At 46.3% G+C, this 69,262-nt stretch overlaps 3 protein-coding genes across 3 annotated transcripts in view; 2 read left to right on the top strand and 1 right to left on the bottom strand.

Annotated features, from left to right (window-relative positions):
* Positions 1-11,014, top strand: part of MSN (moesin) — a 40,570-nt gene extending 29,556 nt beyond the window's left edge. The window contains exons 3-13 of the mRNA XM_064712620.1: positions 592-687; positions 1,200-1,474; positions 1,942-2,025; positions 2,371-2,517; positions 2,993-3,089; positions 4,138-4,301; positions 4,673-4,803; positions 5,444-5,604; positions 6,032-6,124; positions 6,540-6,773; positions 7,818-11,014. Coding sequence (XP_064568690.1) covers positions 592-687; positions 1,200-1,474; positions 1,942-2,025; positions 2,371-2,517; positions 2,993-3,089; positions 4,138-4,301; positions 4,673-4,803; positions 5,444-5,604; positions 6,032-6,124; positions 6,540-6,773; positions 7,818-7,982 — 1,647 coding nt within the window. The 3' untranslated portion in view covers positions 7,983-11,014. The remainder of the gene's footprint in view (positions 1-591; positions 688-1,199; positions 1,475-1,941; positions 2,026-2,370; positions 2,518-2,992; positions 3,090-4,137; positions 4,302-4,672; positions 4,804-5,443; positions 5,605-6,031; positions 6,125-6,539; positions 6,774-7,817) is intronic.
* A 6,248-nt stretch (positions 11,015-17,262) lies between these two features.
* On the top strand, positions 17,263-21,513 carry LOC135447748 (adrenodoxin-like). Its single transcript, XM_064712829.1, has 4 exons — positions 17,263-17,482; positions 19,701-19,825; positions 20,249-20,378; positions 20,633-21,513. The coding sequence occupies exons 1-4, from the start codon at positions 17,313-17,315 to the stop codon at positions 20,751-20,753; spliced, it is 546 nt and encodes a 181-aa protein (XP_064568899.1). The 5' UTR covers positions 17,263-17,312; the 3' UTR covers positions 20,754-21,513.
* Positions 21,514-24,274: 2,761 nt separating this feature from the next.
* On the bottom strand, positions 24,275-54,597 carry LOC135447617 (rho GTPase-activating protein 20-like). Its single transcript, XM_064712621.1, has 15 exons — positions 54,456-54,597; positions 40,416-40,498; positions 37,613-37,783; positions 36,976-37,125; positions 36,412-36,453; positions 35,604-35,688; positions 34,702-34,779; positions 34,463-34,529; positions 33,031-33,219; positions 32,146-32,321; positions 31,467-31,628; positions 30,323-30,432; positions 29,232-29,421; positions 28,544-28,661; positions 24,275-27,993 (listed from the first exon to the last, which is right to left on the bottom strand). The coding sequence occupies exons 2-15, from the start codon at positions 40,493-40,495 to the stop codon at positions 26,264-26,266; spliced, it is 3,348 nt and encodes a 1,115-aa protein (XP_064568691.1). The 5' UTR covers positions 40,496-40,498; positions 54,456-54,597; the 3' UTR covers positions 24,275-26,263.
* Positions 54,598-69,262: the final 14,665 nt, after the last annotated feature.

Consider the following 69,262-nt stretch of genomic DNA (forward strand, 5'->3'; position numbering starts at 1 on the left):
CCTGGTGTGCCTGGGAAGTAACTACAGAGAGAGCTCACACAGTGGTGTAGTTCATGTCTGTGGTGGCTTTGTGCTGGCACAGGGGATAGCATATGGATTTAGCCTCTGCACTTCCTCTGAATGGTGCTGCTCAGTAAAGAGCTGTATGAAAGGCCTGTCTATAGCTATGAGTGGAGTAGGAACAAATCTTAAAGTAGCACATGACTTGCCCAGGAATAGTACATTTGCATGATAAGTGTGGGATATACCTGAAAATGGAGCTGTGTTCCTCATTCCTGGAAGTTACTAGACCTGTCAGAGCTGCTGCATTGTGTTTTGGCTGTACATGTTGGCTTATAAGTAGCTGAAAAAAAATAATGTCCCAGCTGTTGTTTATAAATAGCAACAAGCCTTAAAGAGCTGAAGGAGAAAAAAGAATATCAGACACGTCCACTTAAGACCTCTTAGATGCTCAGTCATCTTTCTGTGCACTGCAGGCAGGAGAGGCAGGTGGTCAGGGCACTGTCTGAACTTACCTGTAACATATTCTCAGCCACTAATGGACAAGTTCAGTCCATCTGGGGATCTTGCTAATAATCACCTTTCTTTCAGGTTGTCAAGACAATTGGTTTGCGAGAGGTCTGGTTTTTTGGACTTCAGTATCAAGACACCAAGGGTTTCTCAACATGGCTAAAATTGAACAAAAAGGTATGTTTGCTCCAAGATTTTGCTTGTACTTGTTCCCTTCTGAGAGTGCAGGGGCAAATTCAGTCTCCATACTTCTGTCAGGGATCTGTTCTTCCCTATCCATGCACCTCAGTTACTGCAAGAGTTGGTGCTGTGGTGTCCACACACTCCCTCCCCAGGGTATGAAGAGTTGTGGTGTCTGACCTTGTCCTGCATCTAGCTCTGTTAAACAGGCCAGATTTGTTACCCTTCCTGGTAAAATGCTGATGTTGTGCTCAAGTGAGCATCTTGGCTGGGGAGAAACCTGGAAAGTAACTTAGCTACCACTGGCCATTAATACTGGCTGGTGTGAGTCCAGTGGGGAGAAGTGATGAGGCATTTAGCAGTAAGTAATGGAAAATCCTTGTTTTTCTGCACACTCTTTTCTGCATTGGAAATGAGAAATATTTTTCTAGTGCATGCTTGTTTTCCTGTTTGTAAACCTCTCCCTTTCACTTTTATATAGGCTATAAAATCTGCTAACTTTGTTCCAGGTAACAGCACAGGATGTACGTAAAGAAACCCCCCTGCTTTTCAAATTCCGTGCCAAGTTCTACCCAGAAGATGTGGCAGAAGAGCTGATCCAGGACATCACACAGCGCCTGTTCTTCCTGCAAGTGAAGGAGGCGATTCTGAACGATGACATTTACTGTCCCCCAGAAACAGCTGTGCTGCTGGCTTCCTACGCCGTCCAGTCCAAATACGGAGACTTCAACAAAGATGTGCACAAGTCTGGCTACCTTGCTAGTGATAAACTGCTCCCACAAAGGCAAGTGAACCTGCATGGTCTTAGACAATCTCTTTCTTAAAGGGTTTGTGATTTTTTTAATTCTTTTTTTTTTAAATGTAGGGGATGTTTTGATTGCAATACTCAGAATAAAATATAGCCTTGTGCCACTTTGAGTATTTAGATTAGTATTCAATTAATTAAGTGCTTTAACCTTAAATTTCCTATTGCTACTCTGAAACTCTAATCAAAAGTAGTGAGAAGAGCTCCAAAACAAAATACACGACAAGAAAAAGAAACTGAATAAAATTACTCATTTATTAGAAATCTGGATACTGACCATTGTCTTTATCTAGCCTGTTAATGAAGCTGTATTTCTTGGAATATTTTTGTGGGTGAACTCTGATGCCAATGGAGTATTTAATGAAGCATTATTACAGAGTGATGTGATTGTGTGTGTGCATATATGCAGTGCTTGGTTTGAAACATCCCATGTATGCTCTTTCTAGGGTTTTGGAGCAGCACAAACTTAACAAGGACCAGTGGGAGGAGAGGATCCAGGTGTGGCATGAGGAACATCGAGGAATGATTAGGTAACCAATGCAGTGTGAGACTGCTGTATTTAAAGTAGTGTCAATGTGTAATGTACAAATACATTAAAAAAAAAATAATCTGTGACTTGCTTCAGGATAAGTTAGCATTCTTCAGGTTATTTTGCTCAGAGTAACTAGGTTTACATGCCTCTGCTGGTCCATGTCAGCTGGCTGTTCTTAGTAAAACATGACTGATTTAGCAGAGTTTGTAATTATCTACTAGAGTGATGCTTAGAACCTTTGCCAGCTTATTGCTGCTCTGTCCACATGGGAAGTTAGAACCTTCTTGCTCTAATTGCTTAAAGACTCAAAAGAGAATATCTGCTTTCTTTTAACATGCTGCAGAGAAGATGCTGTCTTGGAGTACCTGAAAATTGCACAGGATCTGGAAATGTACGGTGTGAACTACTTCAGTATTAAGAACAAGAAAGGCTCTGAGCTCTGGCTAGGTGTAGATGCTCTTGGACTCAACATTTATGAGCAGAATGATAGGTAATAAACCTCTCTCTCTTAATTATTGCCTTCAGCTCCTTTCCAATATAAAGTCATTTAAAATCAATCTCTCCTGGAATTCAAATATTTAACTAAACTCCACCATTTCTGTATCATTCTTGGCCGTGTTTTTGACATTGCCAGAATAATCCATGAAATGTGATTCTTTGGACCAACAAGTACAAGAAATGGGCAAATCTTTTCAAGATAGTTTCACTTTATCCCTAGTCTTCCTGCTATAGATGCATTCTCCAGTTCTGATTTTCATTTAAAAGACAAAAAAAAGTGGGATTGAAAAACTGCTTCTTATATTTATATTTCATCTGTGTGACTAATTTTGTCTGCTGATTTCAACTGCCATAAGGGCACTTAAATATGAGGGTGGATTTGGTATAATTTTGAGCTTTATATTCTAAGTCAAGAATTTGAAATGACTTTGGGCTCTCTTATTTCTTTTTGCTTCCCATTTTTACAGGCTAACACCGAAAATTGGATTCCCCTGGAGTGAGATCAGAAATATCTCATTCAATGACAAGAAATTTGTTATTAAGCCTATTGACAAGAAAGCACCAGTAAGCAAGATTCATATTAAGCTATTGAACCTTCAGCTTCTTAGCTGAACTATTTCTGTGGGTTTGGTTTTGGGGGCTTTTTGGGGTTTTCTGCACAGAATCTTTTCATCAATAGCATGAACGTTGACGTAAGCAGGGAAACCTGTTCAGGGCAGTCAAGTGATAGTTATGATTCTTTTTTCTGGCTAAGAAGGTAGAAATTTAGTATAAGCTTAAACTTTTAGCATCAGTGGCAGGGAGTAGCTCTTTGCTTAGGGTTTCTGATTCTCCTAAGACTGTTCAGATTCTCTGATAATACAGTTAGGGATCTGAGGGACCTCTGTTAGCTGTGGATGCTTCCTTTGCAACCTGTTGCCTTTAATAGTTTGTGAGATGATCTTTTGCAGGTTTTCACCTTACTTAAAGCAGAAGCTTTAAGTCATTTTGTAGGGTAGGCTGGAAGTTTTTTCCTTGCAAATTTATATTGAATGTAATTGCTTTAATCTTTAAGGCCTAATAATTTCCAGTGCTAGCCGTACCTTCTGTTCTTCTGGTCATTCTTGTTTCATTGCTGCTTGAAAGCATTTCCCTGTTGCTCCTTTTGAACAGAACAAAGTTATTTATCCATTGATTGTAACGTTTAACACCCCTTCTGGCACAAGCCGAGACATTACATCCTAAGTGGCTGGCCAGGCTATTATACAGATTATTGAAGTGGGAAGAAAGGTGGGAGAAGCCAGGGACTCGGTGTGCCTGGTAAGGCAGCCCTGCTGGTGTTTGTAATGAAATGGTGATGCAAGATGCTGTGTGCTTGGTGCTAGGGGTGTGCTGCAGTGAAACCCAGAGCACTGGAATGACACACTGGGTGCTGCTGCCCTGGGTGTGCTTGTCAGGTTGAAATGCATTTCAGAAATAAGTGTCTAACTGCCACCACCAGTGAATTAGATGTTATTAAGAAAAGCTGGCTGGCAACTCTAAAATGCTCGGGGTCTTAGGAGCATAGTGCATAGCACAAGGGGCTTCTTATGCTGAAAGAACAAATGTAATGCTGCCTTTTTCTTGTCCCAAGGACTTTGTATTCTATGCCCCTCGGTTACGGATTAACAAGCGGATCCTGGCGCTTTGCATGGGGAACCACGAGCTCTACATGCGCAGACGTAAACCAGACACCATCGAGGTGCAGCAGATGAAGGCACAGGCTCGGGAAGAGAAACACCAGAAACAGATGGAGAGGTTGGTAGGGCTCTGAGTAGCCTGGGTGTGACTAATTAGTGCTGGAGTAGCATCATATGCTAGATAAATGGCTGGCAGCACCTTAATCTGCTTGAGCCAAAAGTAAAGCAGGTTGCTTTCTGCTTCAGTAGGTCTGATGGGATGATAGTAATGGTACTCACCACAAATGTGACTTCCCATTACTTTCTTGGACTTGTGAACTTGTCATTGAGATGAATGCCAGCAGAGCTTTATATTTTTGCACTTCTATAAAAGGAGTAAAGCTCATTATCTGAGTGCTGTAGGGCACATCTTGTGTGTGCTCTTTTTGTGTGTTTACTAGGAAGTGCTCCAAGTTGGTTTGAAATTACATTGTGACTTCCTTCCATCAGAGCCCTGCTGGAGAATGAGAAGAAGAAGAGGGAGTTGGCAGAAAAGGAGAAGGAGAAGATTGAGCGTGAGAAGGAGGAGCTGATGGAGAGACTCAAGCAAATTGAGGAGCAAACCAAGAAAGCTCAGCAAGGTAGTAGGAAATCTTTCAGTGTTTCCTTTGAGGATGAACAGTCTGAGTGAGAAGGGTTCAAATAGTAAAGCTATGAGCATCTCTGAGTAATTTGTCTCTCCAGTGTTGTGTGCTAACTGGTGTTAGGGCACTGGTTTAGCCTCCTGAAGCTGAATGTAAACCCTCCATATGCAGTTGCTGAAAAAATATATGCATTAAAGAAATGGGTAACAGCCAAGATGTCTCTCTTAGCAGTGGAAGTACCTTGCCATTGTTCCTGTGCTGGCTGGAAGCTTTATCCCAGCATATCTGTAGAGGAAGGAGTCAGAGTGTAGCAGGGGTCACACCAGCCATTGCTGTGGTGATTTGTTATCTAATTGCTTGGCTAGAGTTAGTGTGGTGCTGCCCAAGCAAAATACTGAATGGTTCTCTGCCCTTAGGTATGTAATTTTGGGCTGGGTGCTTCCCCACAAATCCATTGGGGGTGGGCCTGACTTTGTCTTACAGCTCCAAGTAAAATGTAAAGGAAAGGACAGGGAACAGTTGCTTGCATCCCTCCTTTACCTGTCCCTCTGAAGGAAAACCCATATCCAGACAGACTTTCCTCTTCTACTGCCATTGTTTACTTGATCTGACTTGAAATGTGCTCCCCTATTTTCAGAATTGGAAGAACAGACCCGCAGAGCTCTGGAGCTGGAACAGGAGAGAAAACGAGCTCAGGAGGAAGCAGAGAAACTGGCTAAGGAACGCAGGGAAGCAGAAGAGGCCAAGGAGGCCCTATTGAGAGCATCCCATGATCAACAAAAGACCCAGGAACAGTTGGTAAGTTGGTGAACTGAAAATCAAGTAGGGAAAATAGTGCAAGGGGAAGCTTTTGAAGCAAACCAGGCTATGAATATAGTGAGGAAGCACTATATACACAGGTTCTTTAATTTTTATCCTCAAGTATATGAAAATATGCATAAATACAAATGTATGCCTTTTTTTTGTATGTGATAATGATAAAGTGTTGCTTTGGGGAGAAGGAAAAAGAACCAACTCAACAACCAAACAAAACCCCAACCCACAATGAAATGCAAAATTTTTTTGGCTTCCTTTCCTCTTTCATCATGGAGGTATTGGTGGAATAAAGTTAACAGGAAGGCTTTCTTCTCACTGAAAAGATGTGTTTTCACTCAGGACTTGAACTAAATGTTTGATTTAGGATGTACCTTGGGGTTTGTTTCCACTAAAAACCTTTCTTCTGCAGGCTGCTGAGATGGCAGAACTCACAGCTAGGATCACACAGCTGGAGCTGGCCAGGCAGAAGAAGGAGAGCGAGGCACAGGAGTGGCAGTATAAGGTAAAGCAGAATCTGAGCAAATGGAATCCCTTCTGTGGAATTGCTCTTTGTTCTGGGTTGTAACCTAAACTACTGCCCTAGATTCCATGCTAGACTCAATTCTTGCTAGCTTGAGGCTATAGTAAATATGCAGCTTTGGTTTTCTCCATGGAACTGGTGACTTATTCTAACTCCATGTAGCAATTTTTGACTAATTAGACCTGTGGCCCATTTTCCATTAACAGTAACAATTCTTCAAATCTCTGAAGTGTTATCCAGCAGAAAATTTTGCAAATGATGGTAGCTGAGTAGCTTTGGAATACACCCCTTCAGAGGTGCAAGGTTTCCTGTAGTGAGCACCAAGTGGTGCTTCTGTGAGAAGTCTCAGACACTCAGGATTCTTCTGGCTGACTCACTGTGGCATATCCTACTGCAGGCACAGAGGGTGCAGGAGGACCTAGAGAAGACCAAAGAGGAGTTGAAGACTGCCATGAGCACCCCTCATGTCACTGAACCCATGCACTCTGAGAACGAGCACGATGATGAGCAGGATGAGAATGCAGCAGAGGCCAGCGCTGAGCTGAGGTCGGAGGCCACCATCAAGGACCGCAGCGAGGAGGAGCGCACCACTGAGGCAGAGAAGAATGAGAGGGTCCAGAAACACTTGAAGGTAAGAAGCTGGCAGCAGAATGTGTGTGGGGCTGCTGCTTCTGCCTTTCTCAACGTTTCTTGCAGCTGGAAGGTATTGCTGTTATTTAAAAAATGAGGGGAGACACAGGGAAGGGAGATGATCATGATCTTGCCGGATAGCTGCTTAACCATTGAGTAAGAGAGGCAGCTCTGGTCTCCTGGCACTTGAATTCCATTTTACTGGAAGCAGTGAAGTATTTTGAAGCAGTGCCAACAAGTAGTGTCTGTCAGATGTAGTATGCTGTCTGTGAGAATTGCCAACCACCTGACAGCTGTTCATAGCCCTGGCTGCAAGGAATTGAAGAACTTTGTGTGATTCCTATCCAGCAGCTGTCTCTAACTGTCAAGTCTGGGTTGTGTTGCAAAACTCTGCATTGCAAAACCCTGGAGTAGCCCACAGGGGCTCAGCACAGAGACAGCACTACTGAACCCTCTTCTTGTGAGGAACTCCAGTGTTCTGGTGTTCAATTCCAAGCATTTAGTTGTGCTGCCTGACTTGCACCAGGCTTTGCCCATTCTGCATTGTGCTGTGGTGGTTACATACAGAAGGGTAGAGGTGCATTTTATCTTCTGCAGTAAGTTTTTTTCTTGTGGAAAGCTAGTAATTCCTCAGATTCTGCAAGATGTTCTTGCTGTTTTCAGGGATCCCTCCACATGGCTGATCTTTTAAAGTACAGGCATTGGAGACAACCTTTCTTAACTGTGCTAGATGAAGATAAATAGGTGCCAGATTGCCTGATGTTTTATACCTTCAAATATTAGGGAGAAACATGAACAACTTCCACAAAATCATAGATCTGTTTAGGTTGGAGGGGCCTCCATGAGATCATTTAACCCCACTTCCTTGCTCAAGCAAGGTCAGGTAGAGCAGGTTGCCCAGAAGAATACACCGGGGCTTGTCTGTTTCCTGTCTCTATATAGACACCGGATCTTTAGGAGGATCAGCAGGAAATCTTGTCCAGCTTTGAGTCCCTGTCCAGCTTTGAGTACTAACCTGCTGCTGTCTGTTTCTCCTCCTCCAAAGGCTCTTTCCTCAGAGCTGGCAAATGCTCGGGATGAGACCAAGAAGACAGCCAACGACATGATCCACGCTGAGAACATGCGCCTGGGCCGAGACAAGTACAAGACCCTGCGCCAGATCCGGCAGGGGAACACCAAGCAGCGCATCGACGAGTTCGAGTCCATGTAAACTCCCCCTGCTCCTGCTGCCCTGCACTCTCTTCTCCCCTCTTTCCCATCCTCTCCCATCATCACTCATAATTGTGCTATGCTGGAACCACTACAGAAGAGTGACCATGGTCTTATTTATCAAGTTTTGGGCAAATGCTGGAGTTAAGTGACAGAAGAAGGAATAGTAAATAATGTCTGCCTGAGGTGGCTTGGGGAAGCAAATGTGTATTAAGGCAAATCTGAAGTTGTTTGGCTTGGGGTAAAGTCTTAGTGTGTTGGGTTTGCCCACTGAGGTGGCTGTGTTGCTGTCTTCTCCCGTTGTGTGGGGAGACCAGCAGATACTTGTACTGCATTCAATAGCCAAGAGCTGTCAGTCTGACACTCTGCCTTCCTACTAACCTGTGCAAGCTTCAGGATTAAGCTTAGTAGCCAGGGTCTGAATTTCTGACTTAACCCAGAGTCTGAATCATGTAGTTTAAAAGGGGAGCTTAGGAAGAAGGATTGAAGGTAAAATATGGACTTTCTCTCTAAAAGACCAAAGCTTTTGTCCTACAAAAATAAGCAGACCAAACAGATTCTGTGGTGTTCCTGCTGGTGTTACATTTTGTTGTTTAATGATGGAGCTTTGAATTTTCTAATCATGAGGAGGCCTTTGGAATATTTCCACTGATACAGTGTGGTTTGAAGCCTCGAATTCCCTGCTTTCCAGAGGTTTTGTCTCTGGTCAATGGCTTTGTTCACTATCATTTGTCTGACTTCAATGTAACCAGTGAGGCAGAGATAGCTAGAGTACACTGCCTTCCTTTTTGGTTTTGCCATTGAAAACCTAAAGTGGGAGGGAGAATTGTAAAAGACTAAAAATTATTGTAGCTGTATTTTCCCTTGCTGAACAGATACTTTTCTAGTTACATGATCAAGATTTCAGGTTTTTCCTTAAGAGGCCTTTTTAGCACATAGTTGTTGGTGCCTTATGACTGTGTATAGATCTACTGTAGCTCAGATACATTTAGTTTAAACTAGATGCAATCAAAAAAAGTGATCAGCAGCTGGGGACCAAAAACTGCTCTCATATCTGGGTCATGTACAAGACTGCATCTGTCTTCCTGGCTTCAAGCAGCATTTGAGGGGAGAGGATCCTGAGACACTTGTCCAATTGCTTTCTTAATCCTCACTAGCACTCTGCCACATCCCTGGCTCAAGTGCTTTTCCTTCCCCAGAAGGATGCTTGGCCTTTTGTGGCTTTCTCTTAGAAATGGGATACAAATGGTTGTGAGACTAGTCCTGAGAGCTGCTTGTGCCAGGTATTGTAATAACCATCACCTCCTGTCATCCAAGCTGCCCATGCTGTAGCTACCCAGAGTCCTCCCTGCCAATTCTGTGGAGGAAATAGCCATGTATGCTCAGGGTTGAATTGGATGTTGCCTTGATCCTTCATAAAAGGAACTATTAACCTTCAGGAGAGTCATCTTAAAAATGGGTTCCACTAAAGTGAAGTCCTCCTTTGTTTTGCCCTCCTTGGATTAGTTTGTCCCTGTAGGAAGTCATTAGGTTAGCCTGGGATTTATTTTCTTGCCTAGCATAATTCCAAATTTTGTAACCTGCTCAGTTTTGTTGATTCTCCTTTTGTGTGATGTTACTGGTAATGATGATAGAAGGAAAACATCTGAGAACTGGAGCATTTTCAGCTCCCTGCTGTATGAAAAAGGGCAAAGGGAGACTGTGCCAAAAAAGAAACGTTCATGATAGTGTTAACAAACTGCAGTATTTCCCCAAGAATTCCTTGGGTGGCTGGAAACAACCTCACCAGTTCTGTGTTACTTTATTTTTCGAAAGCAATGCAATCTGTGTGGAGATTCATACAAATACCAGCCAACCTCTGTTAGAAGCAACATGCCAACCCTATGCTCTTAAACCTCCAGGTGTGTCATGTGGGAGCCCCCTTCTCTCCCCTGGACACAGAGTGCTTTTGGGGGGCACATGACATGGCAAGCTTTTTGTTGGCCAAGAAAAATATGCCTCAGTACCATGAAAGTCACAAATGAAAGATTGGAGTTAAATTTGTCAGAATGTATTTGCATATTTCTGTACTGAAGGTGACTGGCATTGGCTCTGCACGAGTCTCGTTACTGGGGAACAGACAACCTTTAAACTTCTGTTTTGGTGCTTTAAAGCTGGTTCTCAGCACTTCTGCTCTGTCCATGGCAACTATCGATGCATTTGAGGGGAGAAAAAAACCTATCTAATATTTTAATAATTTCCTAACAAGCTGATGTATGGTGCCTGGAATATGTGTTCAAATAATAAACCAGTAATTTTTTGCTTTGATGGGTCACACAACACTGCTGAGCTCTCATGTATTCTGATGTTGGCATGACTTCTGTTTATATGGTTTTTTAAACGTTCTAATTCCACATGGTCCAATAAAGGAATAGAACGGCTTGTGCCAGTGAGTCCACCTAACTCTTTGTAGTTGTTTCAGCCCTGCCTTCTTTTTAACCAGTATTATATTCCAGTGGTATCTAATGATATTTGATTTCAATATTTCTAGCTATGCACAATTAGAAAATATTAGTCAAGGGATGGAGGGTATGTTTATGGTCCTCCCCTTGGAAATGTATACTGTATTATAAAGATGATATTTTGCAAGAAAACTAATGTAAGAAGCTTTCAGTATTATGGTGAGATTTGTAGACACATTTTTTATTTGTTAGAATACAGTGAATTGTTCTTCCTCTTCATGTTCCAGTTTAATTGGATAACTACTCCTCTTGGGGGTGGGGGGAGGAAAGTACTTTATCACATGTTGCCTGGCTTATTTTTTCTTGTTTTATTTTTTTTGTTTCTGTAAATTATGATGTTGAAGGTTTTTGACCAGTTGTTTTACTGGATTATAATAAAACATCAATTCCTTAAGGTTGTGGAGTAATTAATGGGTCCATGTGCTTATCTGCAGAGAGAACCTTGACTAAGACATGTTTTTCCTATTCAGAGGAGTTGTTAAAATCCATACCTTGTTCTTCCTGAAGTGCCAATAAAGTTCAGAGAAATTCAGCAGCTTGTGTCTGGCTGGTTACTTAAGGTTTGCTTTAAGTGCAGAGCTGTCTCCTGTAGCAGGGCAGATCAGCCTTGTGGTGCCCAGGGATCAGCCTGGGAGCTCCCTCACAAACAGGGAGATCTTTCTTGCACTCTGAAAGGGAACAGCTTCAGTAACAGCTCTCTCCTTCTCCCCAGCTGGAGCCATACTGGAATGGACACTTCTTTGTGGAGGCTCTGAGTACAAATGTTCAACTTGCAGATGGACTGGCCAGAGGGAGGGATGGAGCTGCTGTGGGTGAGCTCCTGCTGTGCCCAGCCCTGGCCTGGGTGCACCCAGGAGAGCCTGGCTGGGCCTTGGGGCTGCTGCTTGCATGGACACCCTGCCCAGTCTGTGCTGCCATCAGCTGTTCTGGGGACTTGGGCACAATTTGCTTCTCAGCTGCCTCGCTGTGGCTGTCTCTGCCTGTTTCCCAGGGTCTCAGGATGGCTTCCAGCAGTGGAAGAGTGGCTGCTGCCACCTTCCTGCTAATGAACTGTGTGATCTTTATTTGCAGCTGCTCTCTTGGTGGTTGTGAAAAGGGGCCTCACAGAACCTCTGCCTAATCGTTGCTGCACTGCAGACTAAGGTGGAGATTTCACTGGAATATGTTTGTGCTCACAGATCTGGTGCTGGGGAAGAGACTTGGGCTTTTCTATGAACAAAACATGAAGCGTGGAGAAACAGAGGCTTCTGCAATCCCCACCAGGCATGGCTTGGATTCAGTTTCTACAGGTAAGTCTTTTTTTTTTAGTTCCTTCCTGTCAGGATTCTAAAAACCTGACCACTGGAGGAATTGCATGTCTCCTTTAATGCTACAGTAGCCTTCAATTGAAGGTTGCACAGGTCTGGAAAGGTTGATCCTGTTCTTGCTGTTTCCAGTGCCCTTGCTTCTCAATGGACATTACCTTAGAGGCTTGAGGCTTAGTAATTCTCCATGTAGGTTTATCTATATTCAGTTTGTCTTTGAAGAAATGGAAGTGTAAAGCATTAAAGGCTGAAGACTGCTTCTGTGCAGAACCATGTTAAAAAAAATCCACACCACCCTATTCTTCTAGTTTGTTGTAAGGCATTCTGTAGTTTAGGATCAGAAATTTGCATTTAACCTCTAATTTTTGTAGACAGCTTCTGTTGGATTTGCTAGTCTGTCTGGGATGTTTCAGATCCAGTTTAGGCTATATCTACGTATGTTTGGGGCCTAGATGCTTTTGTCTGTGGGACAGGGGCAGACTAGAGCATAAAAGGCTCTCAGAAGGCTGGGGGACTAGAAACAGTCTTTTGGCAGGTTCTGCAATGTTGCTTTAGTAAGCAGTGCAATTTATTAAGAACTCTAAAGAAAAGGCAAAGTAACTCTGCAGAGTAAAATATTCATTGAGTTCAATCTGTTTGGTAGACTAATGCATTTGGTCTGAGATGCACTGACTCCCAAGTAGGACAAAGCAACTGCAGAAAATAAGACTGATTGCTTTCTCCTTCTTTGCTCTTTCTAAAGCAGGGATTTGCAAGAGCATGGCCTCCAAATTCTGATTTGCTTTGATGCAGACAAGCCCTGTAGGGATTTCTCTAGGTAGATGCTTATTAGTTTCTTGCTCAGGATAAAATGTTTGGAGGGAAGCATAAGCTTTTCCCAGCATCCTAAACTTGGTAATGCAATGTACAGGGTAAGGTATGATAATTGTAGGCACCCATATGGCAGCTGCTTGAGCACCTACAAAGACAGACTGCAATGAGAAAGCAGAGAGCACCCAAGGCATGGCTTGTTTGCCCTGTACCATCAGCATGGCTGCTCTGCTCCCTGCCAGCTTTGCAGCTGTGCATATCTCAATCTTGGCTGTAAAATTTAAATGTCTTATAGCAGGGCATATAATCTCAGAGCATGTGACAGCTGGCAGAGAGCAGAATTCCTCTGTCACTGATGCCAACCCGTAACTGTGGCATACCCATATGCAAACTGGGCCACATGTGATGTTAATGTCTCCCTTGCAGAAAAATTCCTTCTGTAAGAAAAATGCCCCATCCCTGGAAATGTTCAAGGCCAGGATGGATGAGGTCCTGAGCAGTCTGGTCTGGTGGGTGGCAGCCTTGCCCATGGTCAGGGGATTGAACCAGATGATCTTCATCCCTTCCAACCCAAAGCATTCTGTAAAGAAAAGGTCTGAGCCTCAATATACAAAATGCTAAGTTGAGGCTGACTTTTGTCTTCAGATTTGCAGTTCTAAGTGCAGTTTGTAGGCAAGGGAGCAGGTCCCTGTGTCTGAACAATGCCTAAATGAGTATCTAGCTCCAGGTGATGGGACTCTAAACATTACTAGCAATTCCAAGATGGAGCTTTTTAGGCCAGGTGTCAGGATGAGGGGTATAGTGAAAAGTGGAAGAAAGAATGAGGGGGTATTAGAGAAAAAGTAGTGCTGAAACTGCAAAAAGTAATAGTGGATGCTTGTGGAAGGCACTGTTACCTTCAGCTTATGGTCAGAATGCACTTGCTCAGAGCAGGTGTTAATACACATATTTCTGGTGAGCAGAGCTAATTTAAAAATTACAAGCCCCCATGACTGCTGTAGCTTGTGGCTGTGCATCATCCTTTAACAAAATACAGGCCAGGATTGGTCTGAAGTTTGAAGGGGGTGTGAAATAAACTGCTCTTGAGCTGGGAGGTTATGGTGAAGGCTGTCCACACCCCACTTGCATCAGTATTGCACTGCCATCCATCTCTGAAGCATCCTTGACTGGATGCTTGAAGGAGAAGCATGTGCAAGTGAAGGTCTTGGCTGGGGCACTGTAACTTTTTAGTGGCCTTCACCCAGCCAGGAGCAGCTGCACTGTCAGACATGGCTGCTGTCCAAAGCCCTGCTGTGAATTCATTGTGCTTTCTTGTTGCAGTGCCAGCCCATCTCTGATTGCATGTCTGTCCTCCTGCTTCCAGTGGTGAGAATATGGCTCTTGCTCCTTTGTTTGTGTCATTCTCAGAAGGTTGCTGAACACGTAGGGAAGGTTAGAATGGGGCAAACAGCCTTGTTTGAGAGATGTAGAAATTGAGGCATATTTATATTCTCCCTGAGCCCCAGCCTCTGAGGCAGTATCTGCGACCTGAGCTCCCTTGGTTGTGCACTTTGTCCCAGATCTGTGCTCAGTGCATCTCTTGTGAGGCAGCACAAGCACTCTGTCTGGGCTTGTGGGCTTGCTAAAAGTCAAACCAGTACAAATTGTTCTGTTTGCTTTTATTAGCAACTTGCTCTGGAACAGGAAAGGTGGTTAATGGGTTTTTAAAGTGACAGTGGGAAAGGTGAATTTTAGTTGTGTTCAGTGCTTTAGTTCTGTGTCAGCAAGCAGTCCATATCTGCTTCCCTACAGGAGTATTTGTGAGGCAGTGGGCTTGTTTAGGAAGGCAGGGGTAAGCTGTTCTTGCTTTTCCAATTAATGAAGGCTGCCTTCTGGAAATGTTCATTGTTCCTGGGTCTGTGTGCCTGCTGCTCTGACTACAGCCCCTGAGACTTCTCCCATGGGACCAGCACGAGCTTGTCTCCCTCTACACATGAACAGCATGGGCAGAGACTGAGCCAGGGCAGCTCTGCCTGCTGGAAAGGAACTCTAACACTGCTCAGAGGAGCTGGGTTTGCTGTCTCAAAAATCCAAGTATGCTTCTTGCTGTGGAGGGCTGCAAAGGTGTTGTGTAGCTTCTGGTTGGGTTAGTCCAGTGCTGATTTCCCTGTTCACTTCCTTGTGCAGAAGTTGGGGCTGAGGTGGAGCTGAGGCAGTCACAGATGTTTTGGATATTTGCATGAGAGTGCATTAGACTGGGGGGAGGGAGGACCACATTGTTTGGTGTGTGCTACAGAAGATACTGGACAATGCATTTCAAGCCAGAAAACCACTTCCTTACCAGCATGTGCCAGCACATGGCTGGATGTGTGGGCACAGCCACTGCACTGACAGAGTGTGGCCTGCTGGCAAGAAACCAGGGAGGTGGGGACAACGTTCCTGTGTGCACTGATGGGAGGCTGGTTTCTGCCAAACCATTCTTGAAACAGAGCTAAGGGTTCTCTTCAGCTGTGCCTGGCCTTATTGTAAAATATGTGCTGACCTGTGAAGCAAAATTTTGAGGTTGTTTTAGGTTGTTTTTTTTTTTCCTTTCCAAAAGCAATGATATTTCTTCTTCTTTGGTTTAGTTGGTTGTTTGGTTTGGGTTTTTTATTGGCGCTTTTTTTTTTTTTTTTGTGGGAGGGGTGGTTATTTCCAAAGCTTTCTATTTTTGTGCCCTTAGCTAAATGAACAATGATTTACTCTGGAAAGGAGATCCTGCTTCTGCCCTTTCTCAGTATTTCAAAGACCTTAAAACAGACTGTTCAAAATCTGCAAAGGCCTGATTCTCTCCTGCCCCAGCAGAATTGTTTTGCTTTCACCAGGGAGCACTTGCCCCCTTTGCTGCACCTCAAAGTCTCCCTGACTTCCCTCTCTGCACTGGCCTCTCTTCCATCAGGTGACATTGACCTGTCACTTGCTGTGCTCTGAGTTCCTGGCAGGGAGAGGAGTCAGTGCCAGACAAACACACAAATGTCCTTGCTGTGGAAACTGCTGTGCATATATCTAATGTATCTCTCTCAGCTCAAGGTTTGCTAGAGAGATAAGATGCTTTGTGGTTTGTATGTGCTGTGGCCCCTCTCCTTGTGGCTCTCTTTGCCAGCCTTGCTTTCTTTCCATGGAAATGGCTGAGACAGAATGGGCTCTCTGCTGCATCTCTGTAGTGCCTGAAAAGCAAAGGCAGAGCTGCCCAGAGTCTCTCAGCTGCAGAAGCTGCACAGAGTAGTTTTCAGTTTTGGGGTGAGATGGAGCTCAAGAATTTGGCTTTGAAGCCTGAAGCATTTGGGGCAGCTTATAGGAGAGAGAAAACCACCTGGAAAAGTTGGCCTGAGAATTATTATTATTTTTTTAATCCTTTATGCATTGCCCATGAATTTGTCTCCACTGGAGCTGTCTGACAGGTATGTTTGAATGCTTGAACACTTGCCTTTGAACTGAACAATACATTTCCCTCCTGGCTTATGGAAAATACTTGCATTCCTTAATGTCTTCGATGGTTTTTTCAGAAAGCCTAAGCGCCTCTTTCCAATCCTTCCAACCTGAAAGCTTTGGGAGGAAAACTTTCATTTTGGGACAAAAAGCCAAAACTTTCTGGTCATCTTCAGAACTATGAATCCAATGCTGTGTGTGTGTGTGTCTGTGTTGAGGCAGACATTTTCTATCTTATGCTGTGGTTTTTCCCCTGTACAAATTGCTTAGAGAGTCCAGTATCAACATTTTTTTTTTGCTTATACTGGCTACCAATATGTTATTGCATTAAAAAAACTTGATTAAAGCAGACATCCTACCAAATGGTGAGCTGTACATTTGGTGGAAGGAACCATTCATGCTCTTGAGGTGAGAGCTGTTCCCTAACTCCATAGAAACCAGGAACTGAAACTGTCTTTGCTGTTGTATTTTTGGCCCTCAAATTAATTTTGATTTACCCTGTAGAGGAGGGTAGACTAATCCAGTGTTTCTGGGAATAAGTTAAGAGTTTTCTTCTGCAAGGCTTCAAAGCTTAGTAGTGTGGATTGCCAGTTAGCATGAAATGAATTACAGTTATCTGCACCTTTATGGTACTTTTCAGCAGAGAGTTTAGCAAACAAGCAGCTAAGTGTGGCTGTTTCTCACCACCATCATGGGAAGTAAGTGAATATTCACATTTTAGAGATGGGAGCCTGATGTATTGGGTAAGGCAATGATGGGCTGGATGCCATCTTGTAAAGAGCAGAATTCATGTCTTGTTTTCACTCCATTGCTGTAGGAACTGTGTGCCCCTCTCCTCAAGGCAGCAGACATTGGCTCTCCTGCCTCCCTGCTCTTCCAGCCCTCAACTTGCAACTCCTTGTATGATTAGACATCACAATTAATATTTCTCCTGAGATTTGATTTAGTTCTGGCTCCTAAAATGAAGTCTGTAAAGAGAACAAAGTGAGCATTGCTTGGAAATGGGCATGAGGATGTGATGTTTCACCTGTTCCTGTGCTTCCACCAATTCCCATGCCCTGCTGGGATGGACTGCAGCAAGATCCAAGCACAATCCCTTTGTCCATCCTTCCTTCCTGCTTCCCCTCCCTCCTCCCTCCCTCCACCCCCAGAGAGGCTGTCCTACTATGGTTTTTTCCTTTCCTTCCCCCCATCCTCCCCGGCTGTATGTATAAATGCCTAATCAAGCTGTCCTTGCATCAGAGGACAGCGCAGGGGACAGGGAGCAGGATGGCTCACGGCATCCTGGGGCTCTTGCGGCCCTTGCAGAGCAGACTGTGCGCCAGCAGAACTCGCCTGGTTCTTCTGTGTGCTGAGACTGAGCAGCACCAGGGCCCAGCAAGGGGCTGGGCAGAGAGAGCCTTCAGCTCCACGCACCAGGATGCCCCTGGGGAATCCAGGTGGGTCAAATGCTCCCACAGGCATGGAGGCACCTGCCCCTGGCAGGAACAGGAGAGAGGCCAGCCAAGCCATGGCCTCTGGGAGGTGGGGGATGAAACCACCAGCTTGGGTGAGCAGGTGCTGATGGGGAGGAAGGTGGTGCCAGCACCCACCCTGAGAGGAGCTGCTTCCCACCCCTGGAGCTGTGGGGACCTGTCAGAGGTGCTGGTCCTGCCTCCAGAGCTGTGGGGGCCACAGATAGTGAAGGTGACAAAGAGGCACAAGAGTCCTTTGGCTCATTTCCACAGCAGGAACTACTGCAGGCTCCTGCCAGCCTTTCTTCTATCTTCAGCCTTTCTTCTCTCTGCTTTAGGGATAGCTCAGGAAGAGAAGCTAAAATAAATGTAATTTGTGGATCTCCTAGACTAATAGAATCTGAGTGAAACTGTAATCTGCTAGGCATTGAGAGAGAGATCCAACCATTGCAGAAAATACAATAAACTATTTTGCTATCTGACCTTAGAGAAAGGTCATAGATAACCCCACTTGGTGGGATTTATGAAGACTCATTATCAATGGGATTTCTTTCTAATTGGTTTGTTGCTTATGAAATTATCTGGGTCAGTACTTGTAGGCATCTGGCTGGTTTATATAGCCTTGGAAAGTATCTTTTAAGGAAAACATTGACGGGGGAAGAACTGCTTTCATGAAACCTCCTTCACCACTTTCCTGTGTCACAAAAGGTTTGAGATTTTATTTTTTAAAAGGAAAGAATCAGTTGGCATACACTGAATTTACAGTGTTGAGTTTATCACATCCTGGTAAGATCTTTCCAAACCTCTGACAATTATCCAGCTAAAAAAATCAATTCGGTTGCACCACTAAGTGGCATTCTATCACTTTACCATTTCTATTTTGTAACAAATTATTTCACCCATAAAGATAAACCAAACATTGCCTAGAAACATGCCTATTTGCCATACAAATGGAATCAATTACTCTGATCCATCAAAAATGAGGAGGATTGTTTTGCTTTGTTTTGACATTTGAGGACTAGTCTTTAAATTGCATATTTAGAAATATCTGTAGGTGTCTTTATGAAGGAAATTAGTGAAAGAGAAGCTTCTGCCACTGGAGAATGCCTTGGGCTTTGGATGATGGGCACTTGGGTAGTGGCACACTGAGAGTTCCTGGACAAAAGGCCCAACCACTTCCAGGGTGCTGCCTTCTTTCTGCACAGGAGCTGGGACCTATGGGTGACTGGGACCTTCTATATATAAGTGATATATATACCTATATCTAAGTGAGCATTTGGTATGTACACTAAGGAAAAAACCAGTTTGCTCATATTTGCTTCCTCCAGCAAATATAACAGTCTCAGGATATGCTTGTCTTGGTGAGAAATCCTGAGCATTGCTGTCAGGGTAGGATTCTTCTCCAGATTGGTGAGAGCCTGGTCAGGAGGAGATGAACTGGATGCTGTTTCCCTCTCATTTGCAGATTCCCTTTCTGCAGTTATCATTAAGAGAAGCTGATGGCTGGGTTCCTAACTCTTGGCCAGATTAAATCTTGCAGGCTGTCAAAATAATTAGCATTTTTCCTTGAGCATGGATCATATCAGCTCAGAGGAAGTTACTCAGCCCAGTAGCTCTGTAAAAGCTGAGGCTGAACATGTCTCACCACAAGAAGGCTCCCTGTGATGGAGTTAAGGAAAGGCGTGGGCACTTCATGGAAGAAAAAGCAGCAGAAAAGGAACAATCACCAAGTAATCCCCTTGGGAAAGGGAAGGGGAAGCAAAACACGAATGACAACAGCCCTTCTTGCTGTATTAGTATCTGATCCTGAGGACTTTGCTTGTAATTGCATTGCTCTGCCCAGGATTAACAGCCCAGGCCTGGGACCTGCAAATGCTCTGCCTGCCTAGCCACGCTGCCTCTGCCAGCCAGCCCAAGCAGGGGCAGCGCATGAAGGGCACCTGCACTTGTTTGTGCACAGATAGACATTTATTCTGTGGGCTCTTTGATAAAGTGGGAAATATTTTGGGTCAATTCAGATTTGCCTGCCACTGAGAACTGATAATTTGAATTTTTTCTAATGCACATGGCACAATCCTTTGAGAAAGTGTTTGTGTGCACATTTCCCTCCAAGTGCCATGTCTCTAGCACTCAGCCAAAAGACCTCATTTGAGGATGTGCAGAAAAGGGTGGAGTCCTGATTTTTTGCAAATTTGTCTTACAGCTCTGAGGATCGGGTGACAGTGCATTTTATAAATCGAGATGGAGAGCGACTAACCACCACAGCCAAAGAAGGGGAGAGCTTGCTGGAGGTGGTAGTCAATCACAACTTGGCCATTGATGGATTTGGTAGGTGCTGCAGCAGGATATGTGCATGGGCTGTTAGGGCCAGTGGGTACTTAGGAATAGTGCAACGATTTGCCACTGTGCTCTGCCAAGACCATAAACAAGTTTCCCTTTCCCACCAGCTGCTTGCTGGGTGGCTCATCATGCTGAGATGGCAATGTAACCTCACACTGTCACACTGGCATTGCAGCAGCCTCTCTCACTGCTTTTGGCTGCATGGAGCGGATGTAAAAATTTGAAAACTGATGGTGATTCTCCCAGAGAAGAGGCAGGCTGGAAACTGCATCCATCTGTTTTGTTTCCTGGCATCTCTTTTGACATGCTCCAGATCTGTTAAAGGGCCTTTTCTCACACTGATCCTAAAGATGGTCTCTCTCACCCCCTTATTTTTCCTGATTTGTTCTTCTTCCCTTGCTTCTCCACCAGGTGCCTGTGAAGGGACATTAGCCTGCTCTACCTGTCACCTCATCTTTGACAAGGACACTTTCCAAAAGCTTGATGCCATCTCAGATGAAGAGCTAGACATGCTGGACTTGGCATATGGACTCACTGACACGTAAGCCTCCCTGCTGATCACAGCAGATCCTCAAGCCTCCGAGGCAGATTCACCATGTGGCACCTCTTTCTAGGGGGATGGGGCTTGTTCTGTACTACAGCTGTGCCTTGAGAGCTGCTTTCTCTTGAGGTACAGCTGATCTTTAACAGGAGCTTTAGTGAAAACCCATCCTGAACCATATATCCCAATGTGGGTGGGGGGTTTCTGCCTTTTCCTGGGGAACAGAGGAGCCTCACTTCATGTTTTCTTCTCAGATCACGCCTTGGCTGCCAGGTGTGCGTTAAGAAGTGGATGGATGGTGTGACATTGAGGGTCCCCATGGATGTGTCGGACATGAGGAGGCAGCTGGAGGTTGGAAAGCAAAGCAAACAGTGACTGGAAACGACTGCTGCACAGCTTACACCCTCATTTAGGTGTGGCAGGGTACTTAGCTCTTGGTTGACGCTATTGCTTTTTGTGGCTGGCTCGCAGTAGGCCATAAAGGTCTGATTCAGTAAAAAAGATGTGTTTGGCAAATCTCCTATTTGAACAAGGCAGCATGCTTAATAGGGTTTTTGGTATGTGTTTTAAGTGCTTAAATGCTCTGCTGAATGCAACTGGATTAAAGTGTATGGCTTTATATTTCCCTGGGTGGGTAAATATCTCTGCTGTATGTGACTCACTTTCTCCTTTGAAATTTAAGAATTCTGCTATTCTGAGTAACTGTTGAGAATTTTGCAAGGCTTGACTCTTTAAAAATGGAGCAGACTTTTCCAATTTGGAGAGCTTAAGAAGGCATTGCTGTTTGCAAGCCAGTGCACTGGTGGGCTTGGTGATGTAGGTGACTTGAGTTTGGTCAGCAAGAGCATACTGAGGACGTTTGTGTGCTGACACTTTCTGTAAGCAGGAACCACTTCTATGAACTTGAGATGTTTTGGGTCCCTGAATTATTCTGTGCTGTGAGCAGCCACTTTCTCCAAATGTTAAATTTTCTAATTGCTGTTACTATCCCACCTGTCAAATAAAATTCTACCAATGAGCCTTTTAGACCTACAAGATGCACTGTTCTGGTACCATGAGCCTGGCTGGGATAGAAGGAGATAGATGGAATTTGGTTGTCTGTATTAAATGCAGCACTGCCAGCTGATCAAAGGAAGTGATTGTCCTGCTGTACTCAGCACTGCTGGGGCCTCACCTGGAATACTGCAGGTAGTATTGGGCACCAAATGTAAAAAAGACATTATTCTGTTAGAGAGGGCCCAGAGTAGGACCATGAGGGTGATGAAAGGTCTCATGAAAGCCTTATGAGGAGTGGCTGAGGTCACTTGGTTTGTTCAACCTGGACAAGAGAAGACGGAGGTGAGATTTCATTGTGTTCTTCAACATCTTCACAACGAGAAGCAGAGGGGCAGGTACCAATCTCTTCAGTCTCATGACCAGTGGCAGAACTCGAGAAAATGGCACAAAACTCAGTCAGGGGAGGTTTACTTTGCATCTCAGGAGAAGGTTCTTCACCCAGAGGGTGGCTGGGCCCTGGAACAGACTCCCCAGGGCAGCAGCACCCAGCCTGAGCTAAGAATCGTGTGGTCAATACTCGTCGGCACATTATGGCATTCTTGGCACGTCCTGCACAGGGCCTGGAGTCGGACTCGATGATCTTGAAGGGTCCCTTGAACTCAGGATATTCTGCGGTTCTGCGATTTACGGAATGGCAGCGCGACCGTCAGGCCCAGGCCGCGGGGCTGCTGTGGCGGCGCTCTGCCGCCAGGGGGCGCGCGCGGGGCGGCGGCGGCGACTGCGATGATGATGAGAATGAGGAGGAGGCCGGGGTGGCAGCGGGGCCGCTGCGCTGTGCTCACCCTTCCTCTTTCTTCTCCCCCTGACCGGGGCCTGGGGCTGTCTCAGGGAGACTCAGCTGCCATTGGTGTCTAATGGCCTCTGTGCACCTCCATGCTTCCCCACTGCGGACACCAGCCCAGCCGCACCCGGCGTGGCCTGCAGTCCCTGTGGGCACAGGTGATGAGTGATCTGTGAATCCTCCCAATAGGCTTTGTCTTCCTCTCTGATTCTTCATGCAAAAATCGGTACAAATGTTTATTTATGCCAGAATTTTCTCCTTAGCAGAAGGGTACCTGCAGGAAAGATTTCTGGCATGGGCCAGAGCCATGTGCTGTAAGAGGTGATGGCAGCAGGGTAGGTTTTTGCAGGGTCCTAGCCCTGTTTGGGCACCATGGATGCGGTGATGTACTAAGGCTTCAGGACTGTGACTGGCATGTGACAGGATAGCCCTTTGCTTTGTCATACATCAGAAAAACCTTCCAGGCTGTGCCTGTTTCTCCCAAACCTCTTCTCCTCCAACTTGTCCTAGATTTACTGTAAAAAAAAGCAAAGATAATAAATATGGATTAAATGAAAGCAGCTAAGCCATCACATTCAGTAGCACTTCAAGTCTCTTGCAAAGCCAGGGTGATCTGGAGCTTTGCAGTCCCACTCCTCAGTCCCCACCTTGTTGTGGGCTGGCAGCTGGAGCCCAGGCTGCTGCTGGAAAAGGTCAGCTCTCCACACATCCTGGCAGGATGGCGAGGGAGGGAGCAGCTTCTGGCTTGGAAGGGTTGAATGACTACTGTGTTCCTCTTCAGAGTGTGGGTGACCTCTGAAGAAAGAGTTTCTAGCACAAGCTGTTAGCATGGAAATGCAGGGAGTCAGAGTAGCCCGTGCTGCTCTGGTGGGGCTGACTCTCCCTTGAAGGTGCCCTGGCATAATGGAGAGGCCCCTGCATAAAGGAGCTGCTACAAAGGATGAGGGAGAAGAAGACTGGCTTTCCTCACAGTTGAAACATCAGAAATAGAATTGGAAAGCTTAAAGTAAACTACAGCTGCCTCAGGCACTCCTGTCACGTTTCTGTCAGCCTGCAGGATAAGGAAAGAAATCATATATCCTGAACAGAAATAAGATGAGGCTGCATGAGTCATTTCTCTTCCAGGCAGATGAACTGGACTTGTTTGGCCTTGGTCTAAATTGGGAGCAGGCCCTGAAGGCTCCTTGCTTCCTGGATGGTGACCATGGAACATGACTTCCCAAGAGCTGCATCTGCTGGGGCAGTGGGCAGGGCTGTCAGTGTGTGACAAGCCAGCGTGGTCTAAATGGTCTGAAAAAGGGCAGAGAAAGAAGGGAAACCTGTTTGCCTCTCAGGGCTATACATTAAGGGAAAGTGTGGCCTTTCTGGGGCAGAAAGCCAACCAAGTGTCTGTGCATTTGTTATTTCTTGTTACGAGCAAGCTGGGGGCTGTGGAACATTTTCAAGATTGGTCTCTGAGTTGCATTATTATCTGGCTCATGGAAAAGGAGGGCTGTGAATTTCCAAGCCCAGAACTCTGGTTTGTGTTAAGTTTTGCAGGATTTTGTTTTGTTTAAAATAAGAAAAGTGTTATAATACAGAGCTAGGTTAGAGCAGCTACCCAGAGAACTGTGCCCACATTAGGCAGCCTAAGATGAGGCAAGGAAAAATTGTGTGTTTTTCCCTGTTTCACCCAGTGTTTCTCTAAACTAATTTCTTTCTAAGTTTCCTCTGATCTTTTTAGGTGATGCAAATTATGAGCTCTTACTCTGCATTTGGTTTAGGTCCCCTTTGACCTGAGCCCAGTCACTGAGTTTACATCTGTTAGTATGTTTAGAATACAGAATCATCTCTCTTCCAAGAACAGGCAGACTTTTCTTATAATATTTACTGCTCTTTCACCTTCTTGAAAAGACAGGAGTAACGCCTAGAGTGCTGTGCTGGCAGAAGACTTCTTGCCTGTCAGAGCTGGGTTGGGAGGTGAGTGTGTTTCACAGCAGTTCAGTGCAAATACGACCACCCTGACACAGGGGAGAGAGAGCAAGAGCAAGGGGGAACAAAAAGTGACACCACCACAATGACAACTTGTGTGTCTTTTATTAAAACAGTTACAACTTTAGCTCTAGAAAAAAAGACTGTGGATGCTTTATTGCTGTTCACGTGTGAGGAAAATTATGTTGGTGGTGGAGTTGTGTTATGATTATATACACCTTTCATTATACAAGGGCCACAAAGGTGATCTGGGACAGAGTGCCACATCTGAGAGGTAAACACCCTTCATCTAACAAAATAGACTGTATACACCTAGGAAAGTGGGCTCTGGGCTTCCCCCTGGTTCCCTTGCCCTAGTATTTGATGATGTGAATTTGGAGTGCTGGGCCAGGTTCCTGTCACTGACCCTCACAGGCACCTGGCAGATGAGTGGAGGGATCTGACACCAGATAATTTTACAGAGGTGGCTTTCCCATATATGCAAGGACTGAACCATGGCAGCTGTCATGCAGCTCCAGCTCTGGTTATTTGCAGACACTCAGCAGCTTGCAGGGACACTTATTCCACAAGCTTTCAGTCAATAGGATTCATGTATTTCTCTTTTCCTTCACCCATTCACTGTTCACTAAGATAAAGGATTGTCTCTCTGACAGATACCACCATAGAAAACTCTCATGTAACTTTCAAATGAACCATCGCAAACCTTTCAACCTTTGAGACCTTTCCCATTGTTTCCTTAAAACAACCTGTCAAACTAATGTGGTGCTCTCAGCATCTTTTTAGAGCTCAGCTGGCAGTGTCACAACCCTTTGACAAGTCCCATTTTGTCTGTGGCACTTCTGAGCATGGCTTTGAGGGATGCTGCAGGACTCCACTGGCTGCATCTCTTTGGTGGTCCTTACCAGCAGCCTGCTTAGCACATCCCTGCCTGGAATTCCCCAAAATTAATTCTGCTGGAGTGCACAGGGACACATACTCTGCTGAGGGGGAACTCAGTGTTTCTCTGAGCCAGCATCGCTGATGAAGCCTGGACAGTTTCAGTGCCTGGACTGACAACTTTCTGGCAAGATGGGACTTTGCTTCAGCCTCTACTCAACAACATTCCTGACAACTTCCACAACTCCTTGACCTCGTGCTAAAACCAAGCCCTGCTCAAGTCCCTCTCAGCATGGCTAGGAATTTAGTCACTTGCCTCATCCACACTGCCTCTAGAAAGGGGCATCAGCATTGACAGAAAATTGTCAATTTTCACTAGGACTGAAACTCCTAGCTACTGAGCTACTCCCAGAGGACACAGAAGAACATTCACAGCCCTGTCAAAGTGACAGTACTAAAATCCTTCATGGCAACTGTGTCTCTGTCAAATGCTAACTTTGGGGAAGGTATGAGAAGAAAGAATCACAGTGTAATTAATTCCAGAAAAAAGCAATCTTGGCCTTAAAATGTTACACATGCTGTCTGTCAATGAATGCTGGACTTTGGACTCTGGGCTCCAGCTGCTGATTTGGGAACCCAGCCTCAACCAATAATGGTTGAGGGCTGTGAGCTAGACCAGAGCAGACAACAGATGAGCAGAGTGAAGCAGCAGTGATTTCTGGAATGAAGGTGAAGAATTTTCCTTTGGATGAATGGTTGTGATGAATAACAGTGGGTTTTGTGCAAGTGTAAAGATTTTTAACTAATTTAAAGCATTAGCTGTCCCTGTTGTCCAGTCATCTACCAACATCAGCGGCTGACTGGAGAAAATAAAGCAACGTTTCTCTTTTCCTGCTGTTAAAAAAAATGGAGTCAGGCCCTGTACAGGTCAGCTAATTCAAGGACAGGGAGAGTCTGGTGGTATTCACTCCATTCCACACCAAGCCAGTGAAGTCTCTTTCATCAGTAAAGGGCATAAAGAAAACACAAGAGCAGCCCCCCCACCTCCCACCAAAATGAGTATTACATACACATTAGTGTCACTTTACACTTGTTGCCCCAGGCAGCCTGCTAAATTCTTCACACCCTGATCATATATTACAGAATATTTTCTGTTGCACATACACAAAAAAAAATATTTAGTTCCTCCACAACCATTGCCTTAGACAAAAGTCTCTTCTGCAAACACCGCTGTGTCACGCTCCTCTGTGGCCACCTCTGCCACAGGCTGGCTCCTGAGCCACTCCACCCTGCTCCGGAGCAGTTCCTTCTCCACTGCATCCACCTCTGCTGTGGGACAGGGCTCGGTTTCATCCTGCTTGAAGTAGTCCCTGATGGTGTTCCGAATGGTGTCAGGGAGGATGATGCGGATGGTGTGGCTGAACGTGTCCGAGCCCTTGCTCTGGGTTGGCGCCTGCGCCGTTTCCACTGGTTGTCTCTCCAGCTCCTCAGGAGCAGAGGCACTCTGGGGGCTCTCTCTGTGCTTGGCCTGCAGGGATGGGACCATTGGCTCGTGGTGGTAGCGCCTGGAGAAGGACTGCAGGACAAGGGGGGTGTTCTGCCCATAGAACAATGTCTGGGGAATGTGGACTCTCACAGTCTGCAAGCTCTTGGACAGGCTCTGCTCGCTGCTGCTGCTGGGTGAGTCTGTGTTGCTGGTGTTTGTCACAGATCCCTCCTCTTCTCCCACTTGAGACCCCCGAGAGCTTTCTTTATTTGGGGCCACATAAAAAGTTATCTTGGTGCGCTTCAGGCTTTCCTGGCTCAGAGGGCAGTCATCAGTGCCTTTGATCTCTATGTTCTTCACTGTCTTCTCCCTGTGCTGCTGGTGGCTGGCCTGTGGGGATGTCTCACTGCATGGGCTGGCAGCTGGGTACTCAGGGCTTTCTTCAAACTCTTTGGTATTATCCTGGCTCCTGAGCCCTGGGCCAGGGTACCCTGAACAGCTCAGCTGTCTCTCCTCCTCTTCCCAGTCAATGTCAGTGAATGAGCTTCCCATGGCAGCTCTGCTGACACATGGAAAACTTTTCTGCTCTCCAAAGAAATGACTGGTCTCTCCAGCCTTGGGTTCACCCTCATGAAAACTGTCCAGATTGCACAGGTGTAAAGGAGATGTGAAGGATTTGTGCCACTCTTTTTGGGACCTCTTGGCAGCCGTGGGAGACACAGCATGAAGCCTGGCAGAAGTGCCAAACATGAATGGCAGGGATGAGACCTCTGTGGGACTGATGGCTGATGACTCTGAGCAGTAGGAGAAAGCACTGTCCAAGGAGCTAAGTGAGGAGGCAGAGGGGGAGGTGGTGGTAGAGGACAGGCTGGAGAAACTGGACCTGTTGGACAGGCTGGACTTCTGAAGGCTGATCTGCTTCACCCTGGAGGTGGTCTGAGGTGGTTGCCACAAGCTCTGCCTGGCCTTATTAACCCCAGGGCTTAGGCCCTCATCAATGAGCTTCTGGCTCTCCATCTGCAGCTGTCTGAGCCTGTGGACGTAGTCAGCGTGGCTGCTCATGATGGTGGCGTCGCAGCTGGACTGGCGGGCCACGGGCTCGTGGCTCTGTGGGGGCAGCTGGGAGCTGAGGCAGACGCTGGGCTCGGAGGAGCAGCGGTCCCGGGCCGGGCTCAGCGAGCGGATGGAGCCGATGGAGCAGAAGGAGCCGTCCTCCTCCAGGAGCTCGTAGCTGTCTGCACTGGCGTTGGTCTGCGCTTTGCTCTGGTAGCAGGCTGTGATCTCGCTGAACAAGTCCCAGTCTTCCTGATCCTCATCGAGTAACAAACTTCTGGGTACTTCAAAAATGGCATCATCAGATTCCAGGTGGTGCTTTGGCCCTTCTGGATCACAAGTGGAAAACTCCAGCTCATCGGAGGAATCATCATGCTGAGCCAAGCCTATGTCTGGGGCAGAGCACACAAATTTATTTGTTGCCATATATTTGGTACCTCACAACCAAACCAGGGAAATTGTATGAACCCATAGAAAAACAAAGATAATTCATTATTCTCATAGGAAATAATAAAAAAATTCTGGCTTGATGACCAGTTTTCACCATGGGCCTGTATTCATAGGATAGCTAACAGAGACAATCTCTTTCCATACAAACCATGTGGTTTAGCTTTATAGAACTAACCTGGAAAATAAAAATACTGCTGGGACATGGCAGTGTTAAGGCTACATTAAATTCTTGCAATGGTTAGAGCAGGTTTAACAGCAGCCACGAAGAAAGACAGCCATCTCTGGGGACACACTGGAGTTTCTGCACCTCAACCCTCTGCTTTGCTTTCTCTTCCTGCCTATGCTTGGCAGGCAAAGGGAAAACAAAACCTAGCTGGTTTTCAATGTTGGTCCTTAGAAGAATGGTGAAGGTAAAGCAAACTCTTTTGTCTGAGGACTTTACCTATTAAAAGATTTTAAATATTTCTGGAAGATTTACTACCACCAACTTACCCAGAGATTCCGCTGAATTTTTGGACTTCTTTATGTCAGGTCTTTGGAACAAGGAAGCAATATCACCCCCAAAAATCTCTCCTGAGTTTTCAATCAGAAACTGCACTAATAAGGCCACCTGGCAAAGACAGGAATTCACAGATTCAGTTTCATGAAAACAGAGCAAGTAAAATCATACCCAGATCGTCTCATTTTTTTTACAAAGATGTAATTTCATCAAGACGCTGTTAATAATGTGGCAGTGCATCTGTATGAACACCTGAGGCAAGAATATGAACTATGTGAACTAGTGCTGTGAGCCAGGTATAGCACATTCTACAGTTTTCCTCACTATTGCTTGCACCTCATAAGCTCCAAGCAAGCATTCCTCCTTTCTGGTGCACTGTTGTGCTCATTGCTCATTTTGTTCCAGCTGAGGTGGCAGTGTCCAACTTCAGCTGCTCCAGTTTTCTTGGGCTTGCTTGGCCATATAGGAAGCTCATCTGGTGAAGCAATCACTGCTTGCTTTTTCACCCTGGACAGCCTGAGGGGCTAAACCCCTCCCAGCACAGAGGAAAGGATGGGGCCTGGCTGCTACTCAGCCAGCACTGCCACTGGCCCTGTGCCTTCCTGTAGACTACAAAAGGCAGTACCATAAAAAGCAGTGAAAGAGGAAACCAGAAGTTTTCCCAAACCCATGGAAGATTACCTTCTTTGTAGAGCGACTCTCCTCTTCAGGCCCAGTGGGACTCGGTAGCCACAGCATATTGGGTGCTATGCAAAGAGCCAGGTTAAAGGCATTCATCTGATTCACTCCAGAATTCTGCTCAATATGATGCAGGACTCCAAAGAGGTGTCTGAGTAAGATGAGGTTGGCCTCTGGAAGCTGGTTGATGAGACTATTCAGGGAGTGGGAGAAAAGGAAAACAGTGCTGTTCACAAACATCTGCTCTTCGGATTCCAGAAGTTGCATCCCAAAGCTTTTTCCCTCCTCCTGCCCCTTTGTACCCAGCCTGAGACATCCCCATTTGATAATAAGGTGAATCTGTGTCACTCCCGTCCACCAACTCATGTGAGAGCCACAACTCTGCATCCAAATTTCCCACCTGCTCTGGTCTCAGACAAAGGGACTTGGGTTCAAAGCATGTGGGGGAAACCCACAATGCCTTAACTAAACAGGGAATGCCCAGAGGAGACAGGAGACAGCTCCAGGCCAGCAGCACTCCACAGACACTGCTGTGTCATGTGCTGTGGGGAACATGGGTAAAGAAGGCCCAGGGTAAATGTTAAGGTTCAAAAACTGAGCTGAGCCATGGTTGAATAAATGGGATATCCAGCAGCTGATAAACTGCTCATGCTCAGGGCAGCAGTTTCAAGGCAGTAAAGCTGTTTTCAAGGTCCACATTTCCACCTTGACAGGGCTGTTTCTTCTAACTGCCTATATGATGATCAACCTCATTTTGTGCACGTAAGAATAAAGTTACTGTCACTAAAGATTTAATTCTGCTACCATAGATGTACTCCTAGTAGCTGAATTATTATGCTTTTTCAATTTACTTGTTCTGGCAATTTGAACTAATCATCAGAAGAGAATTTTTAAATTACTTTTTTGGGATCAGAAATGTTGAGGATGTTCAAAAAAGACCATTGAAAAGAAAATTTTCTGATCCATGACACTGGCAATCAGCAATAGCTCCTCCCCTGTGGCCTGGAGCATTGCCAGTAATCTCCCAGAAAATGAAGGCTGTTCTAAGGCTCATATGGATCCCCCTTTACCCACCAAAAGAAACTTTTACAAACCTTTTGATAGCTTCAATCTTATGTGCCCGATTTTCTGTGTCCATAGCTTCCATCCACAGTCCGTGCATGTCTGAGGATAGAACACTGTCAGGTATATTTCGGAGAAAATCCTGAATTAAATATATATATGCAGAGCAGGCTGGTCAGTTTTGAATTCCTGGTTTCAGTTTCACAATGCATATAGTCACTGTTTATTCATATAAAGCACAAGATAAAACAAGACACTGCACAAACATGTTTATTCTCCCCTCCCATGCCCACCAAGCTGTCTTCCTCAGGCTCTTTTGTGGCAGCACTGCAGGATGAACAGGCAGCCCTTCTGTTTTGCCCCTTCTCCAGAGCAGGACTGTCCCTTTTCCAGTCCAGCAGAGGACTCAGCCCTGGGGCTCTGCACAGATCTCTCTGAAACGTTTCTCAGCTAGGAGGACTGCTGGTTTTTCTCAGGGAACTATTCAACAACTCAATGTATGTCTTGTCTTGGGAACTGCCTGGATATCAGGCCAACAAGAAAAAAGGGGTTTTTTTTATACTTTGTTGCCTAAATTACTCTGACCAGATTTAATTGCCAGTACAAAATACATGTTTTTCCTTACTGAAACATGGGTCTTATCACAAGCTTCATCCTCCACCCACCACAGCCCCTCTGCTTGGATTTAGCAGCTGCTTTCCCTTGTGCTTGCTGGCTGATCAGAGGGTGAAGGCTGGAGGTTCAGAGAGCACAGGTCAGCTCCTGTTTTGGGGCTTGCAGAACAGCTGCCCTCAGGTGGCACAAGCCTTCCAAACTGTCTGCAGCCTCTGCCTTGCATTCAGGAATGACAGAAAACATCTGTGCTGCTGCAACCAAAGGGTTTTTATGCATATGTCAGTGCAGCATCTCCCATGTTATTTGGCACTGTACAGACATCACAGCTGCCTTGCAGGTGGACATCAATGCTTTTCCTGCTGGGAGTGGTTTGGTATGGGCAGGTGCCAAAGGGAGCCCCATCCTGAGGGGCTGCACATGTCTGCATGTGAAAACCAGGCCACTGAATCACCTCTGTGCACACAAACAGGTGAATCCTCCCTACCCATAAAGAATCACTGCTTCCTTAAAGAAGGAAGGTGCCACTGGCCCAGACAAGCTGAGTTACTTGGCCACACTTACCGTGATGACAGCTGCAGCCACAAAGACTGACTCTCCATCCACCCGAACATCACCTCCAGAGTTCAGCTTCTCTTTCAATTCCTTGCAAGTCTTGGCATTGGCAGAACGTCTGAAAATGCCTGTAGTAGAGGGACCTTCATGGTACAAGAGGAGCAGCATATCCTAAGAGAAAAGCCAGTTGTACTTTAGAGCCTAATTCTTTACCCTCTTGTTTGTGTATATTATTCATCATGTGTTGCAATGTAATTAGCAGATGACCGAGTCAGTAATGGGAAGAAAACAATACAAGAGATTTATCTTAATCTAACCAGGGACAAGAACCTGACAGGCAAGCTTCAGATAAAGTTCATGTGGGCATGCTTATTCTGTGACAAGTGTAAGCCCAGGGGACTTTTGTAGTGAGTGAGTTCTAGGCTACATAGCATGGCAGGATGCACTGACATTGCCCCTTGTCAGCTGGTGATGACCTTGAGACACCCACTGAAAAGGACAGATGCCTGTAAAGGAAGTGATGGGATTACAGGAGAGGGTTGTTCCCACCCTTGTTACTGAGTCTAGATCACAAGTAAACTATGATCCTCTTCCCCATTCAATCCTCATCAGAGCTGCAAGTGGCTTTAAATTTTGGGCTAAACACATCAAATTCACATCAAGACAAGCAGTCCAGGCTGCTGCTCACCATGATTGGCTTGGGAAGGATTCCATCAGGACAGACAGAGGACAGGGACAGGCCGAAGAGCTTGCGGGGTGTGGTAGGGGACTGTGAGGGAGGGCTGCCCGTGGGGGTGCTGGTGCTGCGGCGCAGGGCCCAGTCAATCAAGGACTTCTTCCTCTTGGTGTGCTTCTGCAGTGACTCTGGAAGCAAACACACACCTTCATTACACCCCTATCTGCTGGACAGTGAGTGATCTACAGTGGAGGCAGAGTTCCCAGCGAAACAAGCTCTTTCTACCCTCACCTGTTTATTAACTGCACTCTTAATGTGGATGGTTAGACAATATACAGCAGTGAAATCACTTATTCTTCTCTCAACCACCAGCAAAACTCTCAATCACCATTCTTCTCTTGCTGTCCCTGCAGTGCAAGAATCACTTCACCCTTGTGACCAGTGATAAGCCTTAAGAAAATGGCATGAAGCTGAGTCAGGGGAGGTTTAGGTTAGATCTCAGGAAAATGTTTTTCACCCAGAGGGTGGCTGAGCACTGGAACAGGCTCTCCAGGGCAGTGGTCACAGCTGTCTGAGTTCAAGGAGCATATGGACAATGCTCTCAGGCAGATGGTGGGGCTATTGGGTACAGGGCTCAGTGATACTGATGGTTCTCTTCCAACTCAGCCTTTTCTATGATTCTATTACAATGACTTGCAGTTGCAGACTAACAAAGGACTGAAATCTAAGTCTGAACATTTGCACAGAGAAATTTCACCTCTCTGCAGTCTCTTCCTCTTTACATTCCATTCAGGTGTGAGAGCAACTCTGGATACATGTATGATGCCAGAAGAGCTCAGCACTGCACTGGTCAGTAAAAGTCGCTATCCGGCTGTACCACACTCCTGCAGCCCTTACCTCTCCTCAGCTGCATTGGAGCCTGGAGTCTGGGTTTCAGGACAAACTGACACTGTTTTTCCTTTGAGAGCTGAGCAAGGAGGGAAGCCTCTGTGCCATCAGCCAGGAGAGTGTTGTTGTTGGTTCTTTGTTGATGGTCAGCAGAGTCCCGGAGACAGCTCAGGGCAATGCTGAAGGGATGCTCGTGCCCTGTTGAGCAGAGTTGTGTAAAGAGCAAGAAAAATGCAGAGCTATGGTAAAAACTCTTACTGTTCTTGAAAAATTCCAGCTTTGGTGATCTCCATGATGAATGCTTAGAACTTAACAGACAAAATTCAGAAGTTTATTTTAAAATGTTCCTCCTATTTCTGAAATCATCCCCTACACATCTGTAGCACTCCAACACCATTGTGATTGTCCTCAAGGCTCCCATATACACACCTACCCTCCCTCAAGCCTGAGGAGTTCCTAAAACCTAGAAGGAAAGTTTTCAAATAAACAGCCTGTGAAGGCATTGATGCAAGTGGCCTACATGTGCTCATGATGTCAGTTTAGGATTAAGGTTGCAGTTCAGAAAATAGCAACCCATATTCAACAAACTGGGTTTTCAATATGGTGCAATGTTTTGTGCAGAAAGCACAAAATATTGTCATTATTTGAGAACTGAAATGCAATAAAAACTAAATAAGTACCAAAAGAGTAGGAGAAATATGTTTTCTTCCTAACTAGAGGCTTGTAAGTCACCAATAGACCATGGAAAAATATTGCTTCTTTCAGTTGTGAAAGTGCTTTCCTCTAGATGTAAAACACCCTTGCTGAATACCCACCTGACTGCAGCAATTAGTTTGGTTCTGACAGAGCCCAAAGGCAAAGGGCCTGGGAAGTGTCAGGAGAAGCTCTGTCTGACAGAGGTCAGTGGACACCTCTGCCACAGACAGTGAAGGTGGGCAGAGGCTGCCCCTGACCTCCTGCTCTGCCTGTGAGGAGATGCCTGCACAGCTGAGCAGGAGAGTATGACCAGCCTCCACACCTGGAGCCCTGCAAGCTCATACCAGCAGCCAGAGGGATTGAATTAGGCTTTGAGGCATGTCCTACCCCGGCACCACACCTGCTGCAAACAAGGTACTTCTTGGGCCAGCCTAAAGATCTCCCATTTATTTGGAGCATCTGCTGAAAAGTATGATGGGCTACCACCCAGAAATGCACAGGTTTGCTTGGAAAAGGGAGGTAAGTGTGAGGTTTTTCAAAGATATCACCATGCTTTGATTAAATGTGGATGCTGAGATGATAAAAGCCAAGTGACATCTCACAGCAACTTGATATCACATCTTACATCAAGAACAGTCTCCCTGCTTTTGCTTTTTAAGTGAAGAGTGCAATGTTTGTGATGTTTCTCTGCCACATACACTAATAAAATTTATTACTTTTTCCTCTGGTGCCAGAGGGCTCTTACCAATGAGAGGGTAAGGAGGCTCATCTTTTCCTGAGACCACCCACAGGTGGTGTTCACTGGTCCTGCCCTGTTGGGTGAGGAACAAAGAGAAAAATGTTAGCTGAGAGGGGCCAGAGTGAGGGTCCATGATGTTGCCCTCCACTCAGAAAGCAGCAGACAGCAAATCTACACTTTTCCACACCCACTCTGTCCTGTGAAGCAGATGCTGCCAACATCTTTAGCTAAAATCTGCCACTTACAGGGAGCCCAAGCTGTAGAAGGGTCTTCTTCATCACACTCTCTGCAGTTTCCACATTGGACACCTTGACTGCAGTAGTCTAGAAAGGCAAACAGAGAGAATACAGGAAGCTAAGACAAAGGTGAGAAGTTTGGTTGCAGTTTCTTATAGCTTCAAAATCTGGGGGAAATGTCACATCTGTGTCTAATGACTGTCTTTACTAAATGTTCATGGTTGGATGAGCTGTACAAATTTGAAGTACACCAGAAAGGATGATGGGTATACAAAGTGAAAGCTATTCTCCACTCCTTCTTCTGTCATGGGTCTATTATACCATCCAAAGATTTCATCCAGCAGAAATCACAGGAGGTGGGTGGTGCTTAGATGCTGTGTTTGATCCCATCAGTGTTTGGCTGATTATAATGCCACTGTTACTCAAAAGGGTGAACATGGAACATGGCAATGCTCATCAACCAGAGTGTCAGGGGTCACTCTGGGAGGGAAGAACACCCAGGAGGCAAATGTGACCCACCAAGCTCGGCATGAAGCCAAGAAATGTATGCTAGGCTGGGACACATTCCAGTAAATCAATTCAGTGACTCTGTGATCAATATCCTCAATTCATAGCACTGGAAATAGGAATTGACTGTGGCACTCAGCTACAAACTGTCATGAATTTTGAACTGAAGCAAAAGGAAAAGAGAAAAGTCAGAGGGGAAGAATAATCTTAAAAATTAAGTGCTGTTTGATAAGGGCCTGGCTACTTCCTCATTTCTCAAACCAAAACTCTCCAAGTGGGCTTCCAAGTGGGAAGGATGCAGATACTCAGATGCTGGAATATCAGCACAGCCCTGCATTCTCTCCCCTACTCCACAGACCCCTGTGTAGTCTTGATCTGACAAGCAGGTCCTTAGCTTTACTTACAGAAGAACAGTTGTCATCATCCAGCACAACGATCTGAAGGGTCAGAGTCTTCACAAACTCATTTTGTTTTACCTCATTGATATGCCTGAAAGTCAAAGAAAAGGGGAAGAGATGTAATTTCCCAACCAAATTTGAGAAGGACCCTAAAATTTGGATGGGACATCCTCCTTGGCACTGTAATAAATACAGATTAATTATGACAAACATGAATGTAATGTTCATAGTGAGGCCACATGCTCTTAGTGACTTCTTTATCTACTTGGAGCACAAAGACTAAAAGTCCCCCCCATGCAGTACTTCAGTGCAGGTAGATGTGTCTGCATAATTCCTTCCAGTGTTCCCTCAGGATCACTACTGCTCTCCACAAATCAGAAGATTTTTCCCCCCTCTTTGTCTCTATATAAACATTTTTGTCTGAGTGTTAGTGGAAGCAACATATAAAACATAAAAGAAAAAACTGTAGCCTCTAGATGCAACGTAATAAAAATTTTAGTTGAAATCAAAAAACATCTGAAGAATCAGTAACACTTGTGACAGTTCCACAAGTGTTAGCAAAGTCAACCTCCAGCTCCAAAGGAAAAAGGATGCTCCATCAACATCATCTTCTGATGGAGGCCCCTTTTTCCCAACTGTTAGCACCAATTTTGCACTCTCCTAGGGGCATCAATATTCAGATTTCAAAACTCGGTATTTCAATCAGCACTTAGACACTTGACATGCTGAAAATCAGAGCACAATTTGAAGGGCAGATTTCTCTAAGGCCTGTAGAGGAACCACATGGAAGGAGGATGAAAGGAGGGTCACTTACCCCAGCAGCTCTGACAGCCATCGTTCCTTCACATCAGCTGAGCTGAAGACAAAAAGGGAGGCAGATCATCAGACAAATGCTGAATGGGTAACAGCCTTTGGAAACTCTACCCAATTGCATTTATATAAGGCTGTAAGTCAAAGTTGCTTCCTGCAAAGCCCTGGAACAAAAGCACAGTCCTTTCCTTCTTCTGTTCTATTTTAACAAATACCAAAAATAATAATAACAAAAAAAATCCCAGCGACAAACTGGACCAGGTTTCCTGTCAGACTGGTGAGTGTTCAGATAAGGGAAAATCCTTTTCTGTGAAGTTGGAGTTAACTCATCTTGTGGGCCCTCATTATTTTTGTAGCGACCTTTAACTGCTATTTTCTTTCTCCTAGTATTTCCTTCCCAAAGTCTGCTGTTCCTAGAACTATTGCTGCCAGCACAGGTTACCCGGGTTTCAGGGTATGGAAATGGAAAAGGAAATGGGCCCTTTAGCCTCAGTCATTGTTTCACTTGACACAGGAGACCTGAATAGCTACTGGGGTGCAAAGGGAGCACTGATGTCTGATAAGGTACCTGAAGGTGACAACGTAGTTGGTGATGGGCCAGCCAATGACAAATGAATTCTCAGGACTCATCTTTTTCTCTGTCACTTCACTGAGACAGGTGCCGGTCCACACTTCACTCAGATGCACTTGCTTTTTTAGCTTCAGGCTGGAGGAGGATCTACAATGGAATTTATGAATTCCTTAGGCCAGAGAATAACATTTAGACCTTCAGAGTCTGATCATTCTCCTTTCAAGAGCTCTTAATTTATATGTGACAGAAGGAGTCAGACTGAAAATCAGTTTTGTCCTTCTGCCTCTTGCCCTCATGGTGTATCTTCAAGCAACCTCATAGGGAAATGGGGAAAACTGATTAGACAACCTTTTTCTTCAGACAAATGGAGTGAAACATTAATTCCAAGAAGAATTTGTGAAGGTGGAAGGGGAAATACCACGTTTAAATCCACATTTCCAAAGAAACATTGTTTTAGAGGCTGCTATGTGCTCCACAAATAGATCAGAGCCTCATAAAATCTCATGAGTTGGAAGGTACCCACATGATCATTGAGTCCAACACCTGGCTCTGCAGCCCAAAAATCCCACCACATGCTGAGCCTAGCTTCAACAGCCCCTACTGGGGAAAGGGAAGGAGTGGAAATTCCTCTTACTTGGACTTGGCAATGACCAGCACATCACTCAACAAAATCAGATGTCTTTCCTGGGTCTGCAGGCCCACGGTTAGCTGCACTCGCTCGTCCAGGATGAAGGTGGAGCCTGGGCTGCTGAACACCCCACTTGGCAGCCCATTGTCTGAGTGGGAAGAGGAAAGAGTAGTTTCCCTGGAGGAGTAAAAAAAAAAATCACAAAACTTTGTCAGAAGCTTTCCTTTTCTGTTTTGGAGGAGCCTGAGAGCTCTGTCCTTCTATTGCGCTCTATTATGACCCACACTGGCCTGCCTCGGCGCAATTAACTTTACCAGCCTCAGACAGAAAACTGCCTAAAAGCCCACACCCAATCTTGTGAGATTAAGTTGCTGAAATAGCAGTTTTTGAGTGATTTCTCACTCAGGTAAAAGACTTACTTCCTGCACAAGTGTGTGAGCTATGACTTGACCATGGAAAGCCCGTGGCTCATGGCGTGGCTCAGCTGGGTGTGGGGGCACTGCCCTTTCTGTGCATGTTTTCCATCCAGACTGAACAATTTGTCAGAACAAGAGTTGCAGCAAAAAGAAAATGAACTGCATGTACTCATCTAATTCCAGACATCTGATTCTGGCTTGCCTGGCAGCCATCCAGCTTGCTGTTTCCACTGAGATTCATAGAGGTGCTCACCATTTCCAAAAATCCCTGAGGGGTCTTGCACGTTGACTTCAGTCAACAGGGCAGCGTGGAGATTGAACCAGAGCCTCTCCCTGTGCTGTCCCCAGCTGGAAGAGCTCTGCCAAGGGCAGTGTCCTGGCCTGCAGCTCAGCACCCCACAGAGCATCTCCTCAGCACCGCTCTGGGCTCAGGGCAGCTGGCACAGCAGCTCCCACAGCCATTTCTGTGCTGCATGAACATGCAAGAGTTCCTGCTCACACTTTATGTTTGTGTGCCTCAGCCTGACTTAATTGGTGAAATAGTGAAACTCTGAGACATGGTCTTAGACTGACACAGAAAAAACCTCACAGAGATCCTCCTGTCTGTACATATAGACAAAAATGTGTATCTTGCTTGCAGGCAAGGATACTTGCCTTCCCTTCACCCCTCAGCAATTCTGCTCTCCCTCTGCTGCTCTACCCTCTAGTCTGAGGACACTCTACACAAACAAATAAAAACCCACACGAGCTGTAATTGCAGTATTTTTGACGTTGTTGGTCTTAACTCACTTTCCACTGGCCTCATAACTGAACTCACTTGATTTCACACGAATGAGGTTAAAACCAGCCAGTAGCTGCTTTACTAAAATCCTCCCCCAGTCACAGAACACCTGCACTCTGGCAAACAGAAATTCCCTCTTCCCTCCTCCACAGCCACCACCAAGTGAATCTTGACTTATGCAGCTGTGAGGCTGTAAGTGAGAAGCTTAATCACCTTCAGATATGATATTAAAACTCTCCATGTCCATCAGCTGAGCAGTGGGAGCCACAGCATCTCACAATCCCAAGCAATGGATTTCGTAAAGCTGGAGGATTACCCAGCTTTATAAACACAATGCCAGGATAGCAAAAAAATCTCACTGATGCTTTCATGGCTTGAGCAAAGATGGCATTGGACCAGCTCCCTCCATAGCAATTCATCACAAGAAACATTTAAAGCTTCCCTCCCTCATGAGGATGTTCTCCATCCAAATAAAGTCAAGAATTTGTTTCTCTTCCTCACTTTTTTTTTCCCTACTGCAATTTAGAGGGGGTGGGACGAAGGAAAAAGAAGTCACACAACTTTTTCAAATGACAACCAAATGAAAATGAGTCCTGCCCTTCATATTAAATGTTCTGTGAGACTGACACTCCCCCCTCATTCCAGAGAAGCAGGCTGCACTGTGCATCCACCACCAATGGTGGGATACTAAAGGGATATTCTTCAGGAGGGCTGGTCCAGATCAATCAGTTCAGCTTTATCTTCTCTTTCTTACAAAGAAAGAAAAAATCAAAGTAAACAAATCCCTCAGGAAATGTTATTTACAAGAGTGCTATCAGAGCAAGGCAGAAAGGACCGTGGTGTCCCATTATCTGTCCCTGGCAGTGACACAGTGCTGCAGGAGGGGAGGAGATCAAGGAGGACTCGGCTCCCACTGGGCTGGGGTGCCCAGCTCAGGGCTGGGTAGGAACACTCTGTGTTTCAGCAGAAAATGTGCATGTCTGGCATGTGGCTCCCTGACTCTGCTGGCACTCCTGGTGCCTCACTGCAGGAACAAAGCATCACTCAATGGAGGTGGAGGCATGGGGGCAGCTCCCCACTGCCTGAGCCGGCAGGAAGGAAAAGTTGCGGCTCCCTGAGAGGGACAGGCTGACCTGGAGCAGGTCTGGGTCTGGCAGCTCTTCCAACAAATGTCCTGAGCTGATGCCATCCTGCACAGGGCTCTCAGGGCCTGGGCACGCCTCCCACCACTGTCTCTATCTCCAGAAGCAGCTCCAGCCCCTTCACCTGCCCAGGTGCACCTGTAGCTGAGGCAGAAGCAATTCTCAGGACTGTCCCTCCCACTGGCAATGCCCACATGGAGCAGGGGCTGCAGAGAGGCACTGAGTGAGCTACACAGGGAAACTCTGAGGTGGAACCCCAGGATGCTCCTCAGGGGTGCTAAATCTGCATCAACCATGTCCTGCAACCCACCACGTCTGTCTGGTGCCTTGTCCCCCCTGCCTGCCCTCACCTGCCCCTTCCACAGGACTCAATTCCCCTCTACATGGTTAAATGAATTTGAAAACCAATTTGATTTCAGTCTGTGCAGGCAGAAAGATGGAAACAGGAGTCAGAAAGGTATTTTTTCTACCTGGAATGGGACTTGGATTTTCCAAGAGCTTTAGTAATGGCAGATGAGGTAGATCGTCTTCTCTGGACGATGGGCTTCATCTTCTGCAAGACAAAAAGACATTCAAGTTAGCCTGGCCATCTTGGGAGCAGACTGGCTCATTGCACTCTCCAAATTCTCTGCTTGTCTAGCTAATAATCATGAAACCTCAGCACTGAGAGCCATGATCTGTGCTGCCACACACCTCCCTCCCCTTCCTGATCATTAAAACACTGGTCAACTCTCACATTTATGTTTTCACAGCCAAATCTCCAAGTAATTATATTAATAAACAGAGAAAAAAAACCTAAAGTATGAAGTTCATGAAAACTTCCAAACACTCATGGAATAGTTTAGTAAGGAAAGGTACAGAAATACAATTTAAAACTGAACCAGACCAAGATATGAAGAGCATGTAATGCTCTAGGAAGTTGTACTTCTTCATCAGCTGGAGGAATGGATGAGGTTCCTTGGTAGATTTTTCTCTATTTTCATTTTCCATGACTCCCAGTTCAGCAAACAGGTTGTTACCAGGCCTCTCTGCAGGCAGCCTAACCTCAAGACATTTGTGTCTTTTTTAACAGCCACAGCCACCAAGTCTTGTATAACCCACAACTGGGGTGACTGTAATGGTGAGACCCAAGAGTCAGAAATTATAACTATCCAAGTCAACATATACAGAGGTCACAGGTCCCCTTTTATTTGCTAAGTAAATTTTGTGCTGGAGAAAGATGAGAGATTTTAGCCTGGGAGAGAAATCCTTACATCAGTGACTCTTGATTAGTGAGCATGGGAAAATCTGTCCCGTGGCTCATTTCTAATTTCAGCATTTGCCTATGTTAGAGCTTTAAGTGCCAGGGAGTTCAGAGCATGTTGAGACTTACTGATCTTTTGACTTCTGAATGTTACAAAATATGAAAAATTCTAGGAATTAAAGAAGCCATGATTGCTGGTTGATGAGGGAGGGCTCCTAAGGGGAAAGGATGTTGCTTTTGTTAACTGTATACTTTTCAAGGTCTGTGCTGAGCAGTGGAAACACTCATTGCACGGGAGCTCCCTGGTCCCATCTCTGAGGATGCAAGGCTGTTACAGCTCAGCACCTTATGACTGCATTAGCATTCCTCTGATGCCAGGGGAAGGTTTTATCTCATATCAGGGATGGAAATGCAAAGGACAGAACCATTTCAGCCAATTTGTGTGCCTGGTGTTCACCACGTTGTGTCAGGTTTTTCAGAGCAAACTGGAAGGCTGGCTGGGGCAGGTTTGCTTCTGGTTACCCTCCCTGGAGCTGCAAGAGCTCAGCATGGCTGCAAGTCTGTCTCCAGGGGTTTGTGTGAGAAAATAAAAGTTGGTGGAAGTGATTTAAAACTGTTCAGAAAGGGAATCCATGGCAGAGGCTGGAGTGGAGTCCAGCTGCCAGGGAAGGGACACCCTCCTCATCTCCCATTTGGTTTACAAGACACCTTTTGACTTCTGCAGCCAACGACCTGGGAATCCTACAGGCTAGAGCTTTCCACAACACAGACTCCTGTCTCCGTGCCTGATCAGGTCCAATAGAGGCCTCCAAAGCACAGATGACCTTGCGAAAAAGAATGTATGATTACATAACTCAAAGCTGGAGCAGGCCTGCAAGTGAGACTTCATAAATCAATTTCCTAATAGATAAATATTCAGCTTTGAGTATCCTTAGTGCTCCCTAAGCAGGTTCCCTGGGTACATGTACAAATGTAGACAGAGGCAGATGGACAGCAATTTATCCCTCTTACCCTGCTGTGACATTGCCAAGCAAAAATCTGTCTATGGAACTTTCACAAGGAGAACCGAATAAAAATAACATCAGCTCACAAATGCTTGTTTTTAAAAAAGGAAGCCCCTACTAAAACAGAACATCTGGCTTCTGGAAGTGCCTTAATAGGATAAAACATTCCCACAAACATAATGCAGCAAAGCATCAGCCATGCATTATCTGAAGGTGAGCAGTGAGGATGAGTGTGGATGCCTGGGGACAAATGCCAGCAGCTGCCACTGCAGAGGTCACTGATGAGGACAGGGTGAGCTGAGGCACCTCTGTGCCAGGGGCACTGCAGATTGCAGCAAGGTCTTCAGAGGCATTGTAATAAACCCTTGATAGGATCTCCCGTGCCAAAGAATCCCATGGCACACAAAACCTGGCTGTAGGCAAGGCAATCATTTTGGCCACTCCAAAGCCACTCTCTTCTGGGGTACAGGTGGTGCTAAGGACAGACATGATGGAATTTTTTAGTGTAGGAGGGCATTTATCCCAGAATAAACTTCAGGGAGTCAGTTCTGGTGGATTTCTTCTTCTGATCAGTGTTCCTGAATGGTGGCAGCAATGCTTTCCAAGCAGCCTTGTCTGAGGACCTACAGGTTGCTGGTTCTACAGCCGCTACAGGTGCTGGTTCTACAGCACCACCTCCAGCAGGCACTGGGCTACCCCTGGAAGTCCAACAAAGACAGCACTGGGACTCTCCAGTGGAATGCTGCGGCTACAGGACACAAGGTACTCCCCATACTTGATCTCTCTGGAAAAAAATGCTGAGATCATCAGCTGTCCAGAGGTCCAGCTGCCTGACCCCAAACAGACTCTAGGCAAACAAAAAAATTGCTTTCCAAGACCTCAGCCAAAGTCTCTTTGATCCTAGCCAGTCCCACTCCTTTGGCAGGACATCACTGACATTATGGAATCCCCTTACTGTAGGTAAGAAATCATTTTGGCCACTCTAAAACAATCATCTGGCTGAGGGAATTTGACACACAGCTAATTGGCACAATTTCAGGGTTAACACACTTAATTTGCATGGCCACCTTCTCATCCAGCTCATCTCTACAGCCACAACAGCCTTGTTCTCCACAATACCAGCAGTGCCACTCCTAACCTTACTAGTTCTCTTCCTACTAACTATTCTAGAAGCAGCAGTAGTGATAATCCAGGCCTATGTTTTCGTGCTCCTACTGAGCCTCTACCTACAAGAAAATATCTAACTCTCAATGGCACACCAAGCACATTCTTATCACACATTCTTATCACACACTCTTATCTTATTTAATAGAGGAATAATAAATTGTTCTGTCTTTGGTTTCAGCAGGCATACAAAGTAAAACAGTTGCTTGTGTACTCTGTCTCTGCATGGGAGAACCTAGCTGTGTATCTCATTTTAAACAATTTGATTGTGCATGGGCCAGCCCATGTAAGTGACATTTTCTTAAGAGACTGCTGGACCAGGGCAGAGCCTCCTAACACCTTGAGTGTTCTCACAGTGCCATGTAAATGCACTCTGAATCCAGCATATTTCTAAGCTCTACAGTTTTATGGTTTTCTTGCACAAACCCCCTCCCATCTCACTACCCAGAAGCAGCATTACAGGTCCCCTGTGTGATGCTGGAGCCCCTGACCCTCCTGCCCAAGGGCTGGGCTGGAGCAGATCTGGCCGGGCTCAGCTCCCCGGCACACTCACCTGGCTGCCAGCAGCCTTGGGCAGCCCTTGCCCACAGAAATGCTTCTGCAGGAAGAGGGGAGTTCGCTGTGCCCCTCCACACTGCAGCCAGGCTGGGCTGTTCCTGGAGGTCAGCTCTGCTCCATTCACTGGGCACGGAATCACAGCAGTGCCGAAGGCCATAGCGTGATCCCTGAGCTGTTTTGGTGCCATGGAAACAGAGACTCATTTACCCAACACACTCTGGAAGTGCCTGAACACTTCTAACACTCTGGGCCATGTTTGTGCATTACTCATCTGTGAGCTGCTGATTTTAGCTGTGTATTTCTTGGCACCAGGGGGGCTGTGAGTCTGATGCCCTTCATTCCAGATCCATGTATGGTCTCTGCTATCGGCTCAGCTGGCCAGCAGCACTGGTTGGGTTTTTTTCTCCCTGCTGACCTCTGCACTTGAATGTTATTCTCCAAATAGTTAAGGTGGGATGGAACTGAAAAATAATGTCATCTGCTTGGTACAGGGTGGGTTTTCCTTCTGACAACAGCTGGTCAAAGTTTGCAATGCCTGTGGCACTGGAATGATGCAGTTTGGTTATGTTGCCATTCAGAAATGAAAAAAAAAGTTTAACAGGGCTATTTTTCTGTAAAACTTAAATTGAAATATTTGTTTCAGAAACACTGATACGCTGTTTCTTTGAAACCACACTGCTTTCGTCAACCCCAGCGTTTCAGGGTAAGATTGCAGCACCCAGCTCACACTTCCAAGGGAAATTTTCTGCTCCCACTGCTCTTAGCTGCCAGGTTCTGTTACCCTGTGTGGAGCATTAAGCTATCAGTGTCACTCTTCCCTTGTTAGACAAACAGTCACTTCCCAGCTGCAAAGATGATTAAAGGGTATCATATACTCTTCAAAAAAAGCCACCCCAGTTTTTATAATCATGGATTCAGCGTCCATTTCATGCTGATATTCTTATCTGTCAGGGAGGCTTGTGTTGCTAAAGACATGGTCAGAGAGAGTAAAACATGGGCCACAATGTCTTTGATTATTTGGAGCATCACAGATTGTTCAGAGCCCACAACATCAACATTATTCTTATTCTTGCATGGATATTGTGAAACACTATCTTCCTACAAATATTCTCATGATATCAGCATGGGGTGTCAGAGCAGATAGCAGATCGCTGCTATTGATCAGCTGAGCACACTGTCAGTGGGACAGGGCAATCCAGTGGCCTGCTGGACCAGGGCAAACATTACTGTATGAATGTAGCACATGGCCACTTAGCTCTCAGACAACATTTAAAAAACACTTAAGAACCCAGTTGAGAGTAGAGAAACAATTCATCACTTGGACTTGGATCCATCCATGTGAAAACAACTGCTGCTGTCCTCTCCAATAATGAGTTTACATTAGCAGAGGCAGGCCCTCGAAAGCCTCTTAATGAGATAATGTGAGCACTGCTGCCTCCTGTGCTGTCCCTGCCCCTGCCATGTCCCCATAGCACACTGCTGTTGCACTTCCAGTTAGAAAATGCCATTAGAGAGAGATAATGAAACAGAAGAGACAATTGTTCAGTGCATAAAAGGAAATCAGGTATTAGGTTACGTGAAAAAAAACTGAGCTTGCCATTATATGTGCATTTACACTTGAGTTTAGGGAAAAGTGCACTCACACAGCTGCTGTCTCCCTCACCCTGCTCCAGGACTTCATCTGCCACCCAGCAGCAAACTGCACAGTCTGAATGTGACCCCTCAAGCTGGAGCAGTTTTAGCAGGGGCTCCAGCAGCTCTTGTCTTGCAGCCATCCATTCCCCCTTGCTTCAAATGGGAAACCCATCCCCGGGCACCCTCTGGGAGGCAGGGCAGGGTCTGAGTGTCTGCCCCCAGCCTCTCCAGGGTGCTGTGCCACTCTGCCAGCCTGGTCTTGGCTGACAGTGCCCTGAAAAGCTGCACTCCCTCCTACAGCATGCCATCAGCTCCTTGGAAGAGAGGTCTTTTCTTCTCAGCCTCCTGCCCAGCTCAGAATAACATTAAAACCCTCCACTTCTCCTCCAAGTGTCTCCTAAAGGTGAGTGATTGGAGTTCTAGGAGCAAAACAAAAGCCAGGTCTGTGATTTGTTTTCTGCACTGTTTTCCCTCTCTTTGCACCATTCTCAGCCAGGGGAAGATTGGATCATCCCATTTACCAGGACTGGCTGAGGGAGCTGGGCTGCTCAGCCCTGAGAACAGAGAGCTGAGAGATGACCTCATCAATGTCCATCAGTGTCTGAAGGGAGGTGTCAGGGCTGGAGCCAGGCTCTGCTCAGTGGTGCTGAGCAGGACAGGAGGCAATGGGCAGGAATTGGAAGACAGGCAGTTCCATGTGAACATGAGGAAGAACTTTACTGTGCAGGCTCTGTGCTCACTGGAACAGCTTGCCCAGGGACAGTGTGGAGTCTCCTCTCTGGAAATATTCCAGAACTGTCTGCTCACAATCCTGTGCATTGAGCTCTGGGATGACTCTGCTTGAGCAGGAGGATGGACCAGTGTGGCCCCTTCCTGCCTGAGCCACTCTGTGATTGTGTGAGGATGCCATATATAGCAGATATATAGCAGAGATAGTGCACCCATGACAGTGCTCAGGAGCAGGCATTGCTCACCAGCTTCCTTCCAGCATCACCCAACAGGGAGAAGGGAGAAGGCTCCAAAATGGAGCAGGCCCAGCAAAAAACATGCTCTGTATGAACCATGGTTTGATGTGAACTCAGAGCTAAGAAACTCGGGTGTAAATATTTATCTGAGCCATTTTACACAACTTCATCTTCCTGTCATGTTTCACTAACTGCTTCCCTCTCCCTTACTGCTAATACACAGCCCCAAACAAACCAAAACATTTCTTAAAATATGCACAGCCCCGTGGCAGTAAATCAGCTTGCAAGGACACACTTTGAAATATTTCCTTTTCCTTCCAAGAAATGGAACCCTGCTGGTTTATTTTAAAGTCTCCCATATAAGCAGGACTGGGAGAAACAGCTCTTGTCTGCCAAGAGCCAAGTGGGTTTTCCACTTGGAGGTGGAAAGAGAGGTGCCTGGGGATCAGCTTAATTCACACTAATCTGTTCCATGCCACATTTTTTCCCTGCTCCCATGGGTTCCCTGTGCCTTCCTCGGGGTCTGCAGCAATGCCAGCAGTGGATGGCAATGAGGGAGGATGTCCTGCAGGGCATGGAGGGGACTGTCACCACACAGAGCATCAGTCCTGCCTGAAGCAGGTCTTTCTGAGCAGCTGGTGTCATTGTTTTAATATGGGGATATTCTTAAATGGCACTGGAACCCAAATAAGGACACTTGGAGGTTGTCATGGCTTGGGGCTGTTTCTGGTACTGAGCACAGCCTTGCCTGGTCCTCCTCCAGCAGTGCCCATGCCTGGAGAACAGCACAAATGTTCAGTCCATGACAGGGCTCTGCTCAGGGTCCCAAAACAGAGCAAAACTCTCAAATGTCACTAAAAGACAAGCACCTGAAAAGGGGCACAAAACTTTGAGCAGGAAGGGAAACCTCAGCTCTCATCCATCAGCTGTGCCTCTGTAAAACACACTGTGCCCACCTGCAGCTCTGTGCTCCCTCACTGAGGACCCACAACCAGACAGAGAGGTGAAAATTGAATAATACAAGAATAAAAAAACATCCTGCTATTTCCAAACATCAACCCTGATATAGTGTTGGTGGGCAGAATCTCTGAAAATTACAGGCAGCCTCTGATGAGAGCATCCACAGGAGGTCTTTTCTCTGCAAATTTTAAGGTTCAGCAAGAGAAGGGTGTTTCTGTATTCTGGGACAACAAAAAACACTGCACAAAAAATGATTACTGCTGGTGAGGATGAGTCTTAGTCATCACCTGCAGCAGGAATAGGCCCTGAACATCCAAAGGATACACTCAAAGTATTTTTTGCATCAATATCAATTTGAAAAACCTTGAACAACACAAATGCAAGTCTCTTTGTCACTAGCACAGCAAATTACTAATTGATGGAAATTGAAAAGATCAATAAATATTGATGTTGATTCAGAAATACTTCTGAATTTTAAGCATTTGGCTTAGCAAGACATGAACAGCTGCTAGAGGAAAGCAGTGAGAAATGTAAAACCTTCTTTTGCAAAATTTCTTCACCTTTTCTTGGAGGACCAGACAGTTTTGTCACATTTCTGATGTCCAGGGCCAAGTAAATTTGAAATATGTGTTGACAATGGATTAGACCAAACTCTGGCACCTGCTGGGATTTTCCTGAAGTGCTCCTTCCCATGGTGGAAACCCATCACAACAGATTATCCCTACATGTTTTGATAAAAAATTTATATCAGGACTCTTTCCTCATTCCTTTCCTTCCTTTGAACCAATGCTGAAATCCACCCCAGGAACATTTCACAAGGAATTCTTGCCTCTATAGCTGTGAAGAAAACCTCTACACTCATATATGGTGTCTGGCCTTAAGCTGAGGCACGCTCTGATGATGAGCATGACACCAGTGGTTAGAAGGTGACTACAGATTCTGCTCACATGGGAAATCAGAGGGAACACACTTTTATAAAACCTTTTGGACCATTTAATTTAGGTTGGTACTGTGGGGTAGGACTTTCTGTTGTGAAGTTGTATATACATAACATTGGAAGGGAACTTGCTGGGTTTCACAGTATAAAAATTCATCAATGAGGCCAAAGTAAATGAAGAATCATGTTCTTTCTGTAAAAATGCAAATAAACAGTCCACTGAATTGAGCTTTGGCAAAATGAAAAACTTGCAGAGCAGCCAAACCAGAGGAACAGAAAAATGTAACACATTCCTCAGTGCCTTTAAAATATCTCCTTTTCCCCCTGCCTCTTGGTTCAAAACCCCTCCTCCTGCCATATTAAAAATTAAAAAGTCGTAGACAGCTGAGTCTGCTCAGCTGCCGAATTACTTCAGCCTTTCCATTCAGGGCTTCTGAGCATGAGTATGGTGGTCCAGACCCTGCTAGGGCCAGATTAACTCCCCGTGCTTGAAATGCAGACTACCCAGGTCTGGTGTGTGACAAGGAAAATATAAACTGCCCAAGGAAGAGAAAGTGCAAACCACAAACAGTTTACAAGGCAGAAATGCTCCAGGTCTCCTGAGCAGACAGTGCAGCTCCACATGACACTGGCTCAGCTCCTCACCTCTCCCACAGCCCCACCACGGTGCCAGTGGCCACAGCACCCCTGGGAGAGTGACCAGAGACCCTCCAGCCTCAGAACTGCCCTGCACTGGCTCAGGGATGGAAGGAGGCTGCTTCCAAGCCAGCCCTGATGAAAACCTGCAGGAATTGTGCACCCCAAGGAAGGTCCCAGGTTCCCCTCAGGGCTGATGTCCCTGCAGGCAGAGGGACAGTGGGTGACACAGCCCTAATGAAAACCTGCAGGAATTGTGTACCCCAAGGAAAATCCCAGGTTCCCCAGGGCTGATGTCCCTGCAGACAAGGGGACAGTGGGTGACCCAGCCAGGAGACAGTGGGTGACACAGCCCCTCCAGCAGCACTGCCAGCAGTGCCTGTGAGCTCAATGAGTGCTGCTCCATGAGTGATGGTGCTTCTCATCTATTTACAATGATTAAATCATTTCATTTGCAGCTTGGCCAGAGAAAGGACTTTGAGAAGAGGCAGCTCTGTGCATCTGGATTTCATTAGAGCTGAGCATTAATCCCTTTATGCCTTATAAGCATCCCGTTAGCATTCTGCAGAGCTGGTGGTGGTTGTGAAATGGCACTTGCAGAGCTGGCTGCCTGAAAAATGGGTTAATCAACAGCATCTCTGCTAGCACACACACCATGAAAGGCATTTTCCTCCTGCTGCTTGCTCATCTGCCTGTCAGCATCAGTGTGGGCACACTCATAGTAGCATTTACTGTCAAACTACTTCTCAAACCCTGGGATAGGTTTGTGCTGAATTGCAAGATTTAATTCCACAGAATTCTGCAGTTGATTGAAATGAAAAATAGACATCCTAGCCTCAAGTGAGGATCCAATCATGAATTTCAGTGGAGCTCTGAGTCTAAAGTTACACGAGCTGGGCAAATGAAAGTAGATTTTGGCTTAAACAATTGCACTTTTTTGCCAGTTTTTGGAGCTGCAGGAAGGCATTAAGGGTTGAGCAGTGATAGAGGCCAAGAGAGAGTCATTGCTCAGCAGCTGAGAAAGGTCAAGAAAGGGAAGGCAGGAGGGAGCAGCTGAACCCATGTGAAAAAGAAGATGCAAAGGAGAGGTTTGAAAACACAGCCTGAAGAGCTGCCAGTGGGCTGAGAAAGGGAGGGAGAGAATCTGATCAGAGATGATGAGGAGCTGGAAGATCAAATAACCTGGAGGCCATGGGAGAGTTTGCCAAGGCTAGCAAAGAGATGTGCACATTCCTTTACTGAAAAGAATGCTATGAACCAACGCAAGTCAGGCTGTGTGGCCTTAAAGAGCACGTCCCATTCTTTGATGGCATGAGAGGTGGAAAAATACAAGCATTGGAATCACTACTATGCACATAAAGTTCCCTACACAAGGCTGTTATAATTATTCCACAGGAGCAACTGCTGCAAGCCACTGCAGAAACTCAGAGATGAGCCAAGGAAAAGAAACAACAAAGGCAGAAAGTGGTGTTCCCTGGAAGGCAGTAATAAAATTTCAATGTTCTGCAGGGGATGGGGTGGTGAGAGTGGGTTATCATCCCCTGGCAAGCAGAGTGAGGCTAAAGCGGAGTAATGACCCCTCATGCCACATGCAAGGGCACAGGCTGGGGTTGGGTCAGAGGTGTAGAGGTTCACCTGCCCCCAGGAGCACCTGCAGAGTGGCCATGAGGCTTTTTGGAAATGTTGTTCTCTGTGCCTCCATTCCCAGTACAGCCTGAAGGGGCAGACAATGGAAAACTCCAAGAAACATTCAATTTAAAGACAATTATTCTATTCATATATTATTCCCTGCTTTAATTTCTCACAGTATTTCTTTTTCACTTCTGCCTTAGTATCTACAGTGTGAAAACTGCATCAGCTGAAATTAGGCTAAATACAGGACATCCTGTGGGGTGCAGATGACCCCAAAGGCTTCCTGATCTGCCTGTTATGCCCCATTTCCCATTACTTGGGCTTAACATATTTATGCATAAACTAATATCTCCAGTCATGAATATTTTCATGGGTCTTTGGTAAACACTTTATAATTTGACATAATCTTTCCAATATTGAGGTGTTCAGAGCAAAAAACCAGCAAGATTTACAGAAGAGCTACATAGAATTTATATTTGCCATTACTTAGCTGTTAGTACCTACTAGTTTTACTCATTTTAAGGAGGAAAATTTTCCTCAGGTTGAGCAGTAGCCTCTTCACAGGCAATGTCTACACAAGGACATGTGCACATACACATCTGCATGCACATATCATACACACACAAAACTCTCTGGGTTATAAATTTCCCAATAAATGTAGCAGACAACTTCAAAACCAAACCGAGCCTTTAAATAGGAATTATGAAAAATAAGTTTTAAATCACAAAAACATCCTGTTTTGCTTCAGTTTCTCTCTCACACGCCACAAACTGGGCTCCACCCCAGCTGTTTTCCAAGGGGCTAACTATGGGTGCCTGGTTTTGGAAACTTTCATGTCCTTATCTGTGCTGCCATTTGCTCTGTGGGAACACGAGCAGAGCAGCACTGTGCACAAGCAGAGAAGGGCTGATCCCTGGTGCATGGGCTCTGAGCACCCATCCCTGTGCCAGCTCCTCTTGCCACAGCTCTAAGGCATCTCAGGAGGAAATGCAGAGAATGGAAGACAGAAGGAGTGGGGTTTATTGGTTTTTAGCTTTGTTTTAAACCACAGTGACTGCCACACTCCCAGCCCCTGGATGAAGTGGAGAAGGTGCTGTTAAGGAGAATTTGTGTTTGCTCTGTTAGATGTCAGCACCCCCAGTGCTGGCACTGCCTTGAGGAGATGTCAGTCCCTCTCAGCAGCACACAGAGGGGTGGGGAGCTGCCAGGGCAGATTTCCTGACTTCCTGAGAAACCATCAGTGCACCACAGCATCACACTTCAGCAGGGCCCCTGGGGGACCCCTGCATGCCAGCTCCAGGCAGACACCGTGGGGCATCCCCTGCCAGTGCTCCACAGGCTGCTCATTTGAGCCAGGTGCAGTGTGACAAAGGCGTGACCTCACACAGGTGATGCAGGACACAGGTGAGAACAGCCTGAGGGGCCCAGTGCTGCTGTGGGCATTCTCAGAGCTGTTTGTATCCAGATCTGCTGGGAGCAACAGCTGAATGGTGTCACTGGTGAGAGTGGAGGAGTGGGTAGTGTATAGATGAAGTTAAACAGAACAAATAAAGGAATCTGGGGGTGTTTTGGAGGGTTCTGGTATGACAGAGGGATGCTGAGCCTGGGGCAGGTAGGAAGATGGAGCATGGTGTGCTGAGGTAATGCTGTCCATGAGGGACTAGGAAAGGATCCACAAGGATCTCTGCATCACAGCTACAAATCAGAATCTTATGCATTGCAAGCAGGAGGGGATCTGAGATCCCTCATCACTGGTCATGAAGAACAAGCATCCGCTACATCTTCAGGTTAAGAGAAACCATACTCACAGTGCATTCCTCATCTCTCCCATACCTGTGGAGTAAAACCAGTCTGACTACACAGGTGATTGAATCACATCCCCTGGTTACAACCTAAAGGAGTTCCAGCCCCTGGAGCTAGCTCCTCTGCAAAGGCAAGGCCACTTCCCAAGTCTGGGGCCAGCCCAGGTGAATTGTAATTACGGAAGGTGGAGCACCAAGAAGCAGCAGCCATCACCCAGGCCAGAGCCATATCAAGTGATCTACATGTGGGTTCAGCCAAAACCTAAAGTGCACCAGCACTTAAAGACAGGTCAAAAGAAAGGAACTCTGTCCAGTGCTTGCTGCAAAGACCTTCACTGAGCCCCCAGAAACTGCAGGGGAGACACACACTATCATTCTGTACCCATGCCCAAAATCAGCCTATGCAACCATCCAAAGTGTGGTATGAGGCTTAGAGGGATTCCCTGAAGCCACTGCCTCTTGGAAAATGTAAATCTTTTATCTTCTCTAATATTTATTTACCTCATGGAAGGAATCTATGTTAATTTTTAGGACCTCACTAGAGGGCGATAAATAGATGGGCTACAAGCAAGCTATTGCCTGTGCAGGCAGTGAGATCTTGGAGAAAACTGGTCAGCTGCAGGCTTGGGGGGTGGCTTTAAAAGGTCTGTGCTCACCAAAACAGCCTCCTGAACACCCCTCTCTGGTTCACACACTAATCCTTCACTTCTCTTTAGCTGCTCACTGGAAGGCACCAGTCCAGGGGCCCAGGAAGTTTACCCAGGAGCTGGGTGTGAGGCAGGACTCAGCAAGGCATTGGCAGCAGTGTTGTGTACAGGAACATTCCCATTTGTATATAACCCATCAAGTACCACTGGCTTAATGAGCTGAAAATCATGCTGGACAAAGTGATGACCAGGTCCTTGAAGGCATCAGCAGAACACTGAGGTGCAGTGCCTGGTCCTGCTTTGTCCATCTGGGGAGCAGAATCTATGCAGAGCTTCGTGCTCCTGCAGAAACAGGGGTTCATGCTCAGACAAAGAGCATTCTGTTAAAGGTCCTCATTTTCCATTACCTGCAGATAATGTGAAGCTACCACATCACAGCAAGACTCAAGGTGACACAGAGGTATCAATAGGCAGGGGTCTGCTTAGGAAAATTAATGTTAAGGAATGTTCTAAATATGGAAGACCATCAGAAGGTAAAGGGAAATCCAGCCACCTGTGTCTTAGGTAAGGCTCATAAGTAAAACCTGCAAGTGGCTCTTAAGAACTGGCAGCAAAAGCTGCAATGAACCATCACTCTGGATCACAAGGATTTCGTGGGCACATTCCAGCCCCTGGCAAACATTACAAGTATTCCAACTAGCTGCAAATTTTTATTTTTATATATTTTTAACAGAACTTGCTATTTATTCCAGTGGAAACTCCCTGCAAAGAAAATTGTTCCACTCTGCTACTGTTTGTGTTGGATGATTCATTTGAGAATTTCCAACTGGCATTTTGGGAAAGTTTTCCCTCTTATTTTCCATCATTTCAAGCTAACCTTATGCTTAACACCATATTTTGTTGCTTGTTCTGTTGAGTTGGAAAATCACCGAGGGCAGCTGCGGTTCTGTGCAGCCCGGGCACCGTGTCCGGCCGCAGCCGGTGCAATTGCAGCGATGGCAATTCCCGAGCCTGTCCCGGTACGAGCGCACGGCTCGGAGCTCCGACAGCTCCCCCGAACAGCGGCGGGACGGAGCAGCGACCCCGCGAACGCACCGGGGCTGCGGAGCCGCGCGTGGGTCCCGTCCCGACCACCGGCACCGCGCCCGCCCGTCCAGCGCCTCCCGGTGAGCCCCCGGCACCGGGAGCTGAACGAGCCCTGCCGGGACCCGCAGCGCAGCCCCTCGGCGGTGCCGATCCGCTCCGCTCCCTCCCGGTGCCGCTCCCGCTCCCGCCCGGTACCGACCCGCTCCCGCCCGGTGCCGACCCGCTCCCGCCCGGTACTCGCCTGGCTCCGCGCGGAGCCCGCGGCGCAGCTCGGGGCGCGGCTGCGCTGTCATGCCCGCGGCCGGGGCTCGGCGCGGCCCATGGCCGGTGCCCGGTGGATGCTGGCCGTGGCTGCCGGCGGCCCCAGCGCTCGGTCCCGGAGCGGCGGCGAGTGGGCGCGGGTAGGGCGGAGCGGGGCCGGGAGGGGCCGGGCCGGGCCGGGCGGGGCTGCGGCGCCCCCGCCCCGAGCGCGCCCCCGCCGGCCGGACAGCCGAGCCCCCGGAGCCCCTCCGGGCACGGGAAGGGCTCTGAGGCCGCCCCGGGACTGCCTCTGCCCCGGCTGCCGGCGGGCGCTGTCAGCAGCCCGGAGCTGGGACGGAGAAGGAGCGACCCAGAAAGTGACGCTACTTTGGAAAATCGGGATCGATTTTCTGGGCAAACGCGGTGGGAGAGCCAAGAAGTGACAGGAGCCCGGGCAGCCGGGCAGTGTGTTCTGGAGGGCCGCTCTTCCTGCACGCCACCGCACCTGAGCACTCTGTTTCCCACTCTAGGACTCTCCAAACTCCTCTCGTGGGGATTTTTGCCATACCAGAGAGAGCAGAGTGGGGTGTGAGAGCCCTCAGAGCCTGGCCCGAGCTCCTGCTGCGCTCCTTTCTGGGGCTGCCGAGAGTGGGGTCTGTCTGCGATGTCGGCTTCTAGCGCCAGTTATCACAGGGAAGGCAGGAAAAGCAATAGGGACCTGAGTGCATTCCCCTTCTGCCCCCTCGTCCCACCCCCAAACCCATTTGTGGGTTTTAGTTGTTGTTGTGTAGGAAGTTTCCTTTAGAAAGTTTTCTATCTACACTGCAGGGAAATTTTGTGTCAATGAAGAAGTCTGTGTTGAGAAAGAAGCCTCTTGAGAGGCTATTCCAAGGTAAACACATACCAAGGGCACACACTTTCACAGTTCTGTCACTTCGAGAAATATCTGTGCTATAAAACCCTCTCTGGAGATGTGCTGAAAGGGATATATTACATGAGAAAAATGTGCTCTAATCCATGTTAAGCTATTTTGATCTCTTTAACGTCACAGGTTTCAGTCCTGCAAACAACTACTTAAAGTGTTAAATAAATGGAAACCTTTAGAAAACGAGAGTGAAGCACATCTCAGTCACACAGACTGTCTTGAAGGTCAGAAGATTTTTAAAAACTATGAAGAAATATGAAGGATACTGTATTTGCCATCTGGTACTCGGTGGTCTGATCTTTGTTTTCTCTCTGCATACAAGATTTGACAAGTAGTGAAATTTTGGGAATGACATCCCCTCTGTCTCTAAACAACCCTTACAAGTACTTTTGAATGTAAGATATATAAAGACATTTTCAGAAAATGAAAGAGTAGCCCCCTCCCCCCCATAAATCTTATTTGCCTTTAAAAAGACAAAATAAAGCAGCCAGTCCCCTCCTTCCCTTCCTCCTCCCCGCCCACCCCCGGCCCCTCCTTGCCTCCTCACACACATTCATGGAGTATTCCAAACTATGCAGTCCCTCCCCATCAGCTCTCATTCTCCTGGGAAATACCTCAGGAGGCATTTCCTGTAAGCAAAAAGGTACCACTGGGACAGACTAATTTCAGGCTGCAATCAAGACTAGCACTTGTTAGTGCTTTTCATCCATATTTTTCCATGTCTAGTGTCCACAGTCTCAATATGGTTCTGCTTACTGTTGTAGTAACAATAAAATAATCAAAATGGCACAGCCTTTTCCAAAGGATTCCCATGGATAAAATGTTTTGATCTTTTCATTCCAAGGTACCTCTTTCCTAATCTAAGAGCAGAAAAGTTTTCCTCTGCAGTTGTAAGTTCCTCTGAATTCTGAGGTTAACAACACTCATTATACTACATTAAAAAATGCTTTAGAGCCTCTAAACTTATTACATTTTATTGCCACTGGTAGCTGGGTGGACTTCAGCTGTGTTCCTTCATCTCCACTGCATGGGAAAGGGGATTCAGGATATTTGTGTGCCATAGGTCAAAAAAATGTGTCAGGAACAATGGGAACATTTCTCCTGAATTTTTGAGCAAACTTAAACAGAGAATCGTCTTTCCTCCTCTTTGCCTCCTGCCGAAGAAACATATCCATGAATGACCAGTTTCTGAAGAACAGTGAGTCTTCATAAAAAAAGAATCATAAATAGCCCACTGTGTTTTCAAGTTATTTTTTGTGGTATCACAGCAGCCATGTAGGGAATCAGATATGGAGAAAGGAAATAGTTGTATTGGGCTGGGGTACAAATGCTCAGGCACTCTTTCCAAGGAGCAGAATTAGGGCTGTGGAATTTAGAAAGGTCATCTCTGCTTGTGTTGGCTTTGCCTGCTTGTGCTTGACTTTGTTGCTCCACTCCATCATCTGTGTATCTTTCTGAATCACTGCAATGCTGGGTTTGTTTGTTTGGTTTTTTTTTTTTTCCTTTTTGAAATCTGAATACACATCAAGCATGTTTTAAAGCTACAACTGCTCCAAGCCAGCTAAATTGGCTGCAAGCCTGGATATTATAGGGAGGAATTTAGCCTTGGAAATCTGACAGCATCAATGGTCTTTAGGTCCCTGGTGTCTTTCAAAGGGGCCCTGAATGTCACTGCTCCACTGAAACAGCCTTTTCTAGCAGGTAAGCCCATTAGTAAACAGATCAAAACCAATTTGTTAAAACTGTAGCTCTTAGGGTTAAAAAGTTTTATTAAAAAAGGACACAGCACCCTCCAAAAAAATAAAACCCCAGCAGTTTGGAATTTGTTTTCAAAAGGGCATTAAAAATAAATTACTTGACAACTGTTATTCCAAATCACTGGCTTTGGAGAAATGCAAACTGTGCATTATCCCATGGGAGGCATTGGAGAGGAACCCAATTCCACACCTCTGGCTCCATCCACATTAGAAAATTAAGAATAAGCCCAGGGATTCCGTTCCAATGCAATTGTTTCCTTTGCTGGTTATGCATTTGTTTCAGACCGTAGTGCAAGCAGGGAAGGGCTTGGAAAACTCTGCTTGTTTATGGGACAGGGCTGGAAACTTTGCTGCTGTCAGATCTCTGTGACGCTGCTGTGGGAGCAGCAGGGATGAGCTCTCTGTCTGACAGAGCCGCTCAGACAGAAGGAAAACATTTATCCACCAAGAGGAATATCTTTTCTTTTTTGGACTTGTTACTTGATAGTGAAGAGAAACTATTTGAAAGAGTCTACCAACACACAGGATCAAGAAATCATTCCACCATGCTTCTGAGTTTGTTTTCCATCCTACAGTGATGCAAACACATAGCGTGACTCAGGGTTTGCCATGCTGCTGACACTGCTACCTGTGCATGTAATGCTCTGATGTCCAGTGGCTCTAATTAGATGAACAAATGTGGGAACTAACTGAGACACTTCATCAAGGCTGGCCTTGCACTGTCAGTGAGCTGAAACCAGGGAGGACCCTCCTTTTCTAACCCTAACACCCTAATCCTAATACTTCAAGCACTAAGTCATGGCTGCATCTGAGAGCAGGAGACAGGGTTAGCTGGGGCATGGGTCAGATCTGTAAAAAAAATTGTGTTCCTCTGCCATGACTTGGATGATAACCTTTGATGAGTGAAGGCCAGCCCATGACATCCTCCCCACACAATGTCATTTAACACAGTTGCCTGGGTTTAATCTTACTCAAGGCAAAGGTTGAGCTGGCCCCTTCTATAGAAGTAACACATCCTATAGTCATTGTGACCTCCTCTCCCTGATTTACATGGTGTTTCCTTTAGCAGGGCTTGCTGGCATCCTGTTTGCCTGGTTCCTTTGTGTGTTGCAGCTTCATTCTGGGCTGAAAATACTGTCAGGGTTTCTACACAATGATGGGGCATGTCTGAAGAGCATGAAGGCTACTGAAACGAATATGCTTCTAAATGGCAGATACTCCTTTGTCTTTCCTCCTTCAAGGCAAAATGTCAGTTTTACAATAGGATTTCTTGCCACAGTCCTCTGAACCCCCACATCAGGTACGTATTTCCCATGACACTGTTGCCAGTCATTGCCCTTCCTTACCCTCAGCCTTCGGGCCCTCACCTCTCATGACTGACTTGCTGCTTTGTGAAAGATTTTCTTCCCAATTAGCAATATGTTCCTTCACTGCCTGCCTAGTGTTGGTTAGAGTGGGGTGACACATAGTTTTGCTGCTAGGTCAGACAAAAAATGTATTTACAGCAGACGCAGGTTGTCCCAGAGGTACGGCCTCCCTCTCCCCCCAGCTCGGGGCTGTGCTCCTGATTGCAATACAAACACACAGCGTGTCTTGCTGCAGGATTGGAAAACACCTCACTCTTCTTTTGGCTAAGGTTATTCGGCCAAGGTGTTGCTGCTTTTGTGATCTCATATTTTGAATTTCCATGCACACAAGACCAGCCAGTTCCAGTGGGGTTAAACTGTCATTAACTTGTAAATAACCATGCAAAAATCCACAGTCCACTGAAATTGGTGGGATAACTCCTTGGTTGCCCCCTGTTCTCCTATTTCAATGAAACTTTAATCACAGGAGTAAATCCAGTGAGACAGGGCCATGATTTAATCAATGTGATAATTAGGTTTTGTCTCGCTTCTGTTTCAGAGTCTTGCAGACTCAGAGGAGAAAGCCTCTGGATTACCAAAGCTGTATTTTCCAAACAGTTTTGCAGAGATGTGGGAGGGACTGGAAAAGGAAAGAGCTGGAGAACAGGTCTTTAGATCTTTAATAGCAATGGCATGAGGAAGGCTCTCTTCCCCTGCCTGTTCTTGTCATTGCCTGCCTGGAAATATCTTGACACAAAGCTGGTTTGAAAGGGCAGGAATGTCTATTTGCATTGGGACTGCTTAATCGTAGGTTGAATAGAAGATCAGAAAATTCCAGCTGCAAAGAGCACCTTCCCAGCTCCCTGCTCTCATTCACTGGGTCTTGTTGGGGCAGCTGAAAGGCAGGAGTTCCCTGGATGCTGAGATATCTGTGACTTCCTTTTTCCCTGAACAAAGGCCAGGTCACCTGAGAATTCTGCTTTCTGAAGCTGATGTTGAAGCCTTCTTCATGCAAAACAAGCCAGCAGAAACATTGAAGCAGCAATGACTTGTCCCATACAGTGATGGAGAAAAAGCCTTGCTAAGATCCATTACAAAAGTCTAAGAGAGGCCCCAAAGCACTCAGAGGAAACTTCCAAGCACTGGTAATAATTTCCCTCCAGGTTCCACCCTCCTGTCTCCTGCAATGTAACATCATTGCAGCTGGAGATTTAGTGCTGTTGGATTAAGTCCAGGTTTCAGACCTGGTCCTGAACTCTGCCTTTCATCCCTCCTTGATAGAGGCCTGTTGAAAAAAGCACAGCCAGGATTGGTGCAGAGGGAGGATTGCACAGTGGGGGCTTGGGCTTGTTTCTTTTCACTTTCCTTGAACTTGAAAATACCTATTGGGATTCCATACCAACAAAACAACCTTTCTTAAGAGGGACCAAGCATGGGAAATATGAGGTCAAATACTCAGTGGAAGCAAACTCAGGATGGCAGCAAATGTTACAGTCTGACCTGGCCTTGGTGGTGTTTGGTATTCTGCTGTAACAGTACACTGAAACAGGGTCACTTCAAGAGAAAATATTCCAAATTTTGGCAGACTCAGGGAGCCTTTTCTACAGCCCTGTGTGACAAAGTTTTTGAAATATCGTTTAAACAGGTGATTAAAGCTGTGTATTTTTTGAAACAGTTTAAAAGGAGTTGCTGTGGTTGTTTGAGTACACTCTATCTCCTCAAAGGCAGTTTGTTCAGCTCAGGAGATCCCATCAGATGCTGTCAGTGCCCAAGAGAGGCTGGAGTCAGAGCTGTGTTCTGCTTGGTCTGGATGTTCAGCAGCTGCTGAGAACCTGAGTGTGCTAAAAATGGACTTTTGTTGCTCTGTGTCCTCCCAGGGCTGGGGGCAGGTGAAAGTCCCAAGCCCTGTGTGCTGGGTGAGGGCCCCAAGAACCATCAGTGTGCATTGCGCTGACTGTGAAGTCACCCACAATTTTATCCTGCAGCTCAATCATGTCACAGAACTGCTCCTCATCAGTAATGGACATAAAAGCTCCTCCCTATGCCCACATCAGCTCGTGGTTGCTGGTTCTGTGTGACTGGCCATTTATGGGAAAATATGTGCTTTTGAGAGTATGAGTTTTTGCCATGGAAGCACTCTGCCTATGCAGACAGGGTTGTTCCTCCTGCCAGCTTCCAGCCTTAGTCCTGAGTACATGATTTAGCCTTTGGAGAAGGAGGTAATCAGTGCATCCCACGTGTGTTTGGAGAGGAATGCACAGCAGCTTGTGAAAATGATCCAGTGCATGTGCTGAGCACCAAGAATGTCAGCAGGCAGAGCTCTGAGGGCTCTGCAGGGGCAACCCACAGCTCTCTGCAGCCACTGCTGAGAGCAGCTCTGAGCAACAACCATCAAACAGCCGTGGCTGTGAGGAGCACAGTGCTCATCCTGGAAAACTGGACCCCCAGGAGCACCTTCCTTCCTGATTCAAATGGATTAGTTATGAGGAGCACAGCAAAGTTCAAATTATTTTAACCTGAAATAAGAGAAATAGGACCTGGGAATAGTCCCCCAGTCTGGGATCCAGGATCAGGAGCTCCACAGGAGACGTGTATTGCATAGCACAGGTTACAACTGATGGGCTGAGTTCACTGTCTGTGAGCTGTGGGCTGGGGCACCTGAGCTGTGAGACAAACTGAGATAAACTGAGGTGTGAGATAAACTGAGGTAAACTGAGGTGTGAGATAAACAGCACCTGACAGTGACTGCAGACCCTGTATCTCCTCTGAGCACATGTGAGTTAACATGAATCCCATCATGTGTGTTTGTAACTGCATGGCTGCAGCATGTGTATTTGGATGGGTGTGTTTACAGATGTTTTTGGCCCACTTTAAATATCCTTGGCAAGAGGCAGTTCTGTGAATCTGAACCAAGCCAAACACACCTCTGAGGTCATTACTGCCATGAGATCACCACCTAGGCACAGTGCTCAGGACCTCTGAAGGCTCCTTTTGTCTTTTTTTTAAACATTTTTTCTCCTATTTGAAGCTGATCCAGGGCAATTACTATCCAGCAAAGGAACAAACTGAAACCCTTTACAAGCCAGAGCTGTAACAGCAGGGCATGGAGATGGCATGCAGGGGCTAAAACAAAGTGTGTGTGGCTGTGGCATGATTCTTCAGAAGGACTCCAGACTCATAAAGTCAGTGTACATATCAGATTACCATGATCCTCTGGAATTTTAAGCAGTGCCTCCCATTAGGTCACTATTTCTATGTTTTCACTTTCTGAAGGATATTTATGAACAAGCTTGATTTTTTCTTTCCTCTACTTTGTCTTGAAACCTGTTAATTTTATTTATCAGCCTCTTTGACCCATGCTTTTCAGGAACCTGGCTTAGAGAGGGGTCTGATTTCAAATGTCACTTGCTAGCACCTCAGGGTAAAAGCCATGTGGGTCAAGCAGTCTCCAAACCAAGCCAATTTTTTTTTTTTTTAACAGAAGAAGCAAAAACTTGAACTGCAAAATGTTGAAATTATAAGGAGGAGTATAGTTGGAAGGCTACTGCAAAGAAGGATGAAGCTTTTGTTTTCCCTCTGGTAACATTGATATGTGTGAATATTTTTTGTAAGAAGAAGATGGCTCAGTGACTCAAACATCAGCAGAAACATTTTTGGAGAGGTTGTTCTCTAATGACCCCCAGACCCAACACTACAGCAACTCTGAAGCCTCTCTGTGCTCAAGGGAGGTTTGAAAAGATGCTGTTTGTTGCTTGAAGGGATGGACAGCTCTTGCTGAACCCTGGCACCCTACCCAGACCCTTATACCACAGTTTTTCTTCCTCAGACAAGGACATTGGATATGGAGGGTTAACAGGGTACAATAAGGGTGGGGCTGATGGGGTTGAAGAGGTGGTCAGAGCATCTGGGATGAAGTGTTCTGTCTGGCAGCACGGAGCAGGCGCTGCATCCTTCCCCATGCCACCCACAGACATTCTGCCTCTCATCTCATCTTTGCAATCCCCTCACACACAGCCATACACAGCCTCTTTTGTCTCCTTCCCACTCCCTTGACACCACCCACACACCCACACATCCACTCTCTCTCAAATACTTTCTTCTGCTCTGGTTTTCCTGCAGATGCCTCCCCTCTGGACCCTGTGTTGCACAACATCCCCTCCTGGCTGGCACTAGCACCCTCCCTCTCCAGACCATGTGCAGAGCAGAGGCATTTCCTTTTATTGTCCCTGCAGCCCCTGCAGCCCCACCCAGCTCCCGTCTATTCCCTGCAATAACACATTTGGAGTGGAAATAATCCTGCTCAGAGCAGCCACACAGACAGCACAGGAGAGCTGTCTTCACCCCAGATTGCTTCTACTTGTAGACTACTACTTCCTGCCTGTGGTCCCAGAGGAAGAGGCTAACTCAGGCTTGGAATAGGTGGTGGCAAGATGCCCTGTGCTGCTCAAAGGCTGTGAGAATGTTTGCAAAGCACCTCTGTGCTCTGCTCTGCAAGAACAAAACCCGGCACAGGCTGCTTCAGCAAGGAGTCCTCCAGCAGATCCTGGGACATCCACCTGGTCTGTAAAAATCCATGGGCATGATGGGGATCAGAATGACATGGCAATGCCTTTATGGGTGGTAAAGCACTTGATCTCCTTGCTGAGGGTGATGGCAAAAGGGCTGGAGAGGACCAGTGGTGACCATCTGAGACCAGCAGTGTGTATTACACAAGTCACAGGCAGAACAGCTTCAGTGCAGTCAGAGAAACAACACCAGCTTGTGCATGCCAAGGAACTGACCCCAAAAGGTAAATCTTAGTAGAAGCAGGTGACAAAAAAAAAAATCCACCAGAAATAAGAGCATAAGCAGGACCCTGCCCACATAATCCATTTCTCCCTTAGAAAAGCAAATTTGGAGGCACACAGCATTTCTGTATTGTGATAAGCTGCAGCCTACAGGACCACACTGGATTAGGGGAGATTTCCAGCAGTGTCTTTGAGCTCTTTCCTCAGGACTTCCCCATAAGGAGCTGCTGTGCCAGTGATAAGCTGGGAACACTTTTGGCTCTCTACCACAGTCCACTCATGAGAGGCCAAACACAAACTGGAGTCCACTATTAAATACAGAGCTTGTCAGCCCTTCCACAGCAAATCTAAGTTTTCCCTTACTCCTCCTCATCTCCAGAATTCCCAGACCCTGCCAAAGCACTGCCAGCTCCACACAGAGCCCAGGGGAATGTGTGACAAGACACCTGTTCCTTTCTTTATCTTTAGTATTGGTTTATTTTGCTAGCAGGGTGCACCTTGTTGGTGAAGGATCAGTGATGCTGCACAGGGCCAAGGACCCAGTGAAATCAGTGCTGCCAGGAGCTCTTAGTGAGGCACAGCCTGATCCCAAAGGCATCAGACTCTGGCATGGAAAGGACAAATAGTGCCCTGGTAATCACTGGGAGCTGGCTGGGTGAAATACATGTGTCGTTTTCTGGGATGAAGTTGGGATAAGAACTTCAAGCACCATGCAAACCCTGTCAGCACTGCTGCTGCTGCTGCCGTTGCTGCAGGGGAAACCAGCTTATGCCAGTTTAAAGAGAATCTGAAAGTAAAATACGGGCAAAGGGACAGACAGAAGCCAAATTGTGGTGGTCAGTGCCCGGGCTGGCAGTGTAACAGCCCCAGCTGCTGACTCAGCCAGGGCAGCAGTCCCTCACTCAAGCTGGCTATAGACATGCAGAAGCAAATAAACACAGCAGGGAAGCCACAGAACCTGAAGGCTCCACATCTGTATCTCTAAGCTCTTCCTCTCCTCATTTGGCTGGGGACATTTGGCAAGGGATATTGGTACAGCCCTTCCTGAGCTGGGGACAGTGGCAGGAGTGAAGGGCACTGAATCCACCAGCCCTAACCCTTGATACACCACGGCTGCCTGAGAGTGCTGAGGACCATGGGCATGTGGCAAACCTGATTGCTCTGGAAGTAATTTTAATAGAGATGTGTTGCATTGGGATCACTTCTGGGACATTGACATCTCTGTCAGCTGCCTGGAGCAGGAGGAGTAGTTGTAGGCTTTGAGAGGTGCTCAGTGCTGCTGTCTGGAAATGTCTGACAGCCCCAGTCCAGTAAGAACTGCTGATTCTCCTTGCCAGGAAAGGCATTGCCAGAACTTTGTTCAAAGTTTAAATAATTAGGAGCTTAATTACTTTGGTGTTATATGTAAAAGGAAACCCTAGCAAGGACTTTTGCCACACAGACAGATGAGAGGCCAACATTTTTCCCCAACCAAAACTAATGAATCTGATGAAAATGTGGTAAAATTTGCAAGTACTCAGATGTAAAACCTCCCAGTGCCTAGACCTCACTTCATCTTATGGATTGCCAGACTTGGTTCACAATACTTTCATTCCTACTCCATGTTTTGAGGTGTTAATAATGCTTATTAAAGTGAGGACTCTTGTGTTCCATTGTTTTATATAATTTCTACAACTAAAAATGTATGTTCTTATGATAAAAGGTCATAAGAATACTTACCAAACATGAAGACATGCAAGTCCTCTGGCTGGGCATAATTCCATTAAAATTCATTAAAAACACCATGTCCAGGTGAATTAGAGCCTTTTGGTTTGTGTTGTGATGGAATTATGTGTTTTTCACACTCAAAATAAGCAAAGCTATCTCTTTACGGCCCCTCCCATCTCATATAAAGATATATTTAAGTTTAATTATAAAGTGCTTCACAATTCTTCGGTGAAAATTTCAAAGTGCCAAGTACCACACTGCTGCAATTATCAGTTTGGCCCCTTATCAAAGATGCTATGATGTTCATCCTCATTAGAGAGGGGCACCTTATCACGAGGATGAACTCATGTCAATCTTTTCTTTTGGTGTGCTGGATTCCAGACTTCCCTTCCCCATCTGACATGTGGGTTTTATTGTTCAACTGGCTTTCTTCTTGCACAAACATCCTGGCGGAAGCACATGGAAAGGGAGGAGGGCAGACATTCCTCTCTGTATATGTTTGAGCTCTTCTGTCTTCTTGCTATGTGGTCCCAGGAACAAAGGGAGGTCCCTGCATATTTAGAAGCTCTTTGTTTCCCAGTTTCCAAGGCCAGATGACACATTCTGGTGTCTTGTGGCTCTTTTACCTCTAGGCTCTGAATTTGTTATAAACGGAGCTGAGATGCTCTCACCAAGGCAGTGTGCAGCTAAGGAACTTCCTATTGGTAACCATTGTGGAAACAGGGCAAGTTGTTCTGAAAAAACGGCAGAGGAGACCCTGGCAAGGCACTTTCCTTGCACTGATCAGGGCAGAGGGCGCTGTGCTCATCACCTGTGCAGAGATCTGGTGCACCTCGGCCACTGTCACAGCACAGGCGATGGATTTGCTGGCCACACCCAAGGGCATTGCACTGCATCTGAGTGCACAGGTGCCTTCCACTGGGCTTTGGGCTTGGTCCTTTGTGCCTTTGTTAGCAAAAAAAATTGTCAGGTGACCCCACCTGGTTCTGGCATCACCTTTATTATTAAAGAGTTGATTATTGACTGGACTGTTATAATACCTCAGTGTTACATTTTTCATAAGCACAAGTCTCAAGGTGGTCCCTCATAATCTCATGTAAGGACAGAAGTAGAAGAGACAATAGAAGAGTGAGGAGTAGAAGAGTCAGAGTTCACTCAGCTCATGGACATGCCTTTTCTTATTCTGTTTGGGAAGAATAATGCAAACCATGGATGATTGATCTTGTAGTGTTTATGTGGACTAGATTTCTGCTAAAGTGCAGAAAGTAGAAGAAGGTATCCACTTGTCAGGACTAGGTCTTGTCTGAGATTGTGAAGTTATAAATTATTTTTTAGATGACCATAAGATCCATGATCTAGAGGGCACAAAAATTCTTATTTATCTTTCAGTCAAAACCTGCAACATGTTTTATATCAGAGAAGGCATGACCTAGGTTATATGATTTTCTGAAACGAAAACAGCAGGATGGCCAAGGCCCAGGGAGCTGAAATGCTGGAGAGTGGGAGCAAAAGGAGCCAGGATGCACTGCTGGGGTAGCACTGCTCCCCCTGGGCTGTGCCTGGCAGTGGGTGCAGCACACGTGTGCCCCTGCCTGCCCACAGTGACTCCAATGGCCAGTGCTCCCTGAAAGAGCTCATTTAACATCTAGGTGGGAGAGCACAAAGGAGGCATGGAAGTGAAGGCAATGAAGTCAGGCTTTCAGCTTTCCACCCTTTAAAGGATGAAAACATCAGGGAAGGTGTCACAAGTCAATTTGCTTTGGCAGAGAAAGGGGGAAAGAAACCCTGTGGGCTGGCTGGGGGCCAGAGGATTTGTGCTGGCCACAGCCAGGGTGATGCTGTGCCCAGGAACAGAGCAAGCTCTGTGTGTGGGGCTGCTGACCCAGCTCTGAGCACTGGGAGGGCTGAAGGTTCTGTGGGGTGAGGGCAAGGACTCACCAGCTGCAGGTATCATCTGAGGTCCTGGCCTGTGTCCTGCTGTCCTGCAGGGAATTCCTTTCCTTGCTCCAGGATGTGTGTGTATGCCAGACCCTGTGTGTGTGTGTTGGAATGGGGGGGTGGAAGAGGAAAGAAAAGCCGCCATTCAAGCTAAATAACCTCCTTGGCATTAACCTTCACCTTCCTGGCTTCTTCTGCCCAGCTGGACAAAGGAACTCTCTGAGGGATGGGCAAAGGAAGATCCCATTCCTCCATGCAGGGAAGCACACAGGCTTCTTTGCATGGATGTTTTTAGGGACACCTCAGTTTGTGTCTGTCTCACTCTATTAATTTCCACATTCTGGACAGTCCTGAAAGAGCCTGAACATCAAATTTGCTGACCTGGAGGAGATAGTCAAGGTTTTAATCTAAACTGGAAGTGAAAGATGCATCTGTTCAGGCTCTTTAATCAGTAAAGTATGATCATGGTGCTGAGAGTTCAGTCCATGTCAAACCCTCCCCACCTCACACCTCTGGCAATAATTCCGCCTCTGCTCACTGACACATCTGTTTGCAGCTGATTTTATTTTGGTGGGGAGACCAAAACAAAAAACAGGACAGATCTTATTTTAAAGGACATGGAAATCCTGCTCTCATCTAACAAGCTGTATCTATCTCCTAACCTGTAGTTCTTGTTTTTGAGTCTTACATATGGAAATTGTTACTCTGAGTTATTACAAATAATTACTTCGTGACACTGGAATTCCTGGGCTGGGTATCACACCCAGGCTAAGGCTCCCTCAGACATGCTAGCCTGTGCTGGCTGTACTGGGGCAGGACCAGGCTGCTGTCTGCAGCCTGTGATTGCTGTTCTGAGGAAATGGGCTCTGTGCAGGGGAGTTAGTCACAGGGCTCTGAATTGGGTGGAGGAGCTTTGCAAAACTGTCTTGCCCTTAGAAGCATCAGAAGGACCAGATCAGCCAAAGTGTCATCAAAGTGTTCCTCTCAGCTGCCTCCTGCCTTGGACAGCTGCTCATTGAGGTGGCAAAAATCCCTTGTAGGAAAATGACAAATGTTTAGAAACAGTCCCAGTCTCCTTCCAACAACTAAGTAATTTTCCTGTGACCTCACTCCTTCTGAAAAAATGCATGTAAAAGTTCCAAGATTTTAATCTTACTCTCTAACACCATTGTCCTGTGCTTCCAAAGGTGGAGCTGCTTAGAGACCTCTCCAGGAAGTCAGAAATCCTCAAAATATTTCTATTAAGATGCAGCAATGCCCATACACAAAACTTTGCCATCATCCCTCCTTGAACAGTGAGGCCCATCAGCCTCACTGAGGGGAAATAAAAACTCATCATTGTGTGAGCCTTGAGACACAGCGAGGCACAAGTTGTGTGCATGAGATGGGTCAGAGGCTCTGAGCCACTCCCAGAGCTGGTGATGTGACAGTCTGTGACATCCTCCCTTGTCACACTGGCATGTGGGCAGAATGAGCAGCTCTTCTGCTGTCCATGTTCCCAAGGATTTATGGGATCATTGTGAGACACTGTATAGTTAATAGACATAGTTAGGAATAAAACAATCTGGATTTTTGTGACTCTCATGACAAATGAACACAGAAAATAACATAATTCTTTCTGCTTTCTTACTTTTCTGCACAAAGGCCAAAACATTTCAGAAATTAAACAAAATGAAAACAAACCAAACAGTTAAAAACAAACAAATGAAACCTAGTGTATGTTTCTATTTTTTTTCCAAACTAACTGTGGGTAGCTTGTCCCTCATCCTTGTAGGACCAGGGCTGAACTCTGCACATTTTGTCAGAGATCATTTCTCTGAACCCTTGCACTGCTGGCACTTCCTGACCTGTGAAACAAGAGCTGGGAGATGTTGTGTAACTTGTGCCTTTGACTTACACGAAAGATCCCCTGCAGCCAGGCTCCCACCCATACCTGGAGGTGCAGGCACACCCTCCCGACATCATCAGCCAACAGGTCAGAAATTCACACCCCCAGGCTTTGAAAATGTTTTTAATTTTTTGTGGGTTTCCCTCATTCCTTCTCTGCTCTAGTGCCACACACTTCCTAGGACAGGAATTAGTTGGAGAAAAAGCAATGATGGAGACAGGCAAGCAGAAACATCTGTCAGCCAAATGGTTACCCAGAACCAAAGCTCCAATTTTCAGCCCATGAATGGCACTTTTTGTCTCTGCCAGAGGGTGAGTCTGGGTGAGTGCCCAGGAGCCAAACAAGAACTGAACAGAGAAAGCATCAGCACAGTCAGTAATACAGGAAAAGGTGGAATTTTTGTGGAATCTTCACTCTTTCCTGCTGGTTTCCTGCTTGCTACATGTGAGCCACAGAGACA

This window comes from Zonotrichia leucophrys, chromosome 4A, assembly GCF_028769735.1.
Source record: "Zonotrichia leucophrys gambelii isolate GWCS_2022_RI chromosome 4A, RI_Zleu_2.0, whole genome shotgun sequence".
Lineage (NCBI taxonomy): Eukaryota > Metazoa > Chordata > Aves > Passeriformes > Passerellidae > Zonotrichia > Zonotrichia leucophrys.

Excerpts from the sequence above, each read along its gene's own strand:
- LOC135447748 (XM_064712829.1), top strand. The coding sequence starts at position 17,313 with ATGGCTCACGGCATCCTGGGGCTCTTGCGGCCCTTGCAGAGCAGACTG. Across the intron at positions 19,826-20,248 it reads CTTGGCCATTGATGGATTTG|GTGCCTGTGAAGGGACATTA; the intron begins GTAGGTGCTGCA and ends CTTCTCCACCAG. Across the intron at positions 20,379-20,632 it reads GCATATGGACTCACTGACAC|ATCACGCCTTGGCTGCCAGG; the intron begins GTAAGCCTCCCT and ends TTTTCTTCTCAG.
- LOC135447617 (XM_064712621.1), bottom strand. The coding sequence starts at position 40,495 with ATGAAGCCCATCGTCCAGAGAAGACGATCTACCTCATCTGCCATTACT. Across the intron at positions 35,689-36,411 it reads TGGCTGTCAGAGCTGCTGGG|GCATATCAATGAGGTAAAAC; the intron begins GTAAGTGACCCT and ends TTTGACTTTCAG. Across the intron at positions 34,530-34,701 it reads TTCTACAGCTTGGGCTCCCT|GGCAGGACCAGTGAACACCA; the intron begins GTAAGTGGCAGA and ends CTCACCCAACAG.